We start from the raw sequence: 72,089 nt of genomic DNA, 5'->3' as shown, positions 1-72,089 counted from the left end.
CCTTTAGTCCAAGTGGTTGCATATAGATTCTTCAAATGCTCATAAATCAACCTGGCATTTAATTCTGGGAATGGTGGTGTGTGTCAGTTCATGATATATGTGACTCTATGAATGACTTCCATTGTGGTTTGTTTGGTTGATCTGATAGCTTATGTAGATATTCTATTCTTTCTGCAATGCTTTAGGTACAGCTTTCTATTCCACTGAGAAGGACAATTTTCTTAGACAGAAGAAAACATTTCTTTGGAAAAAAGCATAAAGTAGTTCTCTGTTCCTAAACTCCGAATATGTTATTAGGCTCATTTTGGGAGAAACAGCTTGTTAGGAATGAGAAGCTCTGATATCCTTGCCCAATAAAACTCAAGAAATAGTATAATAGTATTATAGTATATTATTAATGTAGCATAAAACATAATGTGTACTATACTATTATACTATATATAATGTATAGCATATATAATATGCATATATATATACATATATGGTTTGTGTGTATATCTATATCTATCTATATCTGTCTGTCTATCTATCTATCTATATATAATGTAATTGGCTTCCCCTGGTGGCTCAATGATGAAGAATCTGCCTGCAATTTAGGAGCCACAAGAGACTCAGGGTTCAATCTCTAGGTCAGGAAGATCCCTTGGAGAAGGGCATGTCAACCTACTTCAGTATTCTTACCTGGAGAATCCCATGGACAGAAGAGCCTGGCAGGCTACAGTCCATGGGGTCACAAAGAATCAGACACGACTGAAGTGACTTAGCAAGCACACACGCATATATAGTGTAATAGTATCATATTGTATAGTGTAATGGTATAGTTACAATAATAGTACAATTCTCAAAGAATAGTATAAGCACAGGGGATGATGATCCAGTAAAGATCTACTGGTCATAGTGGAGTTGGGAATCCATTAGCAAGTGAACACTAGAGAAATTCTTTTAAGACTAACTGCAATGGGTATATTCCTACAAATTTGTAGCTTGGCTTCACAACAAGGTGAATTTACAAATTCACCTTTTCAAATTCAAGGTGTATTTACAAATCACTTGGCATATTCATACTGGCTTAAATTCAAGTTGCCTTAAAGCTAAACATTCAGAAAACTAAGATCATGGCATCCGGTCCCATCACTTCATGGCAAATAGATGGGGAAACAGTGGAAACAGTGAAAGACTTTCTTTTTCTGGGCTCCAAAATCACTGCAGTTGGTGACTGTGGCCATGAAATTAAAAGGCGCTTGCTCCTTGGAAGAAAAGTTATGACCAAACTAGACAGCATATTAAAAAGCAGAGACATTACTTTGCCAATAAAGGTCCATCTAGTCAAGGCTATGGTTTTTCCTGTAGTCATGTATGGATGTGAGAGTTGGACTATAAAGAAAGCTGAGCACTGAAGAATTGAACTGTGGTGAATTGCTCTTAAACTGTGGTGCTGGAGAAGACTCTTGAGAGTCCCTTGGACTGCAAGGAGATCCAACCAGTCCATCCTAAAGATCAGTCCTAGGTGTTCATGGGAGGGAATGATGTTGAAGCTGAAACTCCAATACTTTGGCCAGCTGATGTGGAGAGACCCTGATGCTGGGAAAGATTGAGGGCAGGAGGAGAAGGGGATGACAGAGGATGAGATGGTTGGATGGCATCACCGACACAATGGACATGGGTTTGGGTGAACTTCGGGAGTTGGTGATGAACAGGGAGGCCTGGCGTGCTGTGGTTCACGGGGTTGCAAAGAGTCGGACACGACTGAGGGACTGAACTGACCGACTGACTGGTAAATTCATATAACGCACTATTCTTTTCTAGAAGTTTTCATCTTTGTCTTTCATGTGTACCCCTGTCCGTTTTCACAATATATCCCTATTTAACTTCATTTCTGTTCCCAGCACTCTTCATCAGACCTGAGGAGTAGTTTCTGTAGTTTAGGAAGGGTGCAGAGTTACAGCTTTTTATCAGTCTCCACTTTACTAGGTGCTTTTTGAGGTGTTAGTAAAATGGAAACACTTTTTGCTTGCATAACCGGTACAGATGTATCTGATGCCATGTCCTTCCTGGTCTTAGGTGCTGCTCGACTTTTTCACAGAGGAAGAAGTGGTTGGCTCCCACCTCGTGCTCCTCAAAATGATTTTTAGGAAGCTGCTTGACTCCTGAGCTGGTAAAGCCACTGTGAAGTTTAAACAGACGGATTTGAGGCCTGCGGAGGAAGTGATCTGCCCTGTCAAGGAAGAGGGAAAATGGCTCTCCTGCAGGAAGGAGTTGGATTGCATAAGGAAGATAAATAGCTCTGAATGAAAGGGTGAATAAAACCCTCGACAGTTTGAAATTCCTTTGGAGGAACCTGGGAGTTAAGCATTTTCTTTCTTCTCCCTTTATCTCTTGTCTGTCTCATATTTCAGTTTTATTGACCCTCTTTCGCAGCCCGTGGTACTGAATTATGATGAGACCCAGACTTAGTTTAACCTTAGCTATTTCCTGGCCCACACTTTCTTCTGAGGTAGATAATGACACAGTTTACTTCTTTCTCTGCAGTCATGACTATTATTAAATCTTTTACAATAGTCATATCTAATTTCTTATTACGCTTCCCATCACCAATGCTTTGGGCAATGTGTCTGGCAGGAAAACCACAGGCATAGCTCTGGCTAAAATAACATCAAAGGCTAGAGCTAGGACCCAGTCTGTGCACTTATTTAATCAGAGAAATATTCATGGGATGATTCAGAATGCTCGTGGATGACCTCCTTCTCTGCAGAGACCAGCCTTAGCTGGACAGGGGTTCCAAGTCTCACTCTAAATTTACTAGTTATTTTGTCTAAACACAATTAGTTAATCTTACTTTCAGTTGCTCATCTGCCATTTGAGGAACTATTAATAGCTATCTCATCGGATTGTTCTGAGTATAATAGGAGATAATATAAAATGTTTAACACAGAACCTGGATTAATGATTCTCAATTGATGCTGGTTTCTTTCTCTTCTTTGAATAGTAGTGGATGGTGTCTCAATGCTTCTGAAGGATACTGATAATTTTAGGTTACAAACTTAGGAGTCTAGGTTCTTTTCTTGTATTTTAAAAATGAAATTATTTCAAGTTACAGCAGATATGGGTTTCCCTGGTGGCTCAGTGGTAAAGAATCCTCTTGCCAATACAGGAGATATGGGTTTAATCCCTGGGTTGAGAAGATCCCCTGGAGAAGAAAATGGTTACCCACTTCAGTATTCTTGCCCGAGAAATCCCAAGGACAGGGACGCTTAGTGGGCCACAGAGTCACCAAAGAGTTGGAGATGACTTAGTGACTAAACAACAACAGCGGCACAGCAGATATAAGGTTTGATATATGGGTTTTCTAAAGACATCGTATAGGAGTGAGGGAAATTTTTTATTTGGGAAAAAGCTCTGTATCATCTGGGTTGAGAGACAAGGTGAGACATAGCAGGTCATTCAAACCGTGGCAGCAGATACAAGCTGAATGATTTCTGCATATGCTCAACAGTGTAAGTACATCTGAGATTGTAATGAGTAGTCCTTGGTGTGGTATTGGTGGTGTTTCTAAGAAGAAGCTCTTCCAGTGGCTGAGAAAGCTGAGATGGAGCTTGCATTTTGAACTAGACCTAAATCAATTTCTGTCTCCACCAAATAGGCTAACTTCTGGATGAGCTCAAGTGGTCAGGAGTATGAGTGCCGGGTGTGGGGTGGGGGAAAACAAGTCAAAAGCCGAGTTTCACAGACTTGGACAAAGGTGTGTGCATGTGGAAGTGCTGGGAAGGATGTGAGGAAATGCTTAGGCTTATGCCTCAAGCATTAGAGAAATATTCAGCCCTGACTGTAAATACCGTGCCCTGGTTAAGGCCTCAAGCACTGGAGCTGGATATGTTACTGTTTTTCACTTGCTAAGTCATGTCCGACTCTTTGCAACCCCGTGAACTGCAGCACACCACGCTTCCCTGTCCTTCACTATCTCCTGGAGTTTGCCAAAGTTCATGTCCATTGAGTCAGTGATGCCATCCAACCATCTCATCCCCGGTCACCTTTTTTTCCTTTTGCCTTCAATCTTTCCCAGTATCAGGGTCTTCTCCAATGAGTCGGCTCTTCACATCAGGTGGCCAAAGTATTGCAGCTTCAGCTTCAACATCAGTCCTTCCAGTGACTCTTCAGGGTTGATTTCCTTTAGGATTGACTGGTTTTGCCTCCTTGCTGTCCGAGGGACTCTTAAGACTCTTCTCCAGCACCACGATTTGAAAGCATCAATTCTGCATCAGTCGGCCTTCTTTATGGTCCAACTCTCACATCGACACATGACTACTGGAGAAACCATAGCTTTGACTAGACAGACCAACACCACAATCACAGAAAGCTAACCCAAATGGTCATGTGGGTCACTGCCTTGTGTCACTCAATGAAGCTGTGAGCCATGTGGTGCAGAGCCACCCAAGACGGACGAGTCATGGTGGAGAGGTCTGACGCAATGTAGTCCACTGGGGAAGGGCGCGGCAAACCGCTCCGGTATGCTTGCCTCGAGAACCCATGAGCAGTATGAAAAGGAGATGGATGTATTTGTGTTCAAACCTCAGCTCTACCGTTTGTTTTGTCAAATGCACCTAACAGGAAACCCACCTTAGATTGAATTTTTAGATAAGAGACTATTTGTTGTCTCACACATCAAGAAATGCAGCGGCGAGGTAGCTACAAGCCTAGTTTGTCAGGACTCTGGCTCTACCCCTGTGATTCTCTTGGTTCTGTCCCTCGCAAGGAGTTGGCTTAATTTGCAAGAGAGTAAAAGGATGGTGCAGTGATTCTGGGTACCACATCTAGACAGGAGAATCTCAAGAATAAGCCCGACTAGTTTATTTCTCTGTCTATTCTGTAGAAGTGATAAGACCGTTCCTAAAAGCCTCACAGCAAACCTTTCCTCACTTTTCATCGGACAGAATAGGCTAATATGCCCATTTCTAAACCAGTCATGATAGGCCAACAAGACTACTGTGATAAACTTGGCCTAAAGAATTTCTAGTCTGGGAACTTGAGATGAAGCTCACGCTGAGTAATTTGGGGGAGGAGTGGGTACCTGAACAAGACTGATGCCCTCATAGAAAAGAAGAGAGAGACAACCAACAGTAAACACTGCATTTTGTTTCCTCCTTGGAGCTCCAAAGTTTCCATCAGTATCATATGCATATGTCACAGGTCCAAAAAATATTAAATGAAATAATGGATATAAGGCACTCAGCACAATACCGGTCACAGAGTAAACACTTAGCAAAGTGACAGGTAAACTTGGAAGTTGAGATTCTACGTTCACTGGCCGCAAGACTGAGTCAAAGCTCGCACTGCTTTGTGTGAGTCTACATTCCTGAGAAACTTTCTCAATTTGTCCCGACTGGTTAAGACGCCAGAATAATCTTGAGATTCTAGATAAGGTTTTTTTTTTTTTTTTAATGACCCATTTTTAGAGTATCATATTTGGACAATACCAGATGGTATTGTCACTGAAGATGGCCTTTTGTCCATCTCTTACATAAAGTAGACTGAGTAGGGAAATGGTTAAACACAATCAGTGTGCCATTATGCTCATGTGGGCCTGTGTGTGTGTGTGTGTGTGTGTGTGTAGGTGTGTGAGAATATGTATTGCATATGAATACGTTCAGCTTCTATTCTGCTTCCCAGTCACTTGGTTGGGCACTTCAATTATTTTTCAAGTGCCCGTTAGGTGTGAGGAACATGGCAAAAAGCGAGATTGAACAGGGTGTGTGAGCAGGGTGGCCACACCCTGCAGCTCCATGCAGTGCCATTCACATAAGTTAACATGTGAATAGCATCCCCAGGGCTGTGTAGTGCACAGCTTGTGCAGCTCTGTGTGATGGCCCTCCACGCCAGGGACTTTTAGAGTAGGATACAAACTTTGCACGACAGCTTGGAAGAGCAGGGAACATGGTTTATATGCATTTGATTAGTTCTTTTGCAGTTAATGACTCTTCCGTGAAATGTGTGGAATGGGGATTCATTCCTGCTTAATAAAAGGCAGAATGATTCACTCTGTACCATTTTATCCAGAGCAATTTTATCAGCACGTAATGAGGACGGTGCTCTGATATTAACTGTCTCTTGAAGGACTTGGCTCTTCTGACAATTAAAAGCCAACTCTTTCCTTCCTGGGTTTTGTCTTATTCCTTATAATAAAGTTAATGCAGCATGCTTTCTTCGTATTTGTTGGATATTTTGATAGAATGGCTTAACTTACAGAAGGCAAGAGTTTCTCCTGAACTTAAGTAAGAGGCAGTACATTTAAATGTTTCCCTGAATAAGAATCAATCAACCATGCCCCTTTCTGGATGATCTTCAACTATGGAGTAAGATTACTGGCATGTAGTAAGTTGCAATTAAAAGCTACACTCTCCTGTAATTTTTTTTTACAATTTATCTATCTATTTATTTTTGGCTGTGCTGGGTCTTCATTGCTGCGAGGACTTTTCTCTCGTTGTGAAGAGCGGGAGCTTCTCTCTGCTTGTGGCTTCTCGTTGAGGTGGCTTCTCTCGGGGTGGAGCACAGGCTCTAGGGTGAGGGGGCTTCAGAAGTTGCAGCTTGTGGGCTCAGGAGTTGTGGCTCCAGGGTTCTAGAGCACACACTCAACTATTACGATGCCAGGGCTCAGGTGCTCCCTGGCGCGTGTGGGATTTTCCTGTGTCAGGGATCGAACTCGGGTCTCGTGCACTGGCAGGTGAGTTCTTTCCCACTGAGCCACCGCAGACGCCCTGCCCTGTACTTTTTTAATCTTCTTACTTAAGATTTTACTTAAGATTAAAGCAGAAATACTTTAGAACTTAAAGAACTAATATTGAGACTCATGTGCCAGACATTTGAGCAGCCCATTTGAAATATAATTTAGATATTATTCTCTTCATTTTGCTGTTGAAGAAACTGACTATTACGGAATTTGTGACTTGCTTAAAGGTCACAGAGCTATAAAGTGTGAAGTTGGGATTCAAAGCTGGCCAAGTTGGCCTTTAAAGCTCGTGCTTTTTCACACTGTCTCCAACTCCTGTCCGGTCCCTCTGTACTAAAATAATCACATTTTAACCAGTATCCACGGTGTATTAAAAAGTCCTTAGCACACTGACAGGGAAGTGGTATATATCTGAATAATTTTTTTGCTTCTGAGTTGTATGGGAATTAGCATTTTAATATTTTGCATGTAAAAATCATTTTATGTGTTTTATAGACTGAAAAGTTTTATAGAACTATCCATTATTCTTATGACAGAATTCAGGTTGACTTTCTTAGAATTTCAATGTAGCCCTTTAGAAAAACTTTGCACAGCATTTTGAATTTTTTTTCATACTAACAGAAAGAAGTAAAACATACATTATAAGTTGTTATCCAGCAGCTATTATGCATCATCATGTGTACTGAAGTTAATTCTAAAGCATATCTAGGGCTCATTTTATTTTATGCTACGGCTCTTTGTTTATAGTATAGTATATTCATGGGTTAGAATACCTTTAAATATTCTGGTCTTATGTAGTTGTTTTTTTCCTTCCGGATAAAATTTTAAAATGACATTTAATGTTTTAAGAAACACTGTATTTGAGGTGCAAGCTGTTTTATTATTTTCTTACAAGTTGGCTTTTTTCATAATTCTTAGTTTTTAGCTTGTGGAGTTGGAGAAGGCAATGGCACCCCACTCCAGTACTCTTAACTGGAAAATCCCATGGATGGAGGAGCCTGGAAGGCTGCAGTCCATGGGGTCGCTGAGGGTCAGACACGACTGAGCGCCTTCACTTTCACTTTTAACTTTCATGCATTGGAGAAGGAAATGGCAGCCCACTCCAGTGTTCTTGCCTGGAGAATCCCAGGGACGGGGGAGCCTGGTGGGCTGCCGTCTATGGGGTCACACAGAGTCGGACACGACTGAAGCGACTTAGCAGCAGCAGCAGCAGCTTGTGGAGTGTTGGTTTGCAAAGTCTCCCCTATACACAGGGGGAAAGGAGAGACTGAAGAAAGGGACAGACCACTCCAGATTGATAGGTGGCAGTTTTTTAAAAAATTAAATTAAATTATCTTTTTCTATTTTGGCCATGCCACGTGGCATGTGGGATCTTAGTTCCTCAATCAGGAACTGAACCATTGCTCCCTGCATTGAAAATGCAGAGTCTTAACCACTGGACTACCAGGGAAGTCTGGTGGCAGTTTTAATGACGAAGGGAAATTACTTACGAGGCTTGTCTTGAGTGTCTGCAAGACAAGTAGATCTTTGCATCTGCCTACCATCATCTTAAAAGTTTATATAGGGGCCTTATCTGAGTTCAGTCACATATTTGGTTCAAATGGTCTCAAAAACACCTTATTCTCCCAGGGCTGTGTCCTTGAAATGATTCTGGCTCTGGGAGTGGTGGGCAGAGCATACCTCCCAAGGACAGGTGTGTGGGTGAGGAGGAACTTCCAATGACCTGGATCCAGCTCTCCAGTCAACCAGCAGTCACATCTCAAAGACCTCCCCCAACACAGGGGTTTATAGTAAGAATTAGCTAAGTACTACATCAAATTTAAAAACTTTAAGTGTATGTTTTTGTGCTAAGTTTCTTCAGTCATGTCCATTGAGTCGGTGATGCTATCCAACCATCTCATCCTCTGTCGTTCAATTTTCCTCCCACCTTCAATCTTTCCCAGCATCAGGGTCTTTTCCAATGAGTCAGTTCTTCACATCAGGTGGCCAAAGGATTGGACTTTCAGCTTCAACATCAGTCCTTCCAATGAATATTCAGGTCTGATTTCCTTTAGGATAGACTGGTTGGATCTCCTTGCAGTCCAAGGGACTCTCAAGAGTCTCCTCCAACACCACAATTCAAAAGCATCAATTCTTTGGCACTCAGCTTTCTTTATGGTTCAACTCTCACATCTATACATGACCACTGGAAAAACCATAGCTTTGACTAGATGGGCCTTTGTTGGAAATGTAATATCTTTGCTTTTTAATATGCTGTCTAGGTTGGTCATAGCTTTTCTTCCAAGAAGTGTCTTTTAATTTCATGGCTGCAATCACCATCTGCGGTGATTATGGAGCCCCCCAAAATAATGTCTCTCACTGTTTCCATTGTTTCCCCATCTATTTGCCATGAAGTGATGGGACTGGATGCCATGATCTTAGTTTCCTGAATGTTGAGCTTTAAGCCAACTTTTTCTCTCTCTTCTTTCACTTTGATCAAGAGGCTCTTTAGTTCATCTTAATTTTCTACCATAAGGGTGGTGTCATCTGCATATCAGAGGTTATTGATATTTCTCTTGGCAATCTTGATTCCAGCTTGTGCTTTGCATGATGTACTCTGCATATAAGTTAAATAAGCAGGGTGACAATATACAGCCTTGATGTACTCCTTTCCCGATTTTGAACCAGTCCATTGTTCCATGTTCAGTTATAACTGTTGCTTTTTGACCTGCATACATATTTCTCAGGAGGCAGTATTGTGGTCTAGTATTCCCATCTCTTGAAGAATTTTCCACAGTTTGTTGTGATCCACACGGTCAAAGGCTTTGATGTAATCAATAAAGCAGAAGTAGATGTTTTTCTGGAAATCTCTTGCTTTTTTGATGATCCAATGGATGTTGGCAATTTGATCTCTAATTCCTCTGCCTTTTCTAAATCCAGCTGAACATCTGGAAGTTCATGGTTCATGGGTGGCTCAGGGGTAAAGAATTCAGTTGGGAAGATCTAGAGAAGAAAATGGAAACCCACTCCAGTAGTCTTGCCTGGGAAATCCCATGGACAGATGGGTCCATGGGGTCACAAAAGAGTTGGAAATGACTTAGTGACTAAACGATAGCAACAAAGCTCAGTGTTAATCACTTATAATGCAATCTTCTCTGTATCATCCTGTGAGAACTGGAATTTTTTAAAGATTAATTTTTAGTGGCATATAGTTGCAAAGAGTCGGACATGACTGAGCGACTGAACTGAACTGATAGCTGCTTTACAATGTTGCGTTAGTTTCTACTGTACAGCAAAATGAGTCAGCGCTGCTTAAATGTTCATCCCCTCCCTTTTGAGCTTCCTTCCCATTTGGGTTGCCACAGTGCATTAAGGAGAGTGGCCTGTGGTATACAGTATGCTCTCACTGGTTACCTATTTTATACATAGTATTAATAGTGAAGCGAAGTGAAAGTCTCTCAGTCGTGTCTGTTTGTGACCCCATGGACTAAGTCCATGGAATTCTCCAGGCCAGAACACTGGAGTGGGTAGGCTTTCCCTTCTCCAGAGGGTCTTCCAACCCAGGGATAGAACCCACGTCTCCCGCATTGCAGGCAGATTCTTTATCAGATCCCAGTCTCCCAGGGAATTGGGATTTTTGAGAGCTGGCACAAATGCTAACACTCTGGTTACTGTTATCGTCATGAGTAGGAAGCCTTTTATTTCTGACCTAGGATTCTATGTGTTCTGTTACCACACGTGAAACTGTGGCAGGCTACATTGTTAGCTTATGAATAGAACGCAATCTCAGATCCTTCATAGCTTTTGATAATTTCCAAAGTAAAGTATCTTGGGCCTACCACCTGGATTAGCAATTTTAATACAGGCTAATCCACTCTTATTATTATTATTTTTTATTTTGAGGAGGATTTAGGTTTCGGGATGTTTCAGACAAGTATAGTAAAAGCTATCGAAAGTGTTAAAATGTCATCTTATTTCCATCAGATTTAAAAAATAAAATAGGTGAAACATTACAAATAAAGCTGAATTTCTACTTTGTCCTTTCTCAGAACACTTTTTCCCTCTTCCCTCCTGGAGGCAATTACCAATCTTGATTTTGGTATGTTCCTTACAATCCATGATTTAATACTTTTACTATATATGCAAACTATATAGTTCTAAAGTATGTAGTTCTAGTTTGCGTTTTTTAAAAAAACCACATCATTTGTTTCATAGTGTATGATTTTTGAACTATCTTTTCTCACTCAACATTTTTTTTGGATCTATTCTTATTGATGAATAATGATCAGATCAGATCAGATCAGTCGCTCAGTCGTGTCCGACTCTTTGCGACCCCATGAATTGCAGCACGCCAGGCCTGCCTGTCCATCACCAACTCCCGGAGTTCACTGAGACTCACGTCCATCAGGTCAGTGATGCCATCCAGCCATCTCATCCTCTGTCGTCCCCTTCTCCTCCTGCCCCCAATCCCTCCCAGCATCAGAGTCTTTTCCAATGAGTCAACTCTTCGCATGGGGTGGCCAGTGTACTGGAGTTTCAGCTTTAGCATCATTCCTTCCAAAGAAATCCCGGGACTGATCTCCTTCAGAATGGACTGGTTGGATCTCCTTGCAGTCCAAGGGACTCTCAAGAGTCTTCTCCAACACCACAGTTCAAAAGCATCAATTCTTTGGCACTCAGCCTTCTTCACAGTCCAACTCTCACATCCATACATGACCACCCGAAAAACCATAGCCTTGACTAGATGAACATTTGTTGGCAAAGTAATGTCTCTGCTTTTGAATATGCTATCTAGGTTGGTCATAACCTTCCTTCCAAGGAGTAAGCGTCTTTTAATTTCATGGCTGCAGTCACCGTTTATTAATTTTCTTGTGCTTTATTGTATAACATATGCTATTCATTTAAACACCACTGATTAGGCGTTTTTTTCAGGATTGTTTTCAGTATTTCCTTAAACTTCTCATTTTATAGTATGTTGGAGTAAGTTGATTAACAATGTTGTGATAGTATCAGGTAGCAAAGTGATTTATTTATGCATATGTGCTAAGTTGCTTCAGTCGTGTCTGCCTCTTTGTGACCTATGGATTGTAGGCTCCTCTGTCCATGGGATTCTCCAGGCAAGAGCACTGGAATGGGTTGCCATTTCCTCCTCCAGGGGATCTTCCTGACCCAGGGATCGAACCCACATCTCAGGTCTCCTGCGCTGGGAGGTGGGTTCTTTACTGCCAGTGCCACCTGGGAAGCCCCACTTAAACATCTATATATTATCTATTCGTTTTCAAATTCTTTTCCCATTTAGATTGTTACATAATATTGAGCAAAGTTCCCTGTGCTGTAGAGTAGGTCCTTGTTGGTTATCCTTTTTAAACTTAGCTGTGTGTACGTGTCAATCCCATGCTGCTCTCTAACTATCCCTTACCCCCATCTTTCCCACCCCCATTTCCAGTATTTTGATATTGCAAATGATGCTGTGATGAATATCTTTATGTCCTGGTGCAGGGAGGGCATGCTTCTCTAGGAAGACTAATAGAATGTGGCAGAATTGACATGGTGCCAGTCTGGGCCAGAGAAGACATAGCAAGCTCTACCTTTTCTCTTTGGAGGAAGCCAAATACTGTGGAAGAGACCCAGCTACTCTGAGACTGCCATGCTGTGAGGAAGTCCATTCCAGCCACGTGGAGAGGCCATGAGGAGAGAGAAAGGACTTCTCCCTCCCTGCTGTTGCAGCCGTCCTAGCTAAAGCACCAGACATATGTGTGAAGAAGTCACCTTGGACATTCCAGCCATGGCAAATGTCGCATGGAGCAGAGACAAGCTGTTCCCACTGGGGCCCTGCCAAAATTGCAGACTCAAAAGCAAAGAAATGATGATTGTGGTTTTGAACCACCAAGTTTCAATAACGAAAATACCCATTTTTCTTGTGTTAATCTTTTCTTGTGTCAGTTAGAAAGTATTCTTTATACATTATGGATACCAATTCCTAGTGTTTTGATGAGGAATCGTGAATCATCAAGGTATAAACTCGAGTGCTTTTATTTTTTTCCATTAATTGCTACCAGTTGTACTATGTTGAAGCCCCCTTTTCCACTCGGGCAATATCTCAGCATCTTCATTACTTTTCGAGCCACATTCTGTTATTAGAACAGGCTCATAGTATTTTTACTAAGTTTTATTCCTGTGTGTTTTAAAATCTAAGTCTCTTATTTGATTAAGTCAGAAAGAGAAAAAGAGAAAAACAAATACTATATATTAACACATATATGTGGAGTCTGAAAAATTGGTGTAGGTGATCTTATTTACAAAGCAAAAATAGAGACACAGATGTAGAGAACAAAACCATGGATACCAAGGAGGAAAGGCGGGGATGGGATGAATGAGGAGACTGGGACTGACATATATACACTATTGGAGTATATACTACTACGTATATACGCCAAATACTGTATATGTATTTTATACTATGTATAAAATAGGTAACTAACAAGAACCTAATGTGTAACACAGGGAACTCTACTCAGTGCTTTGTGGTGACCTAATGGGAAGGAAGGGCTTCCCCGGTGGCTCAGACGGTAAAGAATCCACCTGCAGTGCAGGAGACCTGGGTTCGATCCTGGGGTTGGGAAGATTCCCTGGAGGAGGGCATGGCAACCCACTGCAGTATTCTTGCCTGGAGAATCCCCATGAACAGAGGAGCCTGGTGGGCTGCAGTCCATGGGGTCCCAAAGGGTTGGACACGACTGAGTAACTCAGCACACACAGTGCGCAAACGGGAAAGGAATCCAGAGAGGAAGGGATATGTGTACATATGGCTGATTCACTTTGCTGTACAGTAGAAACTAACGCAACCTTGTAAAACACCTATACGCCAATTAAAAAACAAATCCTCTAGGTTTCTCTCCTAAACAGGTGAGGCTTGCGGGACTAGGAGCTTGGAATGGTACGTGTGGGTGCATGTGGAACACATCTAATCTCAAGACACGTGGGGCGCTGGGCAGGTGGAAGTGATGTGAGAAGGAATCTTCCTGGCTCCACTGCTCCTAAAGTGCTGAAGCTTAGTTCCTTCCTAAATGGTGTTTGAACTTGATGTCTGTGGGCTCCATAGGGCAAGATAATGGTTCCAACAGATTCAGCTGGTGATAATCTCCTCTCAAGCAGCCTCTGAAGGCACTGTGGGTTCCTTTCATGATTGGCTATATCTTCCACTGATCCTCAATTGACAGCTTTACAGAATATTTCTTGGAATCGAGTGTCCCTTTGCTTCATGATGTAACTATAGCCCCATGTCTGAGGAAGCTGAAATACAGGTTTGGGATCCAGGAATCCTGGCCTTCCTTCTCTTTGCCCTGTGATCTGCCACCATGCCATCCCTCCCAGTTCTCTCTTCTACTCAGTGCAAGGGAGACCATCATGTTCAGTGGCTAATCAAGCATCCTGCCAGAAGCAACCCATCAATATGACCTTCTTACTGCCATCATCAGACTACCAGTCATTGTCTTGAGTGTTCCTTTGGTTTGGGCGAGAGGAAATCTCTCTTTTCCTTCCCTCAGAGAGAGGGGGAAAAAGGGAAATAGCTACTATTTACAAACAGATGGCAATTTATATGTAACTACCTTCCAGCTACATATAAATCAGAGGTTTAAGGGTTATGGCAGGGTCAGTTCTATTGAAACTGCATCTCTCGGTAAGCTCTGACTGGAGCGACAGCTGGAGTTTTGTGATCTCTAATGTGTGGTTCTTGGATCTGTTTTTCCTCAGCCTAGTCTTGATTTTCCTAACATCATCCTTTCATATAATTAATTCTTTGTTTGTTTTATACCACTGTAAAGGTCTGTACTCAAACTGTGAGTTGACTTTTAATTTCATTTATTGTGGTGCTGATCTTGCAGAAGTTTTAATTTTGATGTGGTCAAGTTTATATGTTATCTAAGAAACACTGCCATAAAGTCATAGAGGCATTCCTCTATGTATTTTCCTTGATAGCTGTAAAAGTTTGCTCTTTACGTTTAGGTCTCCCATCTATCTGGAACTGATAAAAATTTCATATATGATGTGATAAGGGGATGTAATTTTATATAGAAAGCCAACGGTTCTAACACAATTTATTGGATGTCTATTCTTTTTCTAGGAATCAGAAATACTAGTTTTGTCTTATATGACATTTTCATATATATATATATATCCACTTCTAGCATTTTTATTTTATTTTATTTTATTTTTTTTAGTATATTGGTCCTCTTTGAAGCAAAACAGTAGTGTCTTCCTTCCTATGGCTTTATACTGGATTGGCCAAAAAGCCCAAACAAACTTTTTGGCCAACCCAATATATCTTAAGCTCTAGTAAGGTAAGTCTCCCATTCTTTCTCCCAGAATAATTATGATTATTCTTGACCCTTTACTCTTGCATATGAATTTTAGAATTGACATATAAATTCTGTAAAAAAACAATGTTAGGATTTTGATTAGAAATGCATTTGGATTTATAGATTAATTGGGGATATGCACTAACTCTTTAATGTAAAAGACAAAGTAGCTGCCTAGCAGTCTCAATGCATAAATATTTCCATTTAGTGTATAACTAATATATCTTTCTAACTTGGCAATGCCTAATGGTCAATGCATAACATAAAGCTTCTCTCAATAAATATTTGTGGAATTAATGAAAGAACAATCTATAGACATTTGTGCTAAACATTTTGTGACTTAGAATGTGTTTTGAGAACTCTACTCCATCAACTAAATTTTCCAAATTATGAAACTGTGCTTCATGATTTAGTGTGAGACTGTAGTCTCTCATCAAGAATACTTAATTTATAATCATTAAAGATGTACTAAGTCAACATTTTGCATTTTGTGTGGTCGGAAAAAGCAAGAGAGTTCCAGAAAAACATCTATTTCTGCTTTATTGACTATGCCAAAGACTTTGACTGTGTGGATCACAATGAACTGTGGAAAATTCTGAACGAGATGGGAATACCAGACCACCTGACCTGCCCCTTGAGAAATCTATATGCAGGTCAGGAAGCAACAGTTAGAATTGGACATGGAACAACAGACTGGTTCCAAATAGGAAAAGGAGTACATCAAAGCTGTATATTGTCACCTTGCTTATTTAACTTATATGCAGAGTACATCATGAGAAACACTGGGCTGGAAGAAGCACAAGCTGGAATCAAGATTGCTGGGAGAAATATCAATAACCTCAGATATGCAGATGACACCACTCTTATGGCAGATAGTGAAGAAGAACTAAAAAGCCTCTTGATGAAAGTGAAAGGGGAGAGTGAAAAAGTTGGCTTAAAGCTCAACATTCAGAAAACTAAGACCATGGCATCTGGTCCCATCACTTCATGGCAAATAGATGGGGAAACAGTGGCTGACTTTATTTTTGGGGGGCTCCAAAATTACTGCAGATGGTGACTGCAGCCATGAAATTAAAAGATGCTACTCCTTGGAAGGAAAGTTGTGACCAACCTAGATAGCATATTAAAAAGCAGAGATATTACTTTGTCAACAAGGTCCATCTAGTCAAGGCTATGGTTTTTCCAGTGGTCATATATAGATGTGAGAGTTGGAGAGTTGGAAAACTGAGCACCGAAGAATTGATGCTTTTGAACTGTGGTGTTGGAGGAGACTCTTGAAAGTCCCTTGGACTGCAAGGAGATCCAACTAGTCCATCCTAAAGGAAATCAGTCCTGGGCGTTCATTGGAAGGACTGATGTTGAAGCTAAAACTCCAATATTTTGGCCACCTGATGTGAAGATCTGACTCATTTGAAAAGACCCTGATGTTGGGAAAGATTGAAGGCAGGAGGAGAAGGGGATGACAGAAGATGAGATGGTTAGATGGCATCACCGACTCAAAGGACATGAGTTTGGGTAAACTCCAGGTTTTGGTGATGGACAGGGAGGCCTGGCGAGCTGCAGTTCATAGGGTCACAAGGAGTCAGACACGACTGAGTGACTGAACTGAACTGAACTGATATTGATAATTATTTCATCATTCCTGCTTATTTGCTGATGATGGTAGAGTGAGGGACCCTTCAGATTTTAGTTTTTAAACTTCTTACTGAAGTATGATTGACATAAAAATATGTACATATTTAATATATGCATACAATTTGATGAGTTTGAAGATATACAAAAGAAGGCAAAATGATAGTTGCATGGCTATTTTGAATGGAAGACTTTGATGAGCTAAGGTCTGGGATTTTTGTTCTCTCTTTATTGTAATGACATTTAATATTTACTCCAAACTCTAGTTATTTTGTTGCCACAAAGTATTCCTTCTTTTTTTTTTTGACAGGTAGTTGATATGGTTTCAATTAAATCTAATGGGACAATGTGATGGAGAGATAAAACTAAGCACTTCTTCATGCCATTTGGTGACCTGACCAAGGAAATTAGTCTTTAAAAATTCCTTAAGGCATTTTCATTTAATTTAATGATCAAATTAGAGGTCAAAGAAGGCATATTTCACCTCAATAGCTTCCATATTTTGTTACCTGTTCTCATTTGAATTTAGAAGTGATTGAACACAGGAGGTCATTAGATGTATGACTACACATTCTGGTTTTGTGAATTCATGTTCAAGTCTAATGCTTGAAAATAAGTTTACTGGAAGCTTTGGGTATGAGACTGTATTATGTATTTATCTTTCCTTTATGGTTGTCTATCACCTGACCCATTTCTTCTTCTGTTTGGGGAATCCCACTTGTTCCCATTCTGAATCTTTAAACTATTTATTTTAACAGTCTTTGATTGTGTGAGCTACTTCTTACCTTTCCAGTAAATTCGTTTCCTGCTTATGTTTCTGCAAATGTCTGTTGCTTCCAACCAAAGCACGCTAAGAACAAGGAGGACTTAGTCAGGTGAAGAGGAGGCAGACAATTCCAAGGCAGAGGGCAGAGTGTGTACCTGAGTTAATAAGCTACTGGCATTTTTGAAGCATTTTGAGAAAGCCATGTGGCTGGAGCCACTGAGATGGAGAGTGACACGCAACGAAGTTCAGAAGCTTGATCAGGGCCAGATACACAAACACAGCTGTGTGAGGATTTGAGGCTTTATCTCACAGTAATATTTTGCTATTGTCTTACTTCATTTTCACTTTTGTAAAGCAAGATGTTTACAACTAATGTGCTTTGGCAGCTGGACTCAGGGGGGTAAAAGCAGACATTTATTCTTATCACTTTCTGTTATGCTTGCTCCATTAAGTCATTTCTTCCTAGATTATGGATGACAGCTAGGTAGCATTACTTTTCTGATTCTTCTTAGATATGAACAAATGTCTCTCTGTTTTAGTTCATGAAATACATGGTTCAGTCTAATATCAGAGCTTCACATTTTCATCCAATTACGAAATTCTCTCTCGCCCTTAGCCAGAGCCTAAGGTGGGCTTCAAACTCACTTTCTGGGAGATCACCTGCTTTTCCACATGACTTTTCTCCTCCCTCTCTCCCACTGAACGGGCCACCTCTGACTCCTCCAGGGTGGCAGGTAGGAAGGCATGAGGCTCTCCCTTTCCTGGGAGGCTTCTTTAACACACCTGCGATTTCCTTACTGCCCACAGTGCTTCTCTTACAGGAGAGTCCTGATCTCCCCCATTCCTCTGCTTTCAGTCCCTAATCTCTGCCAGTTCTCATAAAGCTTCTTTCTGCTGGGCTTACCATCCTCACCCCCAAGTTGTCCTTCTCCAGGAGACTCTAGGGGTGGCTGAGAGAGCAGGGAACCTGCAGGAGCAGGCAGGCTCATTCTGTCACTCGACTCCAACAAGAGTGTAATCGTTTTTCAGACAATCTCAACTCCTTTTCACTCTGCCGTTAAGGTGACCAAACTCTTGCATTTAGACTTTTTTCAGGCATACTTCAAATAACTGCTTTTGTGTTTTCCCAAATTCCAGGGGCCATTGCCAAGCTCTCCAAATGCTTCTTTTTCAATAATTAATTAATTAGACTGTGTGGGGTCTTAGTTGTGCATACAGGATCTTTTGTTGCGGTGCATGGACTCTCTAATTGGGGCTCACTGACTCCAGAGTATGTGGGCTTCAATAGTTATGGTGTGCAGACTTCATTGCTCTGTGGCATGCGGGATACTAGCTCCCTGACCAGGGATCAAACACATGTCCCCTGCATTGCACGGCAGATTCTAAACCACTGGACCACCAGGGAAGTCCCCACATGCTTTCTCTGAAGCTCCCCCACACCAAAGGTTTCCTAATCACTCCTCAGTTGGCTGCCAACCTATTGGGCTTATTGCAAGCCTTGTTTTGGACTATCATCTTTGCAAACCTAGCACCTTGTAGTACAGTGTGTGTAACTGACATCTACTACTCTTATTCTGGGGGCTTTAGTCCAGACACACAGTAGAAAAAGTGCCATTTTGATATTCTCTTGCAAAGTGATATATATGGTTAGATGGTTATTATTCACACAATTTTATGAATATAGTCTCCAGTCACATCACTTCCCCATCCCCCATGTAAAACAAACAAAACCCTGATCGTTCTTATATTGAAAAATCAGAATGTTTTCTAAACTGGAGCAGATTTGAGTTCCTTTACCCTAGATAGTATTCAGTCAGACAACTCCTACCTCAATATTTTATGGCAAGTGTGGAGCCCTTTATCTTCTTTTTGTTTGGAAAAAACACAACTAGCTGTCAAACGCTTGAATGTGGACCAAACATTTAAATAGTCAGTGAAAATTTGAATGTGATGTATAAAGCACTCAGCAAAGTGGAAAGCCCTCTGACCGCTTTCAAAATAATCCAAGCAAACAGCAATTAGGGATATATTCTCCTTCTTTCCATTTGTTCACAGCTCACCAGGACATAACCTGAGCTGCCATGCATATTGGGAGGGAAATGGACGGCACTTAGATTGTTCCTTACTTTGATATGTGACTGTCAGGGTTGCAAATAATGTGCCTGTAAAAGAAAATTGCCTCTCGGTACACCTGAAGATGGAATTTTAAAAAACATTTTTTCTTCCTTCTTTTCTCTTTCCATTTACTCAGCATTACGTGACCCTGCTGTTAAGCACCTGAGGAGAAAAAGGAATTGTTTATGGTGGTTCCAGTGGGATGAGCCTGGCCAGGAGAAAGAAGGCAACGTAGCATGGAAGCATTTCCAATGTTTATTTAGTTTATATTTATTAAGCACCTGTTGGGCACCAAGAACATGAAACGTGGTGACTGCCTGCTAGAAACTTTTAATCTGATTGTGAGGATAGGATACATGCCCCATGTATGCCCCAAGTTAAATTCAATTTGTAATATTGAAGGCAGAGTTGTCTTATACTGGGAGCCTGCAAAAGGCAAAGCTACCACCAGTAAAGTGGTAGAAGCTACAAAGAGAAGGGTCTGAGTTAAATGTAAATTTCTGACATAACTGATCAAAGATGGGTTAGACCATCTAATATAGAGATGAGTTTCATGTCATGCAAGGTATTTAAGCTAGTCTGAATAAGCACTTAGAGTATTTGCAGAGGGTATTACTCTATCTGATGAGTGGTTCTCTGAGATGATCTTTAAAATACTCACATGACTTTATGATGCCTTGATTCTGTGAGTCCTTGGGAGACGGAGCACGCATAGGCTCATAAAGTGTCCAGGAAAGCGTTCGCTGAGGTTGAGGTGTGAAAGAAGGAGCAGAGATGGGACAGAAGGGAGGGAGGTGGGAGCTCCTGGCAGTGGGAATACTGTGAGATTAATGAAAAGTCTTGAGCTTTTTCTTGACCATATATTGTAGGAGAAAACTGTATTATCTCTAACTGCATTTAGAGGGAGATTACAATTTAAAGACCAATATCTTAAAGAATGGGCTTCCCAAGTGGCTCAGTGGTAAAGAATCCATCTGTCAATCCAGGAGATGCAGGTTCAATCCCTGGGTCAGGAAGATCCCCTGGAGAACAAAATGCAACCCACTCCAGTATTCTTGCCTGGAGAATTCCATGGACAGAGGAGCCTGGTGGACTGCAGTCCAGTCCAGTTCAGTTCAGTTCAGTCGCTCAGTCGTGTCCGAATCTTTGCGACCCCATGAATCGCAGCATGCCAGGCCTCCCCGTCCATCACCAACTCCCAGAGTTCACTCAAACTCACGTCCATCAAGTCGGTGATGCCATCCAGCCATCTCATCCTCTGTCGTCCCCTTCTCCTCCTGCCCTCTATCCCTCCCAGCATCAGAGTCTTTTCCAATGAGTCAACTCTTTGCATGAGGTGGCCAAAGTACTGGAGTTTCAGCTTTAGCATCATTCCTTCCAAAGAACACCCAGGACTGATCTCCATGGGGTCACAAAAAAGTTGGACACAACTTTTGTTGTTTAGTGACTAAACAACAGCAACAACAACAATCTTAATGAATGTTTCGTCAGGGGCTGAAAGTTTGCCACAGTTGACCCATGAAGTCAAGCTTGAGGGATAGGCTAGGGAATTTGTCTAGTTCACATAACCAGAATTTTTCTGAGTTCCTACTGTGTTGCAGGTATCAGGCACTGGGAGTGCAAAGATGAAAGAAGATGCAATCTCTTCTCTTGGATAGTTTATTTTTGAGCAGAGGCTTTTAAAAAACTCCTTCTAAAATGTCTTCTGATAAATACTTAAATTCAATTTCCCCAGTTTCATAATAACTCTAATAATAGAGATATTTATTGAATACCTTCTAAGTGATAGCTATGTTAGTCTTTTTACAGTTCTCATGACAGCCCTTTAACAGAGGCATTTTATTATCTCTGTTTCCTAAGGAGGAAAGTAAAGCTCGGAGAGGCCAAGTATATTGCCCAGCTATTAGTAAGTGGCCAATTGAAAATAGAAATGGTTGCTAAATTAATTGAGTGGGTAGCATGTTCTAGGCATTGGTCTAGACCCTGGACATACAGCATCTTATGAAATCCTCTCAACACTTGAGAGGAGAAATACCACTGTTATCCTCATTTTATGGTCAGGAAAACAAGCCCAGTAAAATTAAACATACCATCCTGAGTCTCACAGTTGGTGTTATGGACTGAATGCTTGTGTCCTCCCCAAATTCATGTGCTGAAATCCTGTCCCCCAATGTGCTGGTATTAAAAGGTGGGGGGCTTTGGGAGATGATTAGAGCTTCCCTAGTGGCTTAGATTGGAGAAGGCGATGGCACCCCACTCCAGTACTCTTGCCTGGAAAATCCCATGGACGGAGGAGCCTGGTGGGCTGCAGTCCATGGGGTCACGAAGAGTCGGACATGACTGAGCGACTTCACTTTCACTTTTCACTTTCATGCATTGGAGAAAGAAATGGCAACCCACTCCAGTGTTATTGCCTGGAGAATCCCAGGGACGGGGGAGCCTGGTGGGCTGCCATCTCTGGGGTCCCACAGAGTCGGACACGACTGAAGCGACTTAGCAGCAGCAGCAGTGGCTTAGATGGTAAAGAATCTGCCTCCAGTGCAGGAGATGTGGGTTCGATCCCTGGGTCAGGAAGATCCCTTGGAGAAAGGAATGGCTACCCACTCCAGTATTCTTGCCTGGAGAATCCCCATGGACAGAGGAGCCTCATAGGCTACAGTCCATGGGGTCACAGAGTTGGACATAACTGAGTGCCTAACACCCGCACTAAGTCAAAAGGGTGGAGCCCTGTGACTCTTTTATAAGACAGCCTCTGATTTGTTCTCTTGCCCTGCTTTGCTACGTGAGGATGCAGCATGAAGTCAGCCCTCTGTGAACCAGGATGTGGACTCACAGCCTCCAGAACTGTGGGAAGTACGTTTCAGCTGTTCATGGATCCCCTGTCTATGGTATTCTGCTGTAGCAGTCTGAGTTGCCCGAGACAGTTGGTGTAGAGCAAGAATTCATGCCCCACCTGTGTGTGCTTAGTTGCTCAGTTGTGTCCAACTCTTTATGACCCCATGAGCTGCAGCCCACCAGGCTCCTCTGTCCATGGAATTTTCCAGGCAAGCACACTGGAGCGGGTTGTCATTTCCTACTCCGCTGGATCTTCCCAACCCAGGGATTGAACCCATGTCCCTTGCGTCTCCTTCAATGGCAGGTAGATTCTTTACCACTGTGCCACCTGGGAAGCCCAAATGCCTGGCCCTAAAGCTGATAGTCTGTAAAAATGTTACCTTTTTTCTCCCCACTGTGCTCTATGCGGACAGCTTCTCTCCAGTTTTGCATTTCTCCTCGCTTTACCAAAAAACAGAATGAATGACAAAAGCATTTTGCATATTTCCTTGAAAGGCCAGGAGTGAACTTGGCTGGAGGAGACACTCCCATTAGAATTCTGAGGCTAAGTGTACAGCTGTGGCACCAGGGAGGAAAAAAGGCCATGCTCATTAAGCAATTACTGAAACTCATGATTCAAACATGAAGCTGCCTTTCTAAGAGAATCCCTGGGATAAGTGCTACTCTTCATTTTTGCCTTGGAGCCTGCTTGTTCAGTGTCTAAGAAATTCACCTTCTTTTATTGGAGAACTGATGTGGAAGCAAGGACTGCTTCATCCATTGTCTCTTTGGATCCTTACAACAACGCTTTGGAGATACTTGGGGGAATTAGTATTGGGATTTTATTGACTAGTTTATCAGATTCATCCTGCTTTTGAATACTGGATCATCTGCAGAGTATATGCGGTAGTCAGGGATCCTATTTTCAGGTTTATTGCTTGGATTGGAGCTCAAATCCCTTCCTCATTCTCTACCCCCACAACCCTTGCTGCAGCTGGATCTTGGGATCCACATTTGGGAAGGATTGGGCTACTAACTGGGCTTCCCTGGTGGCTCAGTTGGTAAAGAATCTGCCTGCAGTGCAGGAGACCCAGGTTTGTTCTCTGGCTCAGGAAGATCCCTTGGAGAAGGGAATGGCTACCCACTCCAGTATTCCTGCTTGGAGAATTCCATGGACAGAGGAGCCTGGAGGGTTACATTTCATGAGGTTGCAGAGTCGGACACGACTGAGTGACTAACACTTTCCCTTTCACTGGGTTTGTAGCCAGGTGCCTCATACCAGGTGAGTGCAGGGAGCCTGGGAGGGGAAGCTCTTCCACGCACAGGACCTGTAGCAGAGTTCACCTTTCCCCAGTGGAAGTATATGGATGTTGGGATGTCTGCCTCTTACCATCTCCCCTGTTAGATGAGTCATTCCATCTCCTCTGAGGAGAAACCAGTGGAAGTGTAGGGAGCAACGCTTTCTGCCAAATATACCCGAGAGGTATTTTATTGGCTGGCAAAATCATAGGGAGATGGAGCAGAAGGTTTTCATGACACTCCATGATCTTGCTCTTTTAATCCATTGACTTCTGATCTGACGGGTAGAGAATTTGAAGCTCAGAGAAGCTAACATTTTGAAAGTCACACTTTAATGACAAACCTGGGGTCTTGTTTTGTAATGTGCCAGTGGATGGGAGCTTAGAGCTCAGGAGGTCAGACCCTTTATGTTATAAATGTGCTAAGAGCCCCACAGAGGACATGTGACTTGCCCAAGATCAAACCGGCAAAACTAGACATAGGTCTTCTGACTCCTCCTGGCTCTTTCTAGCATCTCACAGAAGTTTTCTTCCTAACTTGGTAACGTGTGTTCTGTTATCTTGTGAGCATGGTCTTCTTATACCTGGAACTATTTCCAGACCAGTTAACTCAGAGTTTCACGGGGAAGGGGCCCCATCACTGATGTATTTTTAAAGCTGATCACTGATTCAATGGACCTGAGTTTGAGTAAGCTCTGGGAGTTGGTGATGGACAGGGAGGCCTGGCGTGCTGCAGTCTATGGGGTCACAAAGAATCAGACATGACTGAGCAACTGAACTGAACTGAAGGTATCCTGATCTATACAAAGGTTGAGAGCCACAGCCCTGGTGATGTCTCACTTGTTTCATAGCAGCGACACTTTTTTGGACTATAGAGATGAGGGGAGATTGTATTTCCAGGCAGATCATGTTTATTAACATTGGAAACAGAAATCCAAGTCTCAGCAGTTCCCTGCATGAGTCCCTTCACCTTACTCATGGCAGTTCTTTACCTGTGCATAAGTTTTTCCCTGTCTTGATGCCACTTGATTCTTACAACAGCTCCCTGAGGTCAATGATTACTAACCTCATTCACAAAATGAGAAAACTGGGTTCTTACCTAACCCTGCATGGAAGCAGGTAGCTTTCTGTACTGCTGTTTGTTTAGAAGAGAGGTTCACAGCAAGGTGTGTTAGAAGCTGATGTGTGTGAAATCCCTGAATCTAACAATGGCATCTTCCCATTTGAGAATTCATGGGGAAATCCCATTTTGATCAAATAAGCTTGTTGCTAACTTGTTGCTAACTGGTTGCTAACTCCCAACCAGTTCTGTGGTCAACAGTTGCACAGATTGTGTCCTGGAATCCAACCCCATGAAGTGCCAGTTTAGGTGAATGGCACCCCTAGCTCTTGGACAAATACCCTGGCTGGGTGACGGTATGTGGTGAACCTGTATATCTTCAAAGAGGTGTTATCTCAGTCAGGAGGCCATCTTTCTAATAAGATGTAAAGGATGCTAGAGCAACCCCCGAATATTGCCCTTTCATGATGGGTCAAATGCTGAAATAGCATAAAATAAATCCAACTGGTGTGTGACCTATTTCTTTAACGTAACACTATCTTCTCTAGGCTCTCTTTATAACGCACATATGCTTAGGAACAGGAAACTATTCTAAGCTTTTAAACTGTTTTGCTCTAATGTGTTAAGGACTAATTATTCATATAGAATAAGGGTTTACAGTTTTCAGTCTTCACCTTGCCTTCTGTGATGTAGGTATTATTATTCCCAATTTACGTATGAACAAACTGAGGCTCAAAACAGATCACTGTCTCTCTCAGATAAAGAAGACAACCTTGTGGTTACCAAAGGAGAGAGGGGATGAGCGAGGAAAGAATCAGGGGTGTAGGATGAATGGATACAAGCTATTATGTGTCAGTTCAGTTCAGTTCAGTTGCTCAGTTGTGTCCAGCTCTTTGCAATCCCATGGACTGCAGCACATCAGGCTTCCCAGTCCATCCCCAACTCCCAGAGCTTACTAAAACTCATGTCCAATGAGTTGGTGATGGACTCATCTCATCCTCTGTCGTCCAAGTCTCCTCCTGCCTTCAATCTTTTCCAGCATCAGGGCCTTTTCCAATGAGTCAGTTCTTCCCATCAGGTGGCCAAAGTATTGGAGTTTCAGCTTCAGCAAACTATGTATAAAATACATAATACTGTATGATACTATGTGTAAAATAGATAAACAAAAAGGATATACTGAGTAGCGCAGAGAATTCTAGCTGTTACCTTGTAATAACCTATAACGAAGTATGATCTGCAAAAATACTGAGTTGCTATGCAGTATACCTGAAACTAACATAATATTGTAAATCAACTATACTTCAGTTGAAAAAAGATCACTCTCTTGACCCACATTAGCCAGCAATTAAGAGCTTGAACTCATTTTTTTTGTCTGCACATCTAAGACTTTTCCCTCTATCCCCTACTGATGAGGATAAGGCTTTATTTTTATTCTCCTTGATGACATGCTTTTGAGAAGTGTGTGCATCAAAACAAAGACTTGTTAAAGTAGCCTCAGAGGCTGAGCGCCGTCAGCATTCAGCAGTATCCTTTCAGGTAATTTTTCCAGTTCAGATGCACCTTCACTTGAATCGTTTATATTCTAAGTAAGAAACTTTATATGATGGACAAGTTTCTTTTTTTAATTAGGATGAATCTGATAGGGCTTCCCAGGTGACTCAGTGATAAAAACTCTACCTGCCAATGCAGGAGACATGGATTTGATTCCTGGGTTGTGAAGATCCTCTGGAGGAGGAGATGGCAAACCACTCCAGTATTCTTGCCTGGGGAATCCCATGGAGCCTGGCGGGCTACAGTCCATGGGGTCACAAAGAATCAGATACAACTGAGCACGCACGTGTGATGAATGCTGATATAATAGTGTAAGTTAAAATATGTTGGTGTTCCTTGGAAAACTTGTATATTGAAACATGACTGAACTAATTATGCAATTGCCTTCTCTTTGAAAATGGTAATCTTTACTCAAAGAAAATAAATATTTTTGTTCATAGAATATAGGTTGTAGAGTAGAAGAAAGAGATGGGCTTTGTTGTCAGACAGGCCTGAGTCCAAATACAGACTTTTCCTTACTGATGTCTTTGTTGTTTGACGTAAATTGTTTGATATCTCTTATTCTCAGTTTCCTCATCTGTAAATGGGGTAATGAGTTTCACTTTGCATGATAATAAATCTAAATCATACAGCACACAGAAATCCCTCAAAACTGTTCATTGATTTACATCTCCATTGCACTAAAGGTCTATTATCCATTAAGTAATATAATTACCTATTTTTTATGATTACGTGTCCATGCATACTTGGTTGCTCAGTTGTGTCCAACTCTTTCGTGACCCCATGGACTGTACCCGTTAGGTTCCTTTGTCCGTGGGATTTTTTTCCAGACAGGAATACTAGAGTGGGTTGCCATTTCCTCCTCCAGAATGACTGTATGAGACGGGAGCAGGGGTGGCATTGGGGGGTCGAGGGAGGGAAGGGCATTCACCTAGCTTTCAGAAAACAAAAGCCTAGGTAGATGAGCTTTGGCAACGTTCAGTCACTTATTCATTTACTAATTCAGTCACATAGAGTAAGCTTTCTAAAGCACCATATTTATTACTGGCTCCTCTACCGAAGACTGGTCAAAGGCTCCGCAGCCCCAGTTAGTATGCTCAGCTGAGAAAGGACAACATAATAGTATCTAATAGGGCTTTTGGGCACAGTAAACAAGAATCTTAATGTATACAAAGCACTCAGTGTCTGGTGTGAAGTAATAGCTCAGATAACTGTTATTTTTATTAAAAATTAAAACAATTATAAGCATTTAAAAACTATTTTTTATTGTTACTGCAACAAAAGCGTTTTCATACATATTAGCCTCATTTATGCTATACAAAAACCTTATATTATTTATTATTCTTCCTGTTTTACAAAGGAGGCCCCATTGGCTAAAAGAATTAAACTGATTTGAGCAGGTCATCATACTTCAAGTACATGCTCTTCCATGCTACCATGGCTTCCTTTTTGATTCACACACCTCTCAGGGATCTATCCCTGGGTACCTGACATTTCCATCTGTTGGGTAAAAGCTTTCTTTTTGAAAGACCCCTGCAGAAATGTCTATCAAGGAGGAGTTAGTTACCTTCTACACCTTATCACCTATGAACACATCACAGCTTATTGTTTGATGGGTTATGTTGGGTTGTCAGATGTCCCAGCGCCTCCCTCACAGAACAGAAGACAGCTAGGTGGTCCTGGTTGCAGCTGGGGAGATATAAGAAAGTCCAGGCAGTCTGGGATCCCACTTAGCAATGGCAGGCTTGGGTGTAATCTTCAGTGGGTGGGGAGGAGGCAGCCTTTCCACTCTTACCTGTAAAATCTAGAGAATAATGTCTGCTCTACAGGGCTGTTGTGAAGATAAATGAGCTAACAGTAATTGGTCACATTTATTAAATAAAAAAATGCTATCTGGGTGTATTACCTCATTCCTCCCAACCACAGCTTGAGTGAGCCTAGTGTTATCCCCATTTCTCAGAAGAGAAAACTGAGGCACAAGAGGTTATTTACCTGCCAGCGAGGAGGTAGCAGCATCAGAATATGAGCCCAGCCTCTGTGCTCTGAGAGAGCGTATGGAAAAACCCCTGACCAGAGTGGGATTAACTAGAAGCTTGCCCTTTAAAGGCCCTGACTCTACTCATATTTCATTTTCACTCTAGTCATAATGTTGTAACCTCTTTTAAAAAAAGGGCATCTGGCATAGAGAACAAGTTTTGGACACAGAGGAGGAGAGGATGGGATGAATTGAGAGCATTGCACTGAAACATATATATTACCATATGTAAAACAGCTAGTTAATGGAAACTCGTCTTATAACACAGGGAGCTCAACCCGGTACTCTGTGACAACCTAGACGGGTGGGATGAGGCAGGGGTGGGAGGGAGGCTCAAGAGAGGGGACAAATGTATATTTACGACTGATTTACATTTCTGTATGGCAGAAACTAACACAACATTGTAAACCAATTATCCTCTGATTAAAAAAAAAAACATTTCCAAAAAGGGACATCTGAAATCAGATAAGTCCAAACCTGATACGTCTGCCTTGAGCCTGCCAGTCTGTTGTGTTTTGGTCACTGTCCGACTCTTGGAGAGCCCGACTATAGCCCATCAGGCTCCTCTGTCTAAGGGATTTCCCAGGCAAGAATAATGGGGTGGGTTGTCATTTCCTTCTCCAGGGGATCTTCCCCACCCAGGAATCGAACTGGTGTCTCCTGCATTGGCAGGTGGATTCTTCACCCCCTAGCCACCAGGTAATCCCGAGCCTAGCAGTGGCGGTACTTAAAACAAGTGAGCTGCCTTGTCTCCTAGAGGGTGGGGTCTCAGAGCAGGAGAAAGAAGATGAGGAGACCTGGACCTCTGGGAAGGGGTGGTCAGGAGTGAGGGGATGTTAACCCCCTTCTTGGCCGACCCTCTTCCTAGCACAGGTTGCGACTCCCATCACGGGGCTCTGCTAAAGTGTGAGTCGAAGTTCCTTTTCCCAGCAGTGCCTTGGGGGCTGCCTGAGGCTTTGCTGAGCTTTGTGGATTTTCTGGAGCTTAATTTATAGCCAGCCAGTGAGTGGAGCTAAAGCTTCATGAGAAGCTGTTAGTCCCCAGAACTGCGGGGGAATTCCTGCCTGACTGTTTCCTCTGTGTGTGTCCAGCTCCTTCCTCACCTCCCGTAAAACAGTCCCGCTGAGCAGCTTATCTCAGCCCAGTGGAGCGAGGGTCACACTTCCAGATAGCCTCTTTGTGCCCACTCCTCCCCCACCCGGGTCTCTTTCCTCAGCCCTGGCCCCTGGTATTCTCAGGGCTAAATCCATGCAGTATCTGCTGGGTTTTATTAAGCTCCTTAGCCTGGAGAGAAATGGAGCTGAAAAGATCCTTTCTCTTATTCTTGGAGCAAGGAATGAGCACACACAGGCATTTTAACTCCTTAAGCTGAGCAGACTTGTCTAAACTGGTGGTTGTAGACTCAAGTGCCTGCAGGGGCCAAGCAGGAAACTGAGAGAGGTGAGCAGAGTGAAGACAATAGGGATGGGTGGGGACTGTGGCAGACTGGAAAGCGCTTGAGCTATTTCAGTAGTTACCCAGCTCCAGTCATTGTAGCCTGGTGGCTCAGACAGTAAAGAATCTGCCTGCAGTACCGGAGACTTGGGTTAGATCCTGGATTGGGAAGATCCTCTGGAGAAGGAAATGGCAACCCACTCCAGTAATCTTGCCTGGGAAATTCCATGGAGAGAGGAGCCTGGAAGTTACAGTCCATGGGGTTGTAAAGAGTCAGACATGACTGAGCAACACACACACACATAAGTCATTGTAACCTGGTGGGAATGCAGATTGAAGCTTGCCTGATTCTCTGATAGTCTAGGGGAAAGTGTGTGCATACACTTGCTAAGCCGTGTCTGACTCTTTGTGACCCTATGGATGGTAGCCCACCAGGTTCCCCTGTCCATGGCATTTTCCGGGCAAGACTTCTGGAGTGGGTTGCCATTTCCTACTCCAGGGGATCTTCCTGACCCAGGGATAGACCCTGTGCCTCTTGTGTTTCCTGCATTGGCAGGCGGATTCTTTACTACTGGACAACCAGGGGTGTCTGACAGGATATTTTAGACTCCAGCTCTGCTCTGGGGGTGCAGCAGTGAGCACTGCTTTCAAGGAACTTGCAGTCTCAGAGGAGAAGTAAGCAACACTGGGTCTCTTAATAATTCAGCCTGGTCGGGCTTTAATAACTGCCTATGAGACACACGGGAACATGGACGACAGAATTCTAAGCTCTGTCTCAGGGAACGAGGAACATCCTCAGAAGATTCAGGGGGTTGTGAAAGGAAAAGCGAGGCAGGACGGGCAATGGATTTGAAGCCTGGATCAACAGATAAAGTAGGTGTGGGGTGTTGGGAGGGCCTTCCAGATAAGGGGAAATGAGAAAAGCTTGTGCTGAGGGGTGTGGTTGTGCCTGGCTTGTTGGGAAATGTAAGTGTTCAGTGTAGGGTGCTGGTCGGGAGTGGCTGAAGAAGATGCTGGAAGGGTGGTCTGGGGCCAGGTTGGGAATGGCCCTGTGAGCCATCTTAAGGACTCTACCTGGTAAACTCTGGGGAGCTAGTGAAGTTGTATGAAGAAGGAGTTCCATGCGTGTCACATCTGTTTTAGGAAGATCATTCTGGTTCTAGTGAGAGGCATGATTTGGAAAGGCAGACCAGAGGAGTTTGGTGGGGTCATGGGATGGCATACAAATTGGAGAAGGAGAAAGGTCAGCATGTCAGCAGAGTGGTTCTCAGCCCAGGCTAGGTAAATCAGAGGTTCTGGGTTTGCGGTCCCACCCACGCGATTCAAAGTTCTCTGAGTGATTGGCTATCACTGAATTAAGAGACTGTTGTTTGGTGGCAGAAGCATCTCAGGGAGAGAGAGAACTGAAATTTCTGGCGAATCCTTAGGTCTTAGACAGAAACTTTATTTAGTCCAAAAGCTGTTTCACATATGAGCGACTGAGGCCCTTGAGGGGCGTTTGCTGTGACATTAGATAAGGGAACCTTAAAAAATTAAATATATGATAAATACTTTGTGTTGGAAGGAGCCTGAGATTTAAAGTTACGTGGCCGTGTTTTAAATGCTGCCTGGGTTACTCATGATTTGCTGCAGAATTCATTTGACCTCTCAGTCTTATTTTCTCATCTTTAAAACGGAATTATTAATACTTGCCTTTGAAAGTCACGGTGAGGATTAATCTTTGTAAAACATGTAGCACAGTGCTTGGTCCGCAGTGGTAAATGATGAATAAATGTTACTACTGTCCTGATGATTACAGCTGTAAGAAACCAACTTTCTGTGTCAGCTGTAGTTTCTGGTCTGTTCTGCTAAAAAGTGATAGGATCGTCAGCTGCAAGAAGGGGGGTTTGTCGGAAAGAATTCTTATGGGAGCTTTTTATGAGTAGAGATTAAATGAAAAAAGCAGATTGGATTTAAAATCCCTTTCATAACTGATCTCCTACATTTAGTTTTCTAAAGCATGTGTTGTGAGCTATTATTCTATGCTGTCCCCTCACCCACAAGTTTCTTTCTTTAAAAATAATTTTAATTTTGAAATAGTTTGACTCAGCAGAAGTTTTAAAAATGGTATTTTTAAAAAAAAACTTTAAAAAAGTTTCTGTGTACTTTTCATCCATTTTCACCCTATGATAGTATCTTATATAATCACGGTTCTGTTCATTATTAACTTTTTTTACGGAACTGTACTTATGCTACTATTGTTTCTTACTCCTCTCTCAACATAATTGTCTAGACACTTGATAATAAATTCATGGTAAACATGTATTTCAATGTCTTGATGTTTCACCCTCTAATTTAAACAATTTTCTTACTGTTGGACTGGTGATGATATTCCAAGCAATCATACAGGTTGTTGCCACTCTTTTGTTACAGTATTGCTGGTGAACATCTTTTTTTGTCGTTCGGTTGCTAAGTTGTGTCCAACTCTTTGCAACCCCTTGGACTGCAGTATGCCAGGCATCCCTGTCCTTTACTCTCTCTCCGAGTTTGCTCAAATTTATGTCCATTGAATCAGTGATGTCATCCAACCATCTCATCCTTTGTCTCCCCTTTCTCTTCCTGCCCTCAATCTTTCCCAGCATCAGGGCTTTTTCCAATGAGTTGGCTCTTCACATCAGGTGGTCAAAGTATTGGAGCTTCAGCTTCAGCATCAGCCCTTGTAATATTCAGGGTTGATTTCCTTGAGGGTTGACTGGTTTGATCTCCTTGCTGTCCAAGGGACTCTCAAGAGTCTTCTCCAGAACCACAGTATGAAAGTGTCAATTCTTCCGAGCATTTTTGTGTATAAGGCTATTTCTAGATTCAGGACTATTTTATTAGGGTGGATTCCTAAACGTAGAATTGCTGGGTCAGAGGACCTGACTGGGTGAAATCTCTGGGGTATATATTTATTGGTGATTACAGAAGAAGAGTTGTCTGAAATGAACTAGAGGGGGCTGGTGCTTCAGGAGCTGAAGGAGGGACTCCAGGAATGACCTTGAACTGAAAAGGCTCTAAATACTGAGGCAGTGAAGAGACTGCAGCTGAAGTTTAGCAGAAGCTGCAGCAACAGAACCCTACTGAGGCTCAATTGCACAGCAACCCCTCGACTCCTGGTGAGAAGTCCGGAGCCCTGAGGCTTTGTTCTTCTTGATGTGGCTGCCTGCTCAGTGCCTCTGCTGAGACTCACCTCTAATCTCCCCTGCCCAAGCTCTGGGCTCTTTCTTCTTTACCCGTTTCAGGCCATTTCACTGAAATCTGAGTAAATGATTGATCGCTTTAAAGCAAGGAACAAATGGACTTGCTGGGCAATCAGACCTCCTTTCAGCCAGCACGGATTCGTGCACCCCCGGTGGTGGGTGCAACGTCATCGGTGTATAAAGGTTGGAATTTTCTGTGCTGTGACAGGCAGAATGATCCCAGTGGTTTGTCTGGGCTGCAGTCAAAGGCTGAACAGGAGCACTCTCAGGGTAGGGACTGGATGTTTCACCTCTTATCAAAGGCTAAGAATTCCTGTGCAAGAGGAGTCAGGACTGCAGGGAGCGAGTGCTGAGATAGAGGAGATCATGGAATGAATTGATGGCTAGTTTCCCCAGCACTCTGCTTAGCAAAATCTGTGTTCCTCTCTCCTTGAGCACACTGTAGGCTATGTTTCCCAGCATCCCTTGCAGGTAGATGCAGCCATGTGACTGAGTTCTGACCAATGGAAGATGAGCACAAGCAATGTGCATATTTCCAAGTGCTCTTCTCCTAAGTAGCTCGTGGTTGTGGAGATTTTCTTTGGGGTGATGGAAACTACATGCAAAAGATGGAAGTCTGTTAGTGTAGTTCCCGGAATGACTGTGTGGAGCAGAGCTTTACCCTTTCAGCCTCACCCCACAGTCCATTTAGCTTCCTATGAGTGAGTGAGTGAAGGGAGTGAAGTCGCTCAGTTGTGTCCTTCTCTTTGTGACCCCATGGACTGTAGCCTACCAGGCTCCTCCCTCCATGGGATTCTCTAGGCAAGAGTACTGGAGTGGATTGCCATTTCCTTCTCCAGGGGATCTTCCTGACCCAGGGATCGAACCTGGGTCTCCCACATTTCAGGCAGACGCTTTAACCTCTGAGCCACCAGAGAAGCCCTTATCTCCCTATACTGTTATGTAAACGGCACGTACATTTCTTTTATGTTTAACTATCATACATTCTGGGTCTATTTTTACATTTTTGGTTACCCATATAATATGGAATGCCAATGCTATTATCTTAAAATTTCAAGAAGACCCAGCAGGGCTGTTCCAAATACAGGTTGGAAATGGTTCAAAGGGATCTGCAGATGGAAACAAGGCCTGTGTACTTGCCAAGGGATGGATATCCTCCACTCTCATTGCCAACAAAATTACTTAATAGTTTTTGAAATGCATCTTGCTTTTTCTCACCTTCCTATCTTTGCCCATGCTAATCCCAGTGCTTTAAACAGGCACCCTCTACCCTGCCAGCTCTCAGTTCTCCTATGGACTTAAATAATTTTGTTGGCCATGAAAGTGGAGGAAATATAGGCAGCACTTTGTAATTACTGAATTTTCGTGTCCATCTTACTAGTTTTTGAGTTTAGGCATCATGCTTTGTGTATCTTTATAACCTGGTGTCTGGAACCCCAGGGGCTTCAGTAAGTTTTTGTTGAATGAATGAGAGTTGGCTGAGACTGAGTCAATGACATCTGCTGGCCTCAGCTCTCAGAGCTACTGCTCTGATGTTCAGCCCTGTAGGTTTTCAAGACAGGATGGGCATAGTTTCCTCCAGCTATGAGACAGCTGGAAGCTTCTTTGCAAATGACATAGAGGAGAACTGAATATTTAATGCTTAAAAGTTAAATATTATTATAAAAGTAATTTAATATAAATGGCTTTCAGCAAAACTTTATCCATATTTCATGACTGCAGTGGGTGTCTGGGTTCTAATGTTTGTGAGCAATTAATTTTAATGGTTACCTGCCCTAAATTTCTCTATTTTTTTCCTCTGTAGACCCCTAAGGTCCATCAGGAAAGTGAAGAGTTAGACATCAGCTGTCACTGTGGATGGAAAGAGACACAGACCCTGAGATCAGATCTCCAAATGACAAGTTAATAGGCATTTGGGAGTTGCTAAGTGTTCATAAGCAGTGATGCTGTGAGACTCTGAAGTATGATATGGACTTGGTGACATGATGCATTTCCCCCCCATTGAATAGTTCCCAGAGTTAGATATTCCCTCCTCTGTGATTCCATGGTAACTTCATGATATTCCTTTATTGCAATAATGTTGTTGTTCAGTTGCTAAGTCATGTCTAACTCTTTGCAGCCCCATGGACTGCCTGCCAGTCTTCCCTGTCCTTTACTGTCTCTGGGAGTTTGCTCAAAACTCATGTCCATTGAATTGGTGATGCCATCCAACCATTTCATCCTCTGTCTTCCCCATTCTCCTTCTGTCCTCAGTCTTTCCCAACATCAGGGTCTTTCCCAGTGAGTAGAGAAGTCCATGATGGGGTTTTTGCATCAGGTGGTCTAAATATTGGAGCTTCAGCTTCAGCATTGGTCTTCCCTTGTGGGTCAGCTGGTAAAGAATCTGTCTGCAATGCGGGAGATCTGGGTTCGATCCCTGGGTTGGGAAGATCCCCTGAAGAAGGGAAAGGCTACCTACTCCAGTATTCTGGCCTGGAGAATTCCATAGACTGTATAGTCCATGGGGTCACAAAGAATCAGACACGATGGAAACAGTGAGAGGCTTTATATTTTTGGGCTCCAAAATCACTGCAGATGGTGACTGCAGCCATGAAATTAAAAGACACTTGCTCCTTAGAAGAAAAGCTATGACAACCTAGAAAGCATATTCAAAAGCAGAGACATTACTTTGCCAACAAAGGCCCATCTAGTCAAGGCTATGGTTTTTCCAGTGATCATGTATGGATGTGAGAGTTGGACTATAAAGAAAGCTGAGCACCGAAGAATTGATGCTTTTCAACTGTGGTGTTGGAGAAGACCCTTGAGAGTCCCTTGGACTACGAGGAGAACCAACCAGTCAATTCTAAGGGAAATCAGTACTGAATATACATTGGAAGGAATGATGCTGAAGCTGAAGCTGAAGCTCCAATAATTTGGCCACCTGATGTGAAGAACTGACTCATTTGAAAAGACCCTGATGCTGGGAAAGATTGAAGGGAGGAAGAGAAGGGGATGACAGAGGATGAGATGGTTGGATGGCATCACTGATTCAATGAATATGAGTTTGAGTAAGCTCCAGGAGTTGGTGGTGGATAGGGCAGCCTGGGGTGCTGCAGTTCATGGAGTTGCAAAGAGTCGGACACGACTGAGCAATTGAATTGAACTGAGCTTCAGCATCAGTCCTTCAGGGTTGATTTCCTTTAGGATTGATTGGTTTGGTCTCCTTGCTGTCCATAATTATTGCAATAATAGTTATGATAACTTTCATTCACTGAGTACCTACTGTGTGTTAGCAACCCACTGAGACTAGTATATTCTACTACAGTAACCATGGAAAATTGCATTTTAGTCTCCATTGTTCAGACAAAGAAATTGGGGCTCAAATGAATGAAGCTGCTCAAGTTCATGTGGTATTTTGTTGCTTTTTGTCTCTTTGGATTGTGAATTTTATATCAATAAGGATATCATTATATTCTCCCCTGTAACCCCAGTAACACAGTGAAGGGGATAAGGGTGCTGAGTGCACGCTCAACAAATATTTGTTGAATGAATACATGAACAAAGATAAGACTTAATACAAATAAGTTATTATTATATTAAACACTTGTTATTTCACAAAGATCTTTTAAAGTAAAACCATTTCTGTAATTGAAGGAATGGTTGATTTTGTTTAATGCAAAGATCTTCAAACTATAAATAGTCTCTTGGTACTTTGCAAGGATATTGGAATGCAAAAGTGAGCCCTATATCTTCCTGTCCTCTAGCCTTCATGCTCATAGGAGTAAAAGGGTAGGAGTAGAGACAAAGGATTCTGGTTAGATTTCTTGGTTTTTTATTTTCTACACTGACCTTGGCTCATCCTCCTTTTCACTGTGACAACAGTCACCTTTTGATAGTATGGATGCCCCAATTTTGGCTCTGATGGGAGGAGGGCTGTAGAATTGCATTACATGTTGTGGGAATACACTTATCTTTGGTATTATACAACTGCAGCTTCTTTGCCTGGAAAAAAATATATCATAGATTGATGAATAACATATGCAAAGTTATGCAAATGTAGTCAGTCCTCTTAAATGAGTCACTGGGGTCACACAGACAGCTTGATCTTTGCAGTTTTCCTCTGAAAACCCCCAGTCACCTGATAGGAGAGATCAGTAGGGTCAATGTGGCTCTTGTCAGGAGAGGGAGTATTGGCTGCATTGCCAAGCTCAGCCAAAATTCCCAAATTATGTGACATTTCCCACTGGGAGGCCATATTGTTCAGTTCAGTGGACATTGACTGCTTGCGTTGGTCTAAATTCTGACCTAGGTGCTGAGGGTCTCTGGCTAAGATTGGAAGAGTCCCATGGTAAGATGGTGGTGGCAGATAAAGACCAAGGCAGGTAGCAGGGAGATGCAACACTTTTGAGAACTAATAACTCTTTGTGGAAAAAAGTATGTGGGAGGGGAGAGCTGGGTAGACAAAAGACTCTTTACAGAGAGGGGCCTGGGATTCAGAGAAGTTAAATGACTCATCCCAAGTCATGCAGCTTGTATAGGCAGGACTGGGTTTGAAATCTTGGTTTTTCTAAGGGAGAGTGTTACAATGACTTAGTGCTAAAGAACATGGGCTGTGGAATCATAAGACCTGGGTACAGACCCTGACCTGTCTCCCATTAGCCTTGCAACTTTGGGCAACTTACCGAATTTTTTTGAGTCTGAGTTTTCTCAGCCTCTCTGGATGCTGCTATATTACAGGGTAGTTATAAGTGTAAAATGAAGAAACATCGGTGAGGTACTGATCACTGTGCTGGGCGTCTGGTGAGCATTAATTAAACAATAGCAATTTGAGTCTGCTGGAAGGTATGTATTCCTTTGTCAAAGCCCAGCGTAGGAGTGAGGATGGTAAACAGGAGGTCCCAGAGGGTTGTAAACAAAGTAGGCTGTGGTAGGTGAGACAGCTGTGATTCTCAGCCCTGGCTGCCATTAGCATCCTTTGGGGAGATGTAAAAGCATAAATATCTCTGAACTCTAGATGCAGAGATTCTTACCTCTGCAACCTTAGTATTTAAAAGGTTACCAATGATTCCAGCTGTGCCACTCAGCGGAGAATCACTGGACTGGGCAATCCTAGGAGACAGATGGTTTTGATGGTGAAACACCGTCCATCCCCCTCTCTGCCTCAGTGTGACTTAGTTCCCAGATAGTGGGTCACCAGTGAGTGTCTTGCAGCGGCCACTGTTGGGGAATAGTGGTCATGAGAGTGAGAGTGCCGACAGGGGAGTCGCAGTGCTAACTAACCCGGCAGCCACGGACTCTGCTTCGAAGCAACATAATCCACATGGCATTGCTGGGGTCAGGTCCCCAGTCGATGTGTGGTGGCAAGAGGTGACAAATTCAATAACAGGCTGGGAGAGACCAGTAAAGCAGATATACCTACAGGACACAGGGTACCTGGGTATAAACTCTGGCTTCCTAGGTCTCTTCTCAGCTGCCCCATCAGAGTAAATTTCTCTAGAATACTTGTTGGCAGTCATCATGTCCTGGCATGCCTCTATGTCCTGACCAGTACGATGCATTTTGTTGCTGCAATGAAGAACACAGATTTGCAAGTGCTTTATTTTAAAATGTCATAATAATATATATTAGAATGAGCTGAGGATATCTTTACTTTTCTGCCTTTGTAACCAGCCAAGGACAAAGCATGAGCCAGCATCTCACCACACTGGCCCCCTTGCTCCTCTGTCCTGTCGAGTCTTGCCCTTCCTTTCCTTCTCCACACAGCAGCCAGACTAATTTTCTTTACATGTAAATCAGATTGTGTCATTCTCCTGCTTAACTCTGTTCCTCCCACTGCAAAATAAAATGCAAAGCCCGTCCCCAAGCCTCAAAGCCCTGCACTAAGTGAACACACTTCTCTGCTGACTTCTCTTTCTCTCCCCTTGGACTACTACCCTGGAGTTCTAGAGAGTGCGGAGTTCCTTCCTACCTGAGGGGTTTGTGCTTTCCATTCCCTCTGCCTGCTGCTGCTGCTGCTAAGTTGCCTCAGTCATGTCCAACTCTGTGCGACCCCATGGACTGCAGCCCACCAGGCTTCCCCGTCCATGGGATTCTCCAGGCAAGAACACTGGAGTGGGTTGCCATTTCCTTCTCCAATGCATGAAAGTGGAACGTGAAAGTGAAGTTGCTCAGTCGTGTCTGACTCTTAGCGACTCCATGGACTGCAGCCTACCAGGCTCCTCCATCCATGGGATTCTCCAGGCAACAGTACTGGAGTGGGGTGCCATTGCCTTCTCCCAAGAATTCCTTTATCTCAGCCCTTCATGTAATGGAATCTTGAATGTTACTTCATGGAAAAGGCCTTCCCTGACAGCCTGAGCTGAAATTGCCCCCCACACTTGCTATCCAGGCCACTTTCTAGCACCTCACCTATTGGTCTCCCTCATAGCAATGATCACCACTGTTAACAACTAAATCTTACTTTTTATTGGGATATCAACACACAGTTGCTATTCTCACTAGTATAATGGAGCTGCCACGAGGCTGGCGCCTTGTCTAACTTATTTACCATTTTATTTCCAGCATCTAGCGTAGTACCTGACATGTGGTAAACACGCAATAAATATTTGTTGAGAGAAAGACTGAACAGTTCGATAATTCTGTCGCTCTCGAGAATTCACACATTCTGAAAACCTTTCTAGAGAGGGAAAGAAGGAGGAGGGGGATGATAACTGATTTATTGCAAGTTGTACATAAACTGAGTAAGCCTATGGGAACATTCCTTTTTTTCCGTCAACAAATGCATATAGAATATTTGCTCTGTCATGGCCTTGTTTCTAGGCACTGAAAATCCAGGTAAAAGGAAGGCATCAGGTTCCCTGCTCTTATGAAGCTTTTAGCAAATGTTAGCAACAAATAAACACAATTATTCCAGCAAGTAATACCTCTAAGAAGTCATTTGTAACAGGATGATGTGGTCAAGAATTAGTGAGGGGTGCTGCTGTAGAGTGTGATGTCAGGGAAGGCTTCACAGAGGAGGGGACATTTACAGAGGACCACAGGAAATGTGGCCTCCTATATGGATATCAAATACCCTGTGTGTATGAAAAAAACTTTCAAAGTCACTGCTCTAGAAGATACTACTTAAGTTTTAATTAGAATCCACTTAAGTCAGATGCTAGTTTGTTCCCTAATAGTGATTAGCACTGTCTTGGGTAATGAACAGCTCTTAGATGTGGAGGGGAAAATAACTTAATTATCTGCCTGACCTTGATGTTGTGAGCGCTGAGTCAAAGGTATGAAAGGGGCCAGGATCTCGCTGGGTGGTGGAGACAGATGTAGTCCAAGCTTGATGGCTGTGAAAGAATTCACTGGGCACGTGGGGAATGGACATCCTGAAGGGAGGCGAGAGTCCAGGGTGTTGGCTTTTCCTTTTTTTACGCTAGAAGTCCTGGTCCAGACAGCTACTGCCACGCTATTGGGGGTTTGACCTGGACCAAGAAATCTTCATGGCACTCATTGGTTTTGTTTGGTAGCCCTGTCACGCCTACTCTTCTCTAGAAACCAACCGTAGGTAAGCTCTTCTGCCCGTTAGCTTCCATGGCTCAGGGAGGCTTGACCACAGCCTGAAGTTAAGAGGTCTCCTTCTAATAGAAGCAACAACTTTTCATATCCCTCATGTCCTCCAACTCATCACCACAGTCCTCCCAAGTCAAAGACAGACTCGGGAAAGTTGTGGATGAAAGAAACCAACTTTTTAAATGAAAAGTCAGGCCAAGTCATGTGTGTTAATTTTTTTCGTGACCCCGTGTTTACTTTGCCATTCCCTGCTTCCCTTCAAACTTCCATTCAAGTCAGTCTTGGATTAGAGCTTCAGATCAACTTTCACTTCTCTTTTAGCAGATTTTTAATTATCCTAAAGCCACACTGAGAGGAGGCTGGTTCAGAGGCTCCAGGCGGCTTTGGTCACATCTGCAGACCACGTAGGGACAATCTCTATGGCAACTGACCCATGTTGGGTAGGAGCAAATAAAGCTCAGAACCAAAGGTTAATTGCTGTTTCATTTCTGCTTTTTTTTTTCCTCTTTGCAATTCCAGCATTGTGGATGGAGGTTCTAATTAGAATCAAATTATCAGCAAATGAACATCTTTTTTGTTATTTCGGTGGCTGAAAAATTACTCTGGCTGGCTTAAAATGGGAAAGTGATAGATGCTTTCTTTTGGCCTTGAGGGCTCCTTTTCCCACCTCCCAGGGGAACAGACAGCTCAGCTGATCCAGCCACATGGCCTGGATCTTTGCAGGCCAAAAAAAATCTATATTTTTTAAAAATGAGGACCATTTTATTTATCTATTTTAAATGAGGACCATTTTATTTATCGTAAAATATTGCTTCTGTTTTATGTGTTGCTTTTTTGACTGCAAGGCATGTGAGATCTTAGCTTCCTGACCAAGGATGGAACTCTCACCTTCTGCAGTGGAAGGCAGTGTCTTAACCACTGGACCACCAGGGAAGGCCCCATTCTTACTCTTACAAATATTACTGATAATGTCGACCATTTATTGGGAATTTACTTGCACCAAACACTCTTCTAAACACATATGTGATCTCATTTCAACTGTACAGCAATGCAGGGAGGTTGAGCTTCTGAACCCCATTTACAGATGAGGAAACAGCTTCAAGGATATTAAATAACTTGCAAGTTGCAAAGCTTTTTTGAACCCAACTTATCTACTTGTAAAACTCTTAAACATTAGCCAGATACCACCATATGCTCTGTGAGGCTCCAACTTGCTTAGAGAGTCAGGGAGATTCAGAGAGAAGGTAACTTGTTTCTCCCTGGTTAGCCTCTAGAAGTCAGACATGCTCATGGATTTAGTTGAACTGCTCTTCCTGTTAGATTTTTGAAATAGTAATTACAGAGTAAAAGTACCATGGTACACATTACATCTTATGTACAATTTCTTGAGAGTTTGTCCTCTCTCAATACAGTTCTACTGTGTTCACTTCTTTCCCTTTGCTCATGTCTTTTCTCTGCTGGGATTCTCCCTCTCTTTCCTTTTATGCTTCTCATCCTTTAAAGCCCAGTTAAAAACACGATATCCTTTACAAAAGGTATCTTTTTTATTTTTGGTAACTATGTTTCCCATACTGTTCATGGGGTTCTCAAGGCAAGAATACTGAAGTGGTTTGCCATTCCCTTCTCCAATGGACCACATTCTGTCAAATCTCTCCACCATGACCCGCCCGTCTTGGGTTGCCCCACGGGCATGGCTTAGTTTCATTGAGTTAGACAAGGCTGTGGTCCTAGTGTGATTAGACTGACTAGTTTTCTGTGAGTATGGTTTCAGTGTGTTTGCCCTCTGATGCCCTCTTGCAACACCTACTATCTTACTTGGGTTTCTCTTACCTTGGGCATGGGGTATCTCTTCACGGCTGCTCCAGCAAAGTGCAGCCATTGCTCCTTACCTTGGACGAGGGGTATCTCCTCACCGCCGACCTCTTCAAGAGATGGGAATACCAGACCACCTGATCTGCCTCTTGAGAAATTTGTATGCAAGTCAGGAAGCAACAGTTAGAACTGGACATGGAACAACAGACTGGTTCCAAATAGGAAAAGGAGTTCGTCAAGGCTGTATATTGTCACCCTGTTTATTTATCTTATATGCAGAGTACATCATGAGAAACTCTGGACTGGAAGAAACACAAGCTGGAATCAAGATTGCCAGGAGAAATATCAATAACCTCAGATATGCAGATGACACCACCCTTATGGCAGAAAGTGAAGAGGAACTCAAAAGCCTCTTGATGAAAGTGAAAGTGGAGAGTGAAAAAGTTGGCTTAAAGCTCAACATTCAGAAAACGAAGATCATGGCATCTGGTCCCACCACTTCATGGGAAATAGATGGGGAAACAGTGGAAAGAGTGTCAGACTTTATTTTTCTGGGCTCCAAAATCACTGCAGATGGTGACTGCAGACATGAAAGTAAAAGACGCTTACTCCTTGGAAGGAAAGTTATGACCAAGCTAGATAGGATATTAAATAGCAGAGACATTACTTTGCCAACAAAGGTTCATCTAGTCAAGGCTATGGTTTTTCCTGTGGTCATGTATGGATGTGAGAGTTGGACTGTGAAGAAGGCTGAGCACGGAAAAATTGATGCTTTTGAACTGTAGTGTTGGAGAAGACTCTTGAGAGTCCCTTGGACTGCAAGGAGATGCAACCAGTCCATTCTGAAGGAGATCAGTCCTGGGATTTCTTTGGAAGGAATGATGCTAAAGCTGAAACTCCAGTACTTTGGCCACCTCATGTGAAGAGTTGACTCATTGGAAAAGACTCTGATGCTGGGAGGGATTGGGGGCAGGAGGAGAAGGGGATGACAGAGGATGAGATGGCTGGATGGCATCGCTGACTCAATGGATGTGAGTCTGAGTGAACTTTGGGAGTTGGTGATGGACAGGGAGGCCTGGCGTGCTGCGATTCATGGGGTCGCAAAGAGTCGGACACGACTGAGTGACTGATCTGATCTGATGGTTCCCATTTTTTCTTTTGTCATGAATTCCTGTAACCATTCATTTTCTGAATTGTGCAGTAATGGTTAACAATTTAGATTCCCACGTTAGTTTCCTGGATTTGAATCACAGCTCTGCCGTTGAATAGGTCAGTGTTCCTGAGCGAGTTACTTCTCTGTGCTCAATTTCCTCTTCTGTAATGGGGGACCATCATAGAAACCGCACCTTAGAGTGTTCTGGTGAGGACTAAATGAATTTCTATAAGTAAAATGCCTAGAAGAATGCAGTGTTCATAGTGAGAACTACATAAGTCCTTGTTATGTCCTGTCTTCTCATGCATTGTTTTGCTTTATATTATGCAGGACAGAAGTTCAACTCAAACCCATGTAAGCATGGCAAAGGAATGTGTTGGCCCATTAACCGGGAAGTTCAGTGAATGACCTAACACTGGCATCAGCTTGATCCCGGGACTCAGTGGTGTCACTTAGCAATGTTTGTTTCTCTGCGCTACTTTGATTTCCGGGCGGATGCTTTATTTATGGCGCTGCCTCCAGCATTAGGTTTACATCCTTCCACTCAGCAGTTAGGTAGCACCTCTTTTCTGTGAGCTCCAGTAAAATTCTGGGCTTGCTTTAATCAGCCCAACTCAGATTACATGTCTACTAGTGAACAAGGGGGATCCTCATTGGCCAGGCCTTGGAGACGGAGTGTAGAGTTAGCCGAAGTCAAGCCATGGAGCCATGGGGTTCTCCAGAGAGAAATGAGGGCATATGTCTATCTCAGTGTCTACCATCCCATTTTGATGGTAAGCTCTTATTGGGAGGATGATATTGGATCCCTCATTTATGCTTAACAGTGGGCAGAAGCTTGGGAATGACTTCGAAATGGACTTAGATGTGATGTCAGCCCATAAGACTAGAAAGTGACCTGCGTGAGGAACCTAGACCCATTCAAAGCTGTCTTGAAAAGTGAGCGTTTGGGGAGGGAGGGAGGAGGATGAGATGAATGGGCATGGGAGAAGCCTTCATATGCATTGGCAATGTTTTATTTTTCAACAAGAGACGTGAAGCAAATATAGAAAGATGTTCAGATTGGTTAAAGCTGAGAGATGGGAACTTGGGTGTTATAATAGTCTTTGCCTTTTCTGCATGTCTGATGTATTTCATTTGAAAACAACAAAACAACAGAACAAAGCAAAAAGCACTAGCTACTTAGCCAGGCAGTGTTGTTTGCTTTTGTTTTCTTTTTCCCCTCTGAGTCTCCTGGATACCAAAGGAGAGCTCAGCAATCACAGAATTTCAGGTGGTTTTCTGACTAATGTCATTAATGAAAATCAACCCTTCCTTCCTGCTCTCTCATATGATAAACAAAGTTTAGAGCCATCTCAAAGGAAAGTTCAATGGCCTCTGGATAGGGTTTGGAGAAAAAGCTTTACCTGAAACCTGTCATGAGAAATAACAATGTCAGGCATTACAATGGTCATAGTAATAATAGCCATCCCTTATTGAGAACTACTTCTCAGGTACTGTGCCAAGCACTTATTATACAATATCTCATTTAATTATCCCAATAGCCCTCTGAGATTAGTAATACTGTTCTGCCTACACTGTAGATGAGGAAAAAGAGGCTTACACTGGTTGAATCACTCATACAAGGTCACTTAACTAAAATTTGTAGAACTTTTTTTTTTTTAATTCTTTTTAATTTGGCTGTACCAAGTCTTGGTTGCGGCATATGGGATCTTAGTTCCTGGATCAGGGATCAAACCCAGGCACCCTGCACTGGGGGCATGCAGTCTTAGCTGCTGGGCCACCAGGGAAGTCCCTGGTGGGACTTGGTTTTTAACCTTGATCTGTCTGATTCCAAGGTCTGTCTCACCCCCTCTCTTTACTCAGGAGTAGGTCTGGGCACCAAGAGACTTTGGTGGCTGATATTTCCCTTCCCAAGGAGTGTTGTAACTGAAAGTGGAGTCTGACTCCTCACCACTCAAAAGCCAAAAAATAGAGAGGCAAGATTTGTAGAAAGGAAACTTTGCTTTACCTTGGGTGCTGGCCACCAGGGGTTTTTGGGGGCAGACACCTGTCCAAAAGCTGGCGTCCGCCACTGACAATCAGTGGGTTGGAGCTTTTACAGGCAGAGAGAGGGGGCTACATATAGAAATGTCACAGTCAGCTGTGACATTCATCTTGAAATTGGTCATCGATGATCTGAACAGTGTCATCTTGATTGTCCTAAGTACAGTTAGTTTTTAGTTCCAGGGTCAGTTTTTAATTTCATTTAATTAGTTAAATTAAATATTTTTTAGAAAGCCTTGGAAAACATTTTTTTTTTTTTTAAATTCAGTGGTTTGATCAACAGATTATGTTTAAACCAAACTGGAGACTTAGTTGATCTGACATGATAAATGGGGTGAGGGAAGACATCAATAAGATCAGAACATACATAGACACATGGAAATAGTATTGGTCTTTTGCAAACATGATTGTAATAAATGTAAGATATGACACATGTGCACATCATTTAAAACAAAATGCAAAATAAAAACACTCATTAGTGCTCCCATTTCTTGAGTTCAGTTCCTGGAATTGTGGCAGCTTCTGTGTCGTGGCTGCAGCCTGGTCATCATGCCACTTACTTCTTCCACCTGACTTGTTTCTACATTTTCCCACTTCCATGATTAAACCTATTCTTTGACTAAAGTTTTTCTGCAGACAAAAGGCAGGCTGAGGATGTTGGGGGCGGGGTGGGGCAAGGATCATAAGATTTTGCTCCATTTCAGTGTTGTTAAGAACACGGGCCCTGAAATCTGAATGCTTGGCTGGGTTGTGCTACTTACTAGCCAGGTGACTCTGAGAAGTCCCTCAACCCTTTGAACCTCAGTTGTCTATGAATGGAAATGGAGGGAAAGAAGCACTCACTTCCCAGATTTCCCTGAGGATTAAATGAGACTGTGTATGTCAAAATGCTTAGCATGTGGCAAATGACAGGTGCTCAGTTACTGTGGGTAATTTTTTTTACCGTTAAAAACGGTGAGACTTCATGAGTCTGTTCCATTTGAGTCTCTTTCTTATGATAGTATCTCTCAGCACGTTAACAAATTATCACACAATTCAATAAGTTTAGATAGTTCTACATGGTTTTTTTTTTTTTTTTTCTTTAGGGCTTGCCTTGTAGCTCAGCTGGTAAAGAATCCACCTGCAATGCGGGAGACCTGGGTTCCATACCTGGGTTGGGAAGATCCCCTGGAGAGGAGAAAGGCTATCCACTCCAGTATTCTGGTCTGGAGAATTCCATGGACTATATAGTCCATGAGGTTGCAAAGAGTCGGACACGCTGAGCGACTTTCACTTTCACAAGTGTTTTTGAATGAAAATGAGTAGCCCCTTTCCTTATCCTTCTCCACCCTCGATATCTGATTCTAAGAGTCAAACACTTTAGATTCTATTGGCTAGTTATTGTCTGGGACTTTACTTACTTATTTTTTTTTGTTATACTTCTCATTTTGAGGTAAATGTAGATTCACATGCAGTTATAATAAATAGCATAGAGAGGTCCTATGTACCCTTTACCTGTTTTTCCCAAACAACAGTACAACATCAGGACTAGAATACTGTTCCAGATGCAGTTAAGATACAGAACATTCCCATCACAGAAAGACCCCTCCTGTTGCCCTCTTATAGCCACACCTTCTTTGCGCCTGTCTCCACCCTCTCCTTAACTTCTGGCCACCACTAATCTGTTGTCCATTTCTCTGATTTTGTGAGTTCAAGCAGTTTGTAGAAATAGAATTACATGCTATGTATCTTTTTGAGATTGGCTGTTTTGAATCAGTGTAATTCCCTGAAGATTTTTGTGTGTATCAATAGTTTCTTTTTTATGAGTTATATGTACCACCCATTCTCAGCACGTTTATATTAATGCTCAGCTGTGTATTCACATGTGGCTCTTGCATTTGTTTTTGGGGCCGATGCCACTCTTTTTTATTCTCTCCCTTCTCTCTGTCAGTGCATGTTATTCATCTTCAAAGTGATGCTTCCAGCAGACTTCCATGTTTGCCTCCTGCTTTTTCATCCCTTTATTTGTCATTCTGACAACAATTCAAATTACCCTCTAAGAAAACAAAGAAAGGAATCAACAAATGTCCCTGGTCTATAATTTCCCTATGGTAGTGTTTTCATCGTCAGGTGCAGAAGTTCTTTTGTACATTTGCACAGAGCATTTGAAGAATCATAAATGACTCAAGTTAGTGACAAACAAGGAAAAGATTTGATGGGGTTAAAGCGCTGACTCAGATATCAGATGCTACCTCTGGGCGGGCAGAGCAACATCCTCACCTGCATCATCCAGAGAGCCCTCCAGCCACTCTCCCAGGATGACATTATTGGTAACCTCAGGAAATGACTTCCCTATATAATTCCTCCTCCCTTTCAATTTTTATTGTAAAACATGTAATAAAGTGTGTGAAGTGTCTGCCTGTGTGCATGCATATGTGTGGTTAGGTTAGAGGTAAGGAGGGAAATGGGTTTGTGTGCACAAAATGTAGATTTTCTAAATTAGTTTCTCTCCTTCTCTATTTCGGTTCTTATTCCCTGTTTCTTTTGTTGTGGCTTAGATGGTAAAGAATCTGCAATGCAGAAAACCCAGGTTTGATCCCTGGATTGGGAAGATCCCCTGAAGAAGGGAATGGCAAACCACTCCATTATTCTTGCTTGGAGAATCCCATGGACAGAGGAGCCTGGTGGGGTCCATAGGGTTGCAAAGAGTCAGACACGATGGAGCAACTAACACTTTCACACTTTCCTATTTCTTTGTAACCCCCTCCTACTTAGCCTTACACAGTTATTTTCAAGGCCATTAGCAGGAGGATTCAAAAAAAGCCTTGTTTTCCCTGGAGAATTCCCATGGACAGAGGAGCCTGGTGGGCTACAGTCCATGGGGTCACAAAGAGTTGGACACGACTGAGTGACCAAGACCACACGCACATATGGATTTTATGTGCTCAGTCATGTCCGACTCTTTGTGACTCCATAGTCTGTAGCCTGCCAGGTTCCTTTGTCCATGGAATTCTTCAGGCAAGAATACTGGAACGGGTTGCCATTTCCTACTCCAGGGGATCTTCCCGACCCAAGGATCGAACCTGAAGTCTCTTGCATCTCCTGCATTGGCAGGTAGATTCTTTATTACTGTACCACCTGGGAAGCCCTGTATGGGTTTTAGGGCACTTATTAACAGGCTTTGATAGCTTTCACATGAATTACCCCCAAAAGATTTGCCGTATATTTTCCCTTCATAAAGCAGAATCTCTTCATATAATTGGTTGCAATTAAAAATTCTTTTGGCTTTCCTGCAGAGCTCCAGGGATATTGCTTTTTCTTAGAGATCCCAGTGGAATGAATTAATCTACATTCAAGCAAAATAAGAGATTCAATTACATGATAACCTTTGAAAGGATAATTATGTTCTTAAGGTCTTCATCTTTTGTTGTCAGAGCCGATTTCTGAACATTCCTCTCCAGTTTGGCCTCTAACTGTATGTCCAAGGTCAGTAGTGATTCCCCTTTTGTGATATATGTGTGTGTACTGCGTGCTAAGTTGCTTCAGTCGTGTCTGACTCTTTGTGACCCTATGGACTGTAGCCCGCCAGACTCCTCTGTCCATGGGATTCTCCAGGCCAGAATACTGGAACGGGTTGTTATTTCCTCCTCCAGGGGATTTTTCTGAACCAGGGATCAAAGCTGAGTCTCTTATGTCCCCTGCATTGGCCAGTGGGTTCTTTACCATTAGCACCACTTGGGAAGCCTTCAAGAGTAAGTATAAGGAATGGCAACTGAGAAGATCTGTTTTTGCTGAAATGTCAAACCAAGAGGAAGGCCAATAGGTCAACTATAACTTCTTGAAAATCAAATCACAGAGTAAACGGGGACTAACGTTTCTGCAAAAGCTCTCAGTGCCACAGTCGGGGTAGTGTTTTAAGTATATTATTTCATTTGTTCTTCACAAGTAATACCATTTTATAAACAATGAATTGAGACTCTGAAATACTGATTCTGTAGCATGCACAAGATTGCCCTTGTAAGGGGCAGATCTGAACACAAATCCCTGACCCCAAAGTTGATCTTTCAGTCGGACTTGTTGCTTTGGGGTGGAAGAAACAGGTTCACTGGGATGCGGGGTTGAATGAAGATGCTGATCCTAGAGGGGCTTCTGGAAAGATAGTAACATGGACCTAACTCTTTTCCATTCAGTTTCAATCGACTCCATTGTATTTCCCTCCTTTGAGTCAACTGGGGCCTGCAGGTTGCTGAGCAGAAGTGAGGCCATGGGCTCTGTGGCAGTCCAACAGAAAGAACTGGTACAAGGTTTTCTGCTCTGCAGTTTGGGCAAATGTCAAGCTTCTGGTGGCAGAGAGCCCTGAGGCAGGGATTATAAAATGGTGATGCTAGGAAGAGTTTGGCCCAAAGACATTTGTGGATTTGGGGAAGAAGTTTGATGCCTTCCCCCCGGTCCCGCCACGGTCTCCATGACACCTGAGATGCTGAGAAGTAGCCCAAAGTACAGGCTAAGTCATCCCTGCCTTTGAGGAACAGGAAGGACCATTTTGCCTCCCTCCACCTGTGGACTGCTACCCGGTGGGATATTCCATCAACAACACCTGAGTCTCAGCCATCAAGAAAAACCACAATATGTCCAAGTCAGAGATAGCCAGATGCAGCAGAGCGTGCGGAATTCAGTCATGAGTAGAGCTGCGGAAGGAAATGCGACAAGATGCACAGAAAAGTAAGTACATTTAAAAACATTTAGGTACAGTTTGAAGGGGTGTCTTAGAGCTAAAAAATCATTTTCTACAGCTACTGATGAGTTCAGGCAAAATGACCACTTTTAAGATGAAATAGCTGGCCTGGAAGAGCAAGTCCTTTGACATGAAAAGGTCAAATTCAAATGTAAATTAGGAAAATGCTAACAATTGGATATCACTTTCCAGTATGAAAGACATAACATTTATTGTTGGCTATGTGTAAGAAATGGGCACTCCCGTACATGGCTCTGAAAAGGTACCTTGCTATGGCCTTTTTGAAGAGCCATGACAACATCTATTAAATTAAAAATGCATAAAGCCTTTGAGTCTAATATTCTATACTTGGAAATATATCTTATACAAATAGAATCACCACTTCACAAGTACATATGTATAAAATTATTTATCGCAACAACACTTGAGGTGGTGAAGAATTGGAAACCTAGTGAATTCCCATGAGTCAGGCACTCCCCCATGTAAATTATTGTAGGTTCACATTATGCGGCTATTAGGTAGCTTTTGAGAAGCCTAGATGAGAGCTGCACTATATCTCTCATTGTGGAAGAATTGACATGAAGTATGAGTAAAAGAAGATATGTGTGTGAAAGTATGTGCATTTGATTATCTCACCATGGAGAAAATACACTAGGTGATTGACATACATTATCTGAGTGGGTGCAGGAAAGAAGAGGGAGGTAGGAATCAAGAAAAGGAAATGGAACAGCAGAAGTAAAATATGGAGCTAAAAAATATCCAGGGCATCCACGAATTTATCATGTTTGTGCATTTTTGAATATACATGTGTATATGTTAAAAGAAGAGGGATGGTATGGGGAGGGAGGAGGGAGGAGGGTTCAGGATGGGGAACACATGTATACCTGTGGTGGATTCATTTTGATATTTGGCAAAACTAATACAATTATGTAAAGTTTAAAAATAAAATAAAAAAATAAAATAAAAATAAAATAAAAAAAAAGAAAAATCTCAGATGCTGAATTTGGATAGCGAATGCCCTCCTTCTTCTCTGTGGCACCATGCCTGTCTACTAGCTGCATGCTCCTTGGCGGCCAGCTGAGCAGCTCAGTGGAAGAATCCACTGAAAAGTCCACATGGCTGTATCAGAGGGGGCATGGAGCTCAGCTCTGTCCAGTCTAGGGACAGCGACCGAAGGTCCTCAATTGTAGGCCCCCGAGAGCGTTTAGAATATTGCTCACAATTTAATTCTGCTCCTTTGCTTATATTTTTGGACTTTCCTTGCCTTCAAATGAATTTGTTCTGATTGGGTGCTTTTCTCTGGATCTGTAAGACAACTAGAAAGAAGTTGTAGACCTGGGTTTGAGTCCTGGCTAAGCCACTTGCTTTTCTCTGTGAAACTTCAATAGAGCCAAGTGGCTCACAAATGTCAGCATGCGTTGGAATTACTTGGAGGTCTTGCTGAACACAGATTTCTGGGTCTTACCCCCAGAGTTTCTGATTCTGGGGGTCTAGAATGAGGCCTGATAACTTGTATTCCTAACAATTTTGCGGTGATGCTGCTAGTGGTGGTACTGGAGCCATACTATGAAAAGCATTTAACGAAGCTATTTAATCTCTTATAAGCCCCCTCGCCCCATAACTAAAGTGAAAATAATAATAGACTTAGGGTCTGCCGGGATTTGAAGGACTTTGTGAATTCAACCCTCTCCCTTTTGCAGATGAAACTGAAGCTCAGACAAGTGAGGAGATCAATGCTTGTTGGCAGAACCAGGGTGAAAACTCGGGTCCTTTGAGTTCAGGTCCAGTGTCTGTAGCGTCCGGCAGTTTAATGCTGTCTGTGTCATAGCCTTGTTGAGGCAGCAAATGAGATAATGCTGATGAAAGGGTCCTTACGGAATTCTTACAAAAGCAAAGGGTTTTTATTATCGTTTATTGAGCTCCAGCAGTGGAGCAGCAATGGGGGAGAGGGGTGTCTTTGAAGGGGTCTAATAAGCAGCATCCTGCTTTCATGGCTACGTTCTAAACTAATTAATAAATAACATAAAACAGTTGGAGGATGAAAATATTATTTCACTGTTGACAAAGATCCTCTGAAGGATGAAGCTTTTATTGGTGAGGGATTTCCAAATGTTAAACCCATGAAATGGGAAATAAAGGTTTTGTCCCTGTTACTTCTAATGTCAGGCACCATGCTTATGTACTGAATCTCATTTAACTATTTCCGTTGGGCAGTGACTATTACCACCATTTTATAACTGAGGCAACTGAGTCTCAGAAGGACTAAGTGATTTGTTCACAGTGGAGTTCGGATTGGAACCGGAAGATAATACCCTCACCAACTGTCTATACTTAAATCAGGCCAATGTTTCCTTTTGTGAGCATTAGGTTCGCTTGGGATGCAGAACCTCTGTGAGTCATAGGCAGTCAAGTGTTTATTCCTGTTTAGGCTCTGCATGCTTGTGGAGGTGGAGAAGGGCATGGGAGGCTGTTGGCACCACAGCTGGTGGTGAGCCTGAAGCCAGTGTGAGTGGGCAGAGTGGGCAGTTGGAGAGAAGAACCAGCTGTAAAGTGGGCAGAGAGAGGACAAACCTGGCCTGAGACTCAAAGAAACTGAAGAGCGAGCCCAGACTCGACCACCCAACAGGGGTACTGACAGATCAGTCTCCACGTGGGTCGGCTACAGTGATGCCTGGCACCCAGCTGCTTCTGGGACGATTGCTGCTGCTTCACTTCTGTTTTTATGGCTGCACTGTGGGGCTTGTGGGATTTAATTCCAGAACCAGGAATTGAACCCGTGGCCCCCAGCAGTGGACTCCTAGCCACTGGACCACCAGGTCATTCCTACCTCATTTCTGCTTTCCAAATCTCATACACCCTAACCCAGGATCAGGCAGGGAAGGGAATTCTGAGAAATGTAGTTGTAGCTTGGCCGAACTGACTGTCCAAAACCACCACGCACTGTGAAAATTGTTTTGCATATGTTGTGAGTTTATTTTCAAAGCATCCTTCTAAGGCAGGACCTCCAGGTTGCAGATGGGAAAGCCAAATTTTCAGAAGTGACAATTTTTCTTCTAGAAGGTTTTTTACATTAATCAATTTATTTTTGGCTGTACTGGGTCTTTGTTGCTGTGTGTGCGCTTCCTCTAGTTGCAGAGAGCTGAGGCTACTCTATGGTTGTGGTGCGTGGGCTTCTTATAGCTGTGGCTTTTCTTGTTGTAGTGGAGCATGGTCTCTAGAGCGCATGAACTTCAGTAGCTGCAGCTCTAGAGCACTGGCTCAGCAGTTTTGGCACACGGGCTTTGTTGCCCCACAGCATGTGGAATCTTCCTAGACCAGGGATCAAACCCATGTCCTCTGCATTGGTAGGTGGATTCTTAACCACTGGACCACCAGGGAAGTCCAATATATATATATATTTTGATATGGACCATTTAAAAAGTCTTTATTGTACTTGCTACAATATCGCTTCTGTTTTATGTTTTGGTTTTTTGGCCACAAGGCATGTGGAATCTTAGCTCCCTGACAAGGGACTGAAACCACACCCCTGGACTGGAAAAAGAAGCCTTAACCACTGGACTGCCAATGCCAAGAAGTTACATACTTTTTTAAAGGTACAAACTACCCTAAGGTACAACTCCAATAAGAGTTTTGAACACAGATCTGGGTGACTTTAAGCCTGCACTCTTACTTGCTTTTTTGTTGTTCTGCGACTCCATGGACTGCAGCACGCCAGGTTTCCCTGTCCATCACCAACCCCTGGAGCTTGCTCAAACTCATGTCCATCGAGTCGGTGATGCCGACTCATCCTCCAGCCATCTCATCCTCTGTTGTCCAATTCTCCTCCTGCCTTCAATCTTTCCCAGCATCAGGATCTTTTCCAATGAGTTGGCTCTTCGCATCAAGTGGCGAAAGTATTGGAGCTTCAGCTTCAGCATCAGTCCTTCCAAGGAATATTCAGGGTTGATTTCCCTTAAGATTAACTGGTTTGACTTTGTTGTCCAAGGGACTCGCTTACTCGCTGGTGACACTATCTGCTGATTTTCCTGTAAGCATCTGTCTGTGCTACTCTTATGGCACCTGATGTCACTGATGTAATAAAGTAAGAGACTTCATACAGGACTTCCCCAGGCATATTTGGATCCCCAAATCCTTTTCTTACCTTTCCTTAATCCCTAAACCAGGGCTTCCTTGCCTGCTATTAGAGTATAGGTCTAATACTCTAACATTAGCTGCTATCCAAATATATAGCTCTGCCTGGGATGGGTCAGGGCCAGCAGAAGTCCCAGGAAGGTCACCTCCATGTCTTAGCAATCTTATCCGTTTACCCCAGCATGTGTCATGACTTCATGACTTGAAGGCAATGATCTCCCAGGACATGGCTTGCATCACAGGAAAGGAATTTGTTGGTTTCTGGGGAATGAACCTTAGAGAGACAATCGGGAGGCCTTTTGTGCAGCCTGTTAGATGAGAGATTCTGGCGAGAGTCTGTGGAGGAGAAAGCCTTCATGACACTATCAGGGTCCCGGCTGGCAGCCAGGTGTCTTGGTTTTGATTTTTGTTTCAGAAATATTTTTTCCTGCCTGTCAGTTCTCCAAATGGAAGCCAACACATCACTGTGGCAGCTGAAGCATAAGAGCCCCCAGTGAATGTGTCAGAACTGAGGAGAAAGTTTCCCTCGAAAACAGGCATAAAAGGAAGAAAAGAAACAGGTTCTCGCTTATCACAGAGTCCGGACAATACTAAGAGGGAAAAAAATCACAGAGCGTTAAGTAGAAAATGTCCTGCTCTCTCTGGAGCTTCAGCTGAGCCTCTGAAGCTGAGGACATTGATTGATAAAGGCTCATACATCCTACTGGGTTTCCCAGGCAGCGCAGTGGTAAAGAATCTGCCTGCCGACGCAACAGATCTGGGTTTGATCCCTGAGTTGGGAAGATCCCCTGGAGTAGGAAATGTCAGCTCACTCCAGGACTTTTGCCTGAAGAATCCCATAGACAGAGAAGCCTGGTGGGCTATAATTCATAGGGTCACAAAGAGTTGGAAATGACTGAGTGACTGAACACACACACACACACACACACACACACCTTCTGCTAAGAAAACTGTCAATCAATCCATGCAAGACTTGCTAAGAGGTGCCCACCAACTTTGGTCATACTTAGCAAGTGCATTTAAGAAGAGCCTAAGAAGACATTAAGACAAATAAAACAGAAATTCTCTCTTAGGTTGGATTCTTTCAGAAGCCGACCTTGAGCCCAAGACTCACGTACAAGTAATTTATTAAGAAAGTGTTTCCTGGAGAAAACAGGAATGAAAAGGGAGGATGAGCAGTGAGGATGAAGACGCAGGAGGGTGCTATTTCAGCTGAGGTCCCCGGATCACGCTGATCCCTGGGGAACTTGGGAGTGGAAGTTACACCTCAGGGTTTGCTCTGTCAGGAGGCAGGGGAGCTGGCTTTCTGTTCTCCCACAGAGGGTCTGCTCTTAGCTCTTGGGGCTCGAGGCCATCCTTGAGTGTCCCAGGTCCCCTGTTAGCAGCAAAGCATTGCTGAAGCTGGAGGATGAGCTGATAAAAGAGATCCCGAGAGACTTAGTGCAGTGGCGGAAGCTGTGTCTCTTCGGAAGGGAACTTGTGGGATCAAAGGAGCTTCCTCTCCCCATCACAGCACTTCAGGCCAGAACAGGGGCCCTGGAGAACCAGGCATGGAGACTGGGGCTTCCTGTATGTGGAGAGCCTGGCTTGTCTTGCATCTCTCCTCTAGCCTCGTGGGATTCTTGCTGAACTGAAAGAGCTCCTGGGCTCTCCTGATGTTGCCGCTGGGCCAGAGTGGAGTGTGGTGTGCGTTCTGGAGACGATCTGTGCCTCCTAGATTTTGGTGGGTATCAAGAAGCCAGAAAGAGCCGTAGTTCTCAAGGCCATGGCAAGGAGCCAGAGCAGAAGTAGAGTGTCCACACACAGAGGAAGCTGAATGGCCTGGTGGTCAGGGGTGTAGACTCTGGAACTAAACTGCCCAAGTTGGATCTTGTCTTTGCCATTTACCAGCAATGTAATCTTTTTTTTTTTTTTCAGCAATGTAATCTTGAACAAGTTTCTTGACTTTATGTATGTAAAAAAGTCTACAGACTTTCCCCCCATTAGTCAAGTAGGGTAATACTATTACCTTCCTTCGGGGTTGTGATTATTAACAGATCTGGCACATATATACATATATATATACATATATATGCACACATATATACTTATATATATACACCCAGACACACATATCTATCTACCTATCGCATATATATAAAATTTACTATGTGTATATCTAAAATACACATCACATATAATAATAGTATATACTGCATATTTATATTATTATTAATTTACTAACATATGAATACTATGAATATTATATATAACGTTACTTATAATATATGACATATATCATATTATATACATATAGTATAATCTACTGTACACATATCATATATCTTAGATATTACAAAGTGATTGCTCATTCTGTAAAGTCAGATCTAAGATTCAAATCAAGCGTCTGACTCCAGAACCTATAGAATCAACTATTACGCCATTTTATACTCTAAAGCAGAGAAGGCAACAGCACCCCACTCCAGTACTCTTGCCTGGAAAATCCCATGGACGGAGGAGCCTGGTAGGGTGCAGTCCATGGGGTCACTAAGAGTCGGACACGACTGAAGCAACTTAGCAGCAGCAGCAGCAGCATGCTCTAAAGGGTAAACCTCTAGAGAGTTTTGAGGTCAGCCAGCTTGGATCTAAATCCCAGCTCTGCTATTACTATTAACTGTCTGACCAGATTAAAACAGTGTCTCCTTCAATGAACGTTAGGATTAGATGAGATAGCACATATAAAGTACCAAGTGCTCAGTACATTATTAATGTGTTATTCCCCCAGGCACGTTTCTACCTCTGCTTCCTGCTTGCCTATTCATCACTCACTTTTGGCTTTCTGACCACTTTGAGGAGCTGTGGGCTTGGGTTGAGGAGAAGGGGGAAAGAGACAGCAAAGCCAGGCGAAGGAGGGCATCTCTCTGTGAGGTCTAGGATTGAAAGAAGAGAGAGACAAAAAGGAATTGGCAGTGATGGAAATGTCAGTGACTATGCATTAGTGCCTCGGGACTTTAAATATTAGTCATTTGACTTTCCTTTTGTGTTTTATTTTCTACACAGCGTCATCAAGTCCCGAGTTAGGTTTTAAAATTGAATGAATCATCCCACTATCCTTGAGAACTGCATCAGGGACAGGAAGTATTAGTTTCATTTTACCAGTGAGAAGCTGATAAACGGAAATGCTAAGTGATTGGTTCAAGGTCACAAGGCCACAAATATTTGTGGTCATGAGCTGACCTTCGGATATTACTGTGTCCCCAGGTTATAGGACATTAGTTATGTCAGGAGAAGAAGAACGAAGTAGCTTTACGAATATGGAAGAGATGGGGAAAGAAATTATGCTGGTTGATCACCTACCATGTGCTAGGTATTGTGGGAAGCACTTTATATTGGTATTTTGTCAAATTCTCACAACTACCATATGAACCAACATGTGAATCATATTGGTGCTATAGTCCCAATTTATGGATGGGCAAACTGAGACCCGTTTGAGGTTTGAACTAGTGGTTTCAGATTCCAGAATTTGTGTTGTTTCTCATTATGCCAAGCTCCTTCTGGATATTTGGTTCTTGTTTCTATTTTGTAAGGATTCTGAAGGCCAGTGGGGCTTCCTGCTGGACACCTCTCTCTCTCCTTAAAGCCAATGCTCTATCCACTCCCCCAGATTCTCTTCTGCAGGAACAGGATGCCTCCATTCCTATTTGATTCCTGCTGCTTTCTGTCCTCCCCTCCTCCTCTCCTTAAAACCTGAGAATTGGAGTCTTAGTGATGTTTTTTTGGGAACCCTGTGCAACCTCGGATTGCAGTTACACAACACAGTTCTTGTCTGTAGATAGTTATTCACTCCTTGCTCAGACCAATATATTGTTACATTCATTTCTTTATCTCTGGAAACTGGCAATAGCTCTGTTCTAGCATATAGCTCCGTTCAAAGAAGTATCATAATAATGATGATGATAATACTAATCATAAGGATAATAATGCCATGTAGCAAACATAGTGCTGCCCACATTTCTCACTGACTCTTCAGAAGAATCTAGGATATTGCTATATCTATCTTCCTAATTTTACAGATGAAGAAATGGAGAGTCAAAGGAATTAAATTAGTTGCCTAGAGCCACACATCCAGTAAAAGGAAAAGCTAGGCTTTGACCCCAGTTGTTTTTTGATTCGAAAGCCTCTGCCTTTAATAATTTACCTCCTTGCATCAGTTAGCATTTGCTGGGTAACAAACCATCCCAAAATTTAGAGGTTTAGTACAATAACCATTTTACTTAGCTCATGATTTTGTCTGTCAGCTGGGAGGTTTTTCTGGTCTTAGCCATATCAGCACATATATGCCCTCCTATGAAAAGAAGAGAAGCAAAAAGCAAAGGAGAAAAGGAAAGATATAAGTATCTGAATGCAGAGTTCCAAAGAATAGCAAGAAGAGATAAGAAAGCCTTCCTCAGCGATCAATAAAAAGAAATAGAGGAAAACAATAGAATGGGAAAGACTAGAGATCTCTTCAAGAAAATTAGAGATACCAAGGGAATATTTCATGCAAAGATGGGTACAATAAAGGACAGAAATGGTATGGACCTAACAGAAGCAGAAGATATTAAGAAGAGATGGCAAGAATACACAGAAGAACTGTACAAATAAGATCTTCATGACCCAGATAATCACGATGGTGTGATCACTGACCTAGAGCCAGACATCCTGGAATGTGAAGTCAAGTGGGCCTTGGAAAGCATCACTACGAACAAAGCTAGTGGAGGTGATGGAATTCCAGTTGAGCTATTCCAAATCCTGAAAGATGATGCTGTGAAAGTGCTGCATTCAATATGCCAGCAAATCTGGAAAACTCAGCAGTGGCCACAGGACTGGAAAAGGTCAGTTTTCATTCCAATCCCAAAGAAAGGCAATGCCAAAGAATGCTCAAACTACCATACAATTGCACTCATCTCACATGCTAGTAAAGTAATGCTCAAAATTCTCCAAGCCAGGGGTTCAGCAATATATGAACCGTGAACTTCCAGATGTTCAAGCTGGTTTTAGAAATGGCAGAGGAACCAGAGATCAAATTGCCAACCTCTGCTGGATCATGGAAAAAGCAAGAGAGTTCCAGAAAAACATCTATTTCTGCTTTATTGACTATGCCAAAGCCTTTGACTGGGTGGATCACAATAAACTGTGGAAAATTCTTCAAGAGATGGGAATACCAGACCACCTGACCTGCCTCTTGAGAAACCTAAATGCAGGTCAGGAGGCAACAGTTAGAACTGGACATGGTACAACAGACTGGTTCCCCATAGGAAAAGGAGTATGTCAAGGCTGTATATTGTCACCCTGCTTATTTAACTTATTTGCAGAGTACATCATGAGAAACACTGGGCTGGAAGAAGCACAAGCTGGGATCAAAATTGCCGGGAGAAATATCAGTCACCTCAGATATGCAGATGACACCACCCGTATGGCAGAAAGTGAAGAGGAACTCAAAGGCCTCTTGATGAAAGTGAAAGTGGAGAGTGAAAAAGTTGGCTTAAAGCTCAACATTCAGAAAACTAAGATCATGGCATCCGGTTCCATCACTTCATGGGAAATAGATGGGGAAACAGTGTCAGACTTTATTTTTCTGGGCTCCAAAATCACTGCAGATGGTGACTGCAGCCATGAAATTAAAAGACGATTACTCCTTGGAAGGAAAGTTATGACCAACCTAGATAGCATATTGAAAAGCAGAGACATTACTTTGCCAACAAATGTTCATCTAGTCAAGGCTATGGTTTTTCCAGTGGTCATGTATGGATGTGAGAGTTGGACTGTGAAGAAGGCTGAGTGCCGAAGAAATGATGCTTTTGAACTGTGGTGTTGGAGAAGACTCTTGAGAGTCCCTTGGACTGCAAGGAGATCCAACCAGTCCATTCTAATGGAGATCAGTCCTGGGATTTCTTTGGAAGGAATGATGCTAAAGCTGAAACTCCAGTACTTTGGCCACCTCATGTGAAGTGTTGACTCATTGGAAAAGACTGATGCTGGGAGGGATTGGGGAAAGGAAGAAAAGGGGACAACAGAGGATGAGATGGCTGGATGGCATCACTGACTTGATGGACATGAGTTTGAGTGAACTCTGGGAGTTGGTGATGGACAGGGATGCCTGGCATGCTGCGATTCATGGGGTCACAAAGAGTTGGACATGACTGAGTGACTGAACTGAACTGATGAACCTGTGGTCAGCTGGAGGGTGGCTGGGAACTGCAGGATCGAGGATGGTCTCAGTTACATGTCTGAAGGTTGATTGGCCATTTTCTGAGGCTCCCTAGTTGTGTCCCTGGCTTCTCACCATTCAGCAGCTCTTCTGGGCTTTTTCCCATGATGGTCTCAGGGTTCTGAGCACAGGAAGAGAGCAAGCCCCCATGCACCATCACTGCTCAAGTCTCTGCTTACCCTCTTCTTCACTCCCCATTAGCCAGTGTCCTCTTGACCAAAGCAAGTCACACGGCTAACCCAGATTCTGGGATGGAAATTGGATTCCACCACTTGGTGGTGGGGGAAGTATTTGTACCCAGTTTTGCAGTACACCACACTGATTTTGAAGAATGAAATGGCACCCCACTCCAGTATTCTTGTCTAGAGAATCCCGTGGACAGAGGAGCCTGGTGGGCTACAGTCCACAGGGTCGCACATCGTCTGACATGACTGAAGTGACTTAGCGTGCATGCATGCATTGGAGAAGGAAATGGCAACCCACTCCAGTATTCTTGCCTGGAGAATCCCAGGGACAGAGGAGCTTGGTGGGCTGCCATCTATGGAGCTGCACAGAGTCAGACACAACTGAAGCGACTTAGCAGCAACAGCAGCAGCACACTTATTTGCTGCTAGGTCACTCAGTCTGGTGAGGTAGAGAGATAGGTAAACAGGTAAGTGAAGGGGTATTTTGAGAATTGGTTATACATATGAAGGCTGCTTCCTGGAGGAGGGCGAGGCAACCCACTCTAGTGTTCTTGCCTACAGAATCCCCATGGACAGAGGAGCCCGAGGGCTACAGTCCATGGGGTTGCAGAGAGTAGAACACAACTGAGCAACTAAGCATATGAAGACTACTTATTTCATTGGTGTCTAAAATGCTCTGGGTAGCATGGAGCTTGGGAGTTCACTCAAACACAAGAAATTACCTTGAGAAAATAGCCAGTACAAGTCCTGGACTGCCTGGGTACTAGGCAGATGCAGTGGGGAGAAGCTGTCATGGCTGTGGTGACCTAGCCCTGGAAACCCTCCATCTATTTCTGCGTAGCACTTTGCATCATTCCTGCATCTTTCTCCCACTCCCTCCCCTTGAGGAACCTGGCACTGCTGGAAGCTCAGCTAGACATCTGCTTGAGGAAACTCAAAATTAACTTTATGGCCAGAAAGTGCCAAGCATGGCTCAAGGCAGTTTCTAAATACTTTGGTTGTTTAACAGCCCCAGATCAAGCTCAGCTGTCTTTTGCCATGTTCGGAAAAATGTTTCTTTCTGTCTGTAGAAAAATTATTTATTTTTGTCTGTGCTGGGTCTTTGTTGCCGGGTACGGGCTTTCTCTAGTTGAAGTGCTCGGGCTTCTCATTGCAGGGGCTTCTCTTGTTGCAGAGCATGGCCTTTAGGGCCTGCGGGCCTCAGTAGCTGCTGTGCACAAGCTTAGTCGCTCCGTGGAGTGTGGGATCTTTGTTCCCAGTCAAGGGATTGAACCTATGTCCCCTGAATTGTCAAGCGGTTTCTTAACCACTGGTCTACCAGGGAAGTCCCTGGAAAAATATATTTTCCATGGTCATGTTCTTCAAGAGTCAGTTTATTCCAGTTTGTAATGGCATGTCATAGGGCTTTCTGTTAGTGAACGAGAGTAGGTGGGACACATAAGGGAACTCAGGCTGTATGGAGCCCTGACTCTCCACCAGTTGGCTCCAGTTCCAGTTGTCACTTCCCTTCCACTGCCAATGGAGGCAGAATGGTGTGGTTAAGAATATGGTCTCTGAGCAAGACTGGGTCAAATCCTAGCTCGACTATTTAATCTGGGGAAAATGATTAAGCTTTCGTGCTTCAGTTTTGAATTGGTAAAATGAAGACAATAAAAGCAACAGTTTACAAGGTTATTGTGAAGATTAAATGAGCTAATGGCATAAAGAGCTTAGACCCATGCCAGGCACAGAATAAGGCTAAATAAGTGTAGTGGTCATTGTTAATGACAACAAAAACTTACTAGTATTAGAAATGTTACTCAGCAATGCTTCTAAAACCTTAGCAGCATATCAGCATATCTGAGAGCTTATTAAAAGCACAGATCCTGTACCATTATCTCAGAGATTCTGCTTGTGGGACACTCAGGAATCCACATGTTTTACTAGGAGTCAGAAGCTTTTAAGGCAGCCAATGCCAAGAACAGCATGTGAGAGTCACTGCTTACCCTATGAACCTTGGCACATTTCTTTCAACACTCAACACAGAGATATACTGAGTTCACTTAAAGAGACTATTTGGAAAAAACATAGATGTAAAAACATCTTTTCCTGTCCCTACAGAGTTTACAGACAAAATACACTCACGTCTTTTCCAAGAGAAAATCCAAGACATAGTCCTTGCTCTCTGTCCTTCCAAAAAGAATTCCCTAATGAGGAACTGTTAGGAACCTAATGATGTTCCTAATTACTGATAATAGTTTGCATTCATTATTGAGTACTTACCAAGTGCCAAGAATTATGCTGAGAAATTTACTTGGATTAGTGGTTTTAATCCTTTCAATAATCTGATGAAGTAGGCACTATATTATAGGGAAATTGCAGCTTAGTGAGATGAGCATCTTTGCCAAGGTCACCCAGTGAATTGATAGCTAATCCACCTACTTAATTGTTATTCCATGACTCAAACCCAGGCTTTCATCCTCCAAGGCTTGTCTCAACTACCAATCTAAACTGTATTTTAGGTAGAATTTGCTATTTGTTTCTTATCTTTTCTTTTTTAATTTCCTTATTAACAGAACTCCAAGTTTTAGCCAGGTACTTGGCCACCCAAAACAAAGATAACACTTCCCAGCCTCCTCTGCAGGTAAGTGTTCATGTGGCTAAGTTCTGGCTGATGGAATATGAGTGGAAGTGATATACATAAATTCTGGGTCATGCCTTTGAAAGAAAGGAGTGTGCCCTCCTTCTCTTTTAACTCTTCTGCTGGAGTGAGGCCATTATGGCATGCCATCTTGGAACTTAAAGATGACAGGAATATTATAGGGAATGTGGAGCAAAAACCCAGAAAGCGCTTGGGTCACTGAGCTACAATGGACTGCTTATGTAAATTCACATCATTAAATGAGAGATAAATAAATTTGGGGTATCAACAGCAACTGAACCCACATTTTAATACAACCATCTATCAAGTCATTGCTTTAAAAGGCTGCAGTTATGGGTGACCTGCACCTGTTCTGGATCTCAGGCAGAGATTAATAAAGGGTTTTTTTTCTCTTGGTGAACTGATCTGCTGGGTTCTAGGATCTCACCTCCAAAATGCCCATAATGCTAGGTGCATTTGTGTGTGCAATTGTTACCACGAGCTCTTTCAAGATGTCAATAAAGTACCAGTATTATAAGAAGTTGCACTTCCATAGTTTGAGTCTACTAACTGGGTTGCTGGACCCTCAGACTCCTAAGATCTCCTCTTTTGCCTGGCCAAGGTTGAAAAGGGAAGTTTCAGTGCTGGCACACAAACTGTAATCTTGGCACTCAGGTGCTGGTTATCAACTTCACACCTACTGTGTTCTGTTTCTATAGATAACAGATTTTGAGATGTTACAACAAATATATCTGAAATTGACAAGAGGTCCTTTCAACACTGTGTATGCTCAACTGGTTTATCTTTATAGCTAAAACCAAGTTTGGGACTTATTAGTGCTGGCTTTAGTTCTTGAGATGTAAGATACCGAGAACTCAACTCATGATGAGTATTTGAATAAGATACTCATGTAATTACAAATGTAATTGACTTACATTTAATCAGAGTAAAAATTAGTAATAATGATGATAATGGCTAATTGAGTGCCCAGTATGTATCAGTCACAATGCCATATGTTTGTATACGTTATATCATTTAATTCTCACTGTGTTCAGTCATTTAGTTGTGTCCTACTCTTTACAGCCCCATGGACTGTAGCCTGCCAGGCTCTCTGTCCATGAAATTCTCCAGACAAGAATACTGGAGTGGGTTGCCACTTCCTACTCCAGGGGATCTTCCTGACCCAGGGATCAAACCTACATTTCTTGTGTCTCCTGTGTTGGTAAGCAGATTCTTTACCACTAGTGCCACCCGAAGGGAAGTGAGGTGAAGTTGTTCAGTCGTGTCCGACTCTTGGTGACCCCGTGGGCTGTAGCCGACCAGGCTCCTCTGTCCATGGGATTTTCCAGGCAAGAATACTGGAGTGGGTTGCCAGTGCCCCCTGGAAAGCCCCTTAATTCTCACTGTAGCCCTACAAAAGAGGTAATACTATTATTCCAACAGCCACAAGCTTGTTAGCTGTCCTATCACTGGGCGTCCATCTAACTCACTGAAGGCAGAGGACCCAGCTATGACAATAGCTACTATCTTTAAAGTGTTTCTCATGCATGTATGCACCAAGTCCTTTCTTTTATTTTATTATTATTTTAAATTTAATTTATTTTCTTTTTTGTATTATTTTATTTTATTTAATATTTGCAACAATCCTATGAAATGAATCTTAGTACTATAGAGATGAGGAAAATTAGGGCCCAGAAAACTCAAATAACTTGGCCATAGTCACATGGCTTAAAAGTGTCACAGCTAGTATTCAAGTTTGTCTGACTTCATGTCCTGGACTCATTAAACTAGCCAAGATACCTTGAAATTATACCATGAAAATGCCTCTGATTACCAGTATGCAGTTCCTAATGACATGAGATATTATGGTAATTTTGTTGTTAGAATTTTGTGATCCAGTATTACTTTGTATAAAATGAAATTCTGTGGCACTAAAGGGACTTTCTATATATCCATCATATCTTTTGATTTCTACTATATAAAAGGTCATGCTTAGTGAAACATGGAAAAATATTAGATATGATCTCATTTGCTTAATAAATCAATTTAGTACCCAGAAAATGCAAAACATACACAGAATCCAGGAAGAAAGAGGCAAGAATCCTCAAAAGGGATAAATTAGGAGAGCTGTGGAATTCTACAAAAGTGATAAACACATTAGAAAAATGGCTTAAAAACTTAGACAGATGTGCCCTTAGACTAATTGAACAAAAATCCTTGAAAAGCTCAGTGGTAGGCATAACTGGAAAAGATAGCTGAAGGAATGAAAAGGATAGACAAAAGGGACTCTACAGAATATTTTGTATATAAAATGCATTGTATCCATTAAACAGGAGCCATATGCTCTAAATGCGAGAATGTTCTCAGATAAATTGAGGAAAGTTCCTTGAACAAAGCAGAAGGGAAAAAAAAAAAAAAAGAAACCTAAAAGAATGAATGTTCTCAAAATGGGCTGACACTGTCATCTCAAGTTTTGAAATGTTAGTTTGTTATTTAGAATTTTAGGCCAATGTATTAGCATGAGAACTGGCTTCAGGTAAATTGCTCTGCTCCCCTTCTGCTTCTCAGTCTCTCAAATGTGTCCCCTCCTCTCCACATTGCCACTATCTCTGTTTAAAATGGTTGTTATTCTTAGAGCAGTCATCTACATGTAACTTCCTTACCTCTTACCTATCTTTCTCATTGCACAAAACTGAGTTGTTTTTAATGAGAGGTTGATAGGACGCTGAAGAAAGTGAAAATGTTAGTTGCTCAGTTGTGTCAGATTCTGCAACCCCATGGACTATAGCTCGCCAGGGTCCTCTGTCCATAGGATTCTCCAGGCAAGAATACTGGAGTGCATAGCCATTCCCTTCTCCAGGGGATCTTCCCGACCCAGGGATCGAACTTGGGTCTCTTGTTTTGCAGGCAGATTCTTTACCTTCTGAGCCACCAGAGAAACCCTTCTTTTCTTAAACTCTGGTAATGGTTTCCCATCACCTTCATGATAAAATCAGCCTCTTTAGCACAGCGAAAAAGCTTTTTGTGATTCGGCTCTTGCCTATTTTCTATTCTCCTGGCCTGCTTCTTCCTCACATGTAACTTCAGTCCAACCATAGTGAACTGGTATGAAATTTCTATATCCACTATAAGGACATGCTGCATATTCTGAGGAGGAACTGAAAATATGCCAGATCCTAGACAAATTACCACAAATATGGACTGTAAATGCACCACTGGGCTCCATGGGTTAAGGAAAAAAAGTGGGTGGAAACTTGAACAGTGAAGGATTATCTGACATAATTATTAGTGATACCTCATTTCATTCTCAAATATGATCTATTTGAACAATCAACTATATGGTAATTTTATTAGTAAGCTATTGTGTAACAAGTTTTTTCATAATCAAGGAACAAAGACACCATATTCCCAGTTTAAGAGCAACAGGTTCTTCCTCCCTTTTTCTTTATCTTATCTATCCAGCCAATTCCACATTTATAGATTCATTATTGATATTTCCATTTGTCCACTTCTGGTACCATGCTCTGTATCAGTTAGGAAACAATGTCAAAATTCACACCGTCTTAGATAATGATTTCCTGATTCACATAGTGGCAACATCCAGACTCAACTGTGGCTGATCTAGCAACTTAGTGCTGTTATTGAGGACCCAGTATCATTTTTTTCCTTTTTCCCTCCTTTATTCTGCGCTTTACTGTGTCAGCCTCATCCCACAGGGGGCCTGACATCTGATGGTAAAAAGGCTGTGGCGGTTCCAGGCTTTGCATCTGCACACCAGGTCCCATTAGCATTCAAAGCAAGAATCTTGAAACTTACCTTCATAGACGTATTTGGATTACATGCCTTCCCTCATCCAAGCATTCTGGCCAGAATGATGGAACATGCTGATTGACTTGAGTAGATGAGGTTTAATCCCTGGAGCTGTGGGATGGAGTCAACCTTTCCTCAACTATTAAAACATGGGCTGCTTGGAGATATAATCTGTAAGAGGGAAAGAGGACTGGATACTGGATCAGTAATCAAGGTTTTAATCCATGGTAGAAGGGCTTAGTGGGCCTACCAAGCCAACCTCACCAAGTTATCCAGCCTCAGACAACACTCACTGTGGAGGTTACAGTACAGGATATTTGATTTGCAACTGTTTTAGGCCATGAGAAGAGTTTGGGAGCCAATGAAGTAAGTGGATGTAAAGAGCATTTATTCTGCTCCTGAAGCCAACAGAGCTGAGCCTTGAATCAGGGTATGAACCTCTTAACCGGGTTTGAATCTGGGCCAAAATAATTATTTTTTGACCCTCATTTTTCCTTATCTGTAACTTGGGTATAATTCTTCTTTCTTATTCAGTTTTGTGAGAAATAATGATTATGCATATAAAGTGCCTAGCATCACGTGTGGTACAGAGTAGATAAGTTCCCTTTTAGTTTATAATCACTAAACTGACTCTGAAATCATAGCGTGATGACTTTTTCTTGGGTCATTTAGTCCACTGTGGCGGCTTTTTTGTCCCTCCTTATATAGTAGGTGGAGACACGCTGTGAGATAACTTGGTCTCAATCTCCGTATCTCTTCTTTGAATAATGGGAAAACCCAATTTCTTGAAGTACCTAATAAATATAAATGTATTTTAATATTAATAATAAACACTGAGCAGACCCCAGATCTGGAGGTCCTAGAGTAATTTTCCTCTCACCTCTGGAAGCTTCAACCATTTTATTTTGACTCAAATGTTGATCCTTTTTTGATGCCTTAGGAAACTAGCTGTTTCTTCATTTCTCACCAGGACCAAAAGCCATTTTGCTCCAGGGGAGCCCATTAACTCATTTGAATTAAGTGTCCAGATTCTAAGCCAAGAATCTCAAGGTCAGGGCAGGGAACATCAGCAAGGTGTCTATCTTACTCTTGATTCCTGCTTTCATCACCAGATTCTGACAGTGTTTATGTATACTGCTGCCCTTTCCCCCCAATGAATCATTAGCTGACTGGTCACCTCAGGCTTGCAGGAAATAGCGGCATAAACAGTGTTTTAGGCGAACTCCTCCAAGCAGTCAAGACCATGAGTAATTCATCAGCTTGCAGTGGCTGTCTTAGTCCCAGTGGTCCTACCAAGGGTTACAAGTGACTAGGCCCCAGAGAAATCCTCTCCCCAGACGATTAGTCTTCCTTCAGCTCCACTGAATTACCACTCCTACTTTATTGTACCCTTGGGTTACAGGAGCTTAAAAGTTATAAAACAGCAAAATATTGCTGAAGGCCTGCAAGCATATTATTTTGAAGCCCTTGCCACTGTATGAATGGGATTAAAGTTATCAGGGAAGTTTAGTCTGTGGCCTCATGTTTGGTGAATGTTTAGTGTTTTTTAATTTTCAAAGATAAAAATTTAGACATATTTCTTTCTGATCATAGAGATTATAAAGATAAATGTCTGCATACTAAACAATATAGAAAATCATAGTGAAGACAGCAACTCTAATCCTAAATTCCAAGCCCAGAGATAATTATTGGTAACATTTGGCAGTATGTGGTCCAGACCTCTTAATCCTTTTTTCTCTTTCATTTTACATAAATGGAATCATATTATAAAAGCAATTTAACAGTCACTGAGTTATTTTTATGCCCATAAATTAGATCAATATCATCGTTTTTATGACTAAATAGCATCGTGTTCATTTGTATACCAGATTGTATTTATCCAATCCCCTGTTGATGAGTATACACGTGTTCCCAAATTGTTCCTACTAGCAATAACACTGCAGTAGACCATCTTAAATACTTTTGCATTCATATCAGCTCATCTCCTTAGGATACATTTCTGAAAAAGTGGAATTGCTAAGAGCATCTGAAGCATCTTTGATTCATGAAGCTAAACTGCTTCTCAAACACAATTTGCATGTTGACTAACCGTACCTGAAAGCTGGCCAAAACATCTGTTATACGCAACCCACTGGGAAGACGGCCTTCCAGGTCCTAAAAGTAAGTGGAACAGCTTGGGCTTCCAGCAGCCCACTCCAAAATCAATCTTAGAGAATCTATAGATGTAAGGATCCAGGACAGTGGAATCTAGGGAGAAGCAAAACAAAGTGTGAGAAGCCTTGGGGGACTGAGGACTATCTTGAGTGATGAGCATAAGAAGTAGCTGACTGTGGACAGAGACAGAGGGAAGCCAGACTGTGTCTGGAGACTGGAGAAAATCCTTGGGGATTGTTACTGGCCCAAATCTTGACTTTATGTGCCCAAAGCTGAGTAAAAAATACGGAGACAGAGTTTGGAGGAAATAGAAAGTGGCTCTAACTCTCAACTGGCAGAGAGGAGGGGGAACACAGTTGGCTTACGCCTCAAGAACTGTGCACCCCCACCCCCATCCCCTGAACTCCGCCATGAGGAGTCTAGGAGCTTATACAAGATGAGGACTTGCAGTCAGGAGCCGGTGATGAGGAACAAATGTGGTAGGATCTTGATTTCTTTCTCTTGTATTGTTTCGAAGACAGTCAGAGCCTGGCATCAGCAACCAGGTAATTGAAGCTGGCAGTTTGGTGGCTCTGTGGCCTTCTTTCTAATATGTAACTACAAGGGGAAGGATGTTCTAAGGGTGAACACCAGATATAGGATGTATTTAGCATAGAGTCGAAGGAAAATAATTGCAAAGTATAGCCCCTGTACAGTTAGGGGGCAGAAAAGCAAACTTAGTTATAGACATACAGGGTTAGGAGCAGTTAAAGGTAAAAAACTAGGGATGTTCAGGCCTGCTCACTGTTCTTTTTACCTTTTTTGTTCTTAAGAAAGGGAAAGAAAAAAGTTCCTCTTTTTTTCCTTTTCACTGCAACAGTGAAAAGGAAACACCCATCTCCCTACTTCTGCCTTAAGACAAATTGATGTCCAATTCTTCCAGTGCTGGGCTAAGGTTTGCCGTTGTCAGGCAGAGACATTGGGACACTGAGACTCTGATCTTTAGGCCCTGCCAAGCTTCCCCACATTTTACTACACCTAGCCATATTCTTTGTAGTTATCTCTGGTGCTGGTTCTCTTCCTGGACAAGACCTCTGTCTGAATTCTTGTGCACAATTATGGTAAAAATCTCTCCCGGAGTCTTGTGGGCTTTCACTGACTTCTGCTCTAAGTGATTCAAAAGTGGCGCGTGGTGGGGTGGGGTGGGTGGAGTTGTTGCAGGAAGGGGGACCCCTTCCAGGGCCCAAAACCGGGCTCTCGTCTAACACTCGGGAATGAATTGTCCAAGGAGACACACGTGCTGACAAAGCAAGAGATTTCATTGGGAAAGGGCACCTGGGTGGAGAGCAGCAGGGTAAGGGAACCCAGGAGAACAGCTCTGCCGCGTGGCTCGCAGTCTCGGGTTTTATGGTGATGGGGTTAGTTTCCAGGTTGTCTTTGGCCAATTATTCTGACTCAGAGTCCTTCCTGGTGGTGCACGCCGTGTTCAGCCAAGATGGATGCCAGAGAGAAGGATTCTGGGAGGTGGTCGGACATGTGGTGTCTCCTTTTGACCTTTCCCGAACTCTTCCGGTTGGTGGTGGCTTATTAGTTTTGTGTTCCTTAGCAGGACCTCCTGTCATAAAACAACTCATGCAAACGGTTACTATGGTGCCTGGCCAGGGTGGATGGTTTCAATCAGTGTGCTTCCCCTAACAGAATTATTTCAAAAGTCTTTATCCCTAAATAAGGATTTAAAGGTGAAATTCTGGCCAGAGTTCTCTGGTGAGGTGGCAGCAATCAAGAATGGTGGTTCTTCTTATGTACACACTGCTATATTTGAAATGGATAACCAACAAGGATCTACTGTATGGCACAGGGAACTCTGCTCAGTGTTATGTGGCACCCCAGATGGGAGGGGAGTTTAGGGGAGAATGGATACACGTATATATGTATGGCTGAGTAGCTCTGCTGTGCACCTAAAATTATCACAAAATTGTTAATTGGCTATGCTGCTGCTGCTGCTGTTGCTAAGTTGCCTCAGTCGTGTCCGACTCTGTGTGACCCCATAGATGGCAGCCCACCAGGCTCCCCCATCCCTGGGATTCTCCAGGCAACAACACTGGAGTGGGTTGCCATTTCCTTCTCCAATGCATGAAAGGGAAAAGTGAAAGTGAAGACGCTCAGTCGTGTCTGATTCTTTGTGACCCCATGGACTGCAGCCTACCAGGCTCCTCCATCCATGGGATTTTCCAGACAAGAGTACTGGAAAAGAGTACTGGAAAGAGTACTGGGTTGCCATTGCCTTCTCCGTAATTGGCTATATTCCAATATAAAATAAATAGTGAGTGTGTGCATAATCACTCAGTCATGTCTGACTCTTTGTGACCCCTTGGACTGTAGCCTACCAGGTTCCTCTGTCCATGGGATTCTCCAGGCAAGAATATTGGGTGGGTAGCCTATCCTTTCTCCAGCGGATCTTCCCAACCCAGGGATTGAACCCAGGTCTTCTGCATTGCAGGCGGATCCTTTACCCTTGGGGCTTCCCTGATAGTTCAGTTGGTAAAGAATCCACCTGCAATGCAGGATACCCTGGTTCGATTCCTGGGTCAGGAAGAGCCATTGGAGAAGGGATAGGCTACCCACTCCAGTATTCTTGGGCTTCCCTGGTGGTTCCGCTGGTAAAGAATTCACCTGCGATGAGGGAGACCTGGGTTTGATCCCTGGGTCGGGAAGATCCCCTGGAGAAGGGAAAGGCTAT

Source organism: Bos taurus, chromosome 15 (genome assembly GCF_002263795.3).
Source record: "Bos taurus isolate L1 Dominette 01449 registration number 42190680 breed Hereford chromosome 15, ARS-UCD2.0, whole genome shotgun sequence".
Lineage (NCBI taxonomy): Eukaryota > Metazoa > Chordata > Mammalia > Artiodactyla > Bovidae > Bos > Bos taurus.
The sequence above is the reverse complement of the archived record's forward strand: the minus strand, read 5'-3'. Positions refer to the sequence as shown.